General features: G+C 37.3%; 1 protein-coding gene and 1 non-coding gene across 2 annotated transcripts; one reads left to right on the top strand and one right to left on the bottom strand.

Moving 5' to 3' along the window:
- The first annotated feature begins 44,775 nt into the window (after nt 1-44,775).
- LOC141706431 (uncharacterized) lies at nt 44,776-47,769 on the top strand. The gene is made up of 3 exons (XM_074509197.1): nt 44,776-45,208; nt 46,268-46,525; nt 47,291-47,769. The coding sequence occupies exons 1-3, from the start codon at nt 44,776-44,778 to the stop codon at nt 47,767-47,769; spliced, it is 1,170 nt and encodes a 389-aa protein (XP_074365298.1).
- A 5,849-nt stretch (nt 47,770-53,618) lies between these two features.
- LOC141680259 (small nucleolar RNA R71) lies at nt 53,619-53,725 on the bottom strand. Its single transcript, XR_012558298.1, has one exon. It is a non-coding gene; the product is annotated as a small nucleolar RNA R71 (small nucleolar RNA).
- Between the last annotated feature and the right edge of the window lie 18,364 nt (nt 53,726-72,089).

Raw genomic sequence — 72,089 nt, 5'->3', positions numbered from 1 at the left:
TACTTAACTGATTAGTACTTATACTGGACGACAGAACTTAAGGGATATCAGTACTTATGTTATCAGGAGATAAGCATCAGGAGATAGATATCGGAACTTAAGTGCTGAAGGATGATCAGATAAGGACAGTAGCTGATTAAAGTTAAGAAGATCAAGATAAACATAAGAAGAGATATGCATGAAGAAGGAATTCCATAAAGAATGGAATACTTGGAATAGAAGATATCTGATTGATATATTTTAGGAAGCAGAATTATATTTCATATCAATTAGCGATTATCTTATAACTGTGTAGTATATAAACACAGACATAGGGTTTACACTATAAGTGTTATCATTATCGAGAATATTATTTACTATAACCCTAGCAGCTCTCGTGATATTTTGTTCATCACTGAGAGATAACAGTTCCAGATTGTAATAGAGTTTATTGTTTCAATAAAGTTTGTTTTCTGTTACATAAGTTCTTGAAGTTTGATTTGATTGTAATAAACACTATATTCACCCCCTCTACAGTGAAAGTGTGACCTAACAAGTGGTATCAGAGCCTTCTGTTAACACACATACAGTTAAAGATCCAAACACAATCATGTCTGACACAGAAACTCCAACTAAGCCTACCAAAACTGAGGAATCATCAAAGACATCAACTCAGAGTCGATATGAGACTATCAGAGTTCCCATATTGAGACCATCTGAATATCCCATATGGAAGGTAAGGATGACCATGTTTCTGGAAGCAACAGATCCAGAATACCTTGATAGAATCAAGGAAGGGCCTCACAAACCTACCAAGCTCGCTGTTGTAGTTGCAGGTGAAGCAGCAAAGACCGTACCAAAGGAAAAGAGTGATTACACTGCTGAAGATATAGCATCTATTGCTAAGGATGCCAAGATACGACACTTATTGCATAGTGCCATTGATAATGTAATGTCAAACAGGGTAATCAACTGCAAGACTGCTAAGGAGATATGGGATGCACTGGAGACAAGATGTCAAGGAACTGAAACAGTTAAGAAGAACAGGAAGACAATACTCACTCAAGAGTATGAACACTTTGACTCTAGGACTAATGAGTCATTGACTGATGTATATGATAGATTTGTCAAACTCTTGAATGACTTGTCATTAGTAAATAAGGAGTATGATCTTGAAGATACAAACCTTAAATTCCTGTTAGCTCTTCCTGAATGTTGGGATTTGAAGGCAACAACAATAAGAGACAACTACAATCTTGATGAAACAACTCTTGATGAAATCTATGGAATGCTCAAGACTCATGAACTTGAGATGGAACAAAGAAGCAAGAGGAAAGGAGGAAAGTCAAGGACAGTTGCTCTCAAGGCTGAAGAGGAATCCCCCAAACCACCTTCCTCAAAGAAAGACAAGGGTAAAGCTCTTATCATAAAGTCTGATACTGAGTCATCAAGTTCTGAGAGTGATGATGACTCAGATTCTGAAAGCTTGCCTGAAACTGATGCTGATGAGGAGATGATGAAGCTGTGTGCTCTTATGGTGAAAGGAATCACAAAGATTGCATACAGGAAGTTCAGGAAGGGAAAGAAGTTTTCCAGAAAAGGCATAAGTTCTGATAAGAAGAACTTCAGAAGATCTGAAGGAAGAGGAGGAAAGTCTGACAGAGGAGATTACGCTAATGTTAAATGTTATAACTGTGGTGAGAAAGGCCACATATCTCCTGATTGCAAGAAGACCAAGAGTGACAAAGGCAAGGCTCTTGTCACAAAGCAGAAAAGCTGGACAGACACCTCAGACTCTGAAAGTGACGAGAACTATGCATTGATGGCAAATGCTGATAATTCAAGTTCTGAGAGCAGTTCTGAAACTGCTGAAACAAAGGTACCTCAGACTACTTATGCTTTTCATACTGATGATATTAATGAGTTGAGAAGATATCTTAAAACCATGTTTTTTAGTTATAGAGATCAAACTTTAACATGTGAAAGATTAACTTCTGAAAATCTTGCTTTTAGGAAAAGAAATGATTTCTTAGAAAAAGAGTTAGTCATGTTCCCTCAAACTCAGCAGGATAGAGATGATGCTTTTTATGTTAGGGATGAAGTGCTAAAAATGAATGAATCTCTAAAAACTGAGTTAGAAAAGGAGAGAGAGATTATAAGAACTTGGACTAACTCTGGCAAAACAACTCAAAATTTGCTAAGCAGTGGAAACTGGAAAGAGGGCTTAGGCTATGGAGAAAATAAAAATGAAAAAGGAACTGTAGAAATTAAGCCTGTTGATAAGCAAAAGCCGAAGTTAAAACCTGTTAAGTTTGTAACTGAAAAATCTGAAAATGAGAAATCAGAAGTTAAAAAGGAATTAGCTTCTGACAAACTAAAACAGGAAAAGACAGCTGAAGTTAACATAGGCTTAATGACAAAGAAGCAGCTTAAGCATAAGCTGAAAGATGTTAAGAATGCAAACAAGGTAAAATCACCTAGGAAAAACAGGAATGGAAAGGAAGGTGTGAATAAAAGCAATAACTATAAATCTGTTCCTGATGCTCCTAGGAAAGCATGTCATAACTGTGGAAGTTCTGACCATCTGGCTTCTTTTTGCAGGAAGAATAAGAATATTAACTCCTTATCTTCAAAATCAGGAGTTAAGAGTTAGTCTGTTAGATACAAACCACAAAATCCTTGTTTTCAATGTGGTAGTTTATGGCATTCCATTTATACTTGTAAGGAATATCATAGTTTGTACTATGATTATTATCAAATAAAACCTTCTTTAAAGAAGGTTTTTGTTGTTCCTTCTAGTGTAAGTTCTGATTCAAAGTCTGGTAGTATAAGTTCTGATGAGAAAACTGTTAACATAAAATCTGATGCTAAATCCGCTGCAAATGTTAACAAACCTAAAAAGGCCAAAGGATCCAAGCAAGTCTGGGTCCTTAAAACTAATAATTAGTGGTCTTTTTGATTGCAGGGCAACAGGAAAAATATTTTAGTTCTGGACAGTAGATGTTCAGGACATATGACTGGAAATAAGGCCCTGCTATCAGACTTTGTGGAGAAAGCTGGCCCAAGTGTTTCTTATGGAGATGGCAACATTGGAAAAACTTTGGGATATGGCAATATCAATCTTGGGAATGTCATCATTAAAGATGTAGCTCTGGTCTCAGGACTTAAACACAACTTACTGAGTATAAGTCAAATCTGTGACAGAGGTTATCATGTTGATTTCTTTGCAGAACATTGTGAAATAGTTAGTAAATCTAAAGAAAAAATTGTTCTGAAGGGATTCAGGCGTGGTAACATTTATGAAGCTAAGCTTTCAACAAGTTCTGATGGTTCTGCAATCTGTTTAGTGAGTAGAGCCTCAACTGAAGAAAGCTGGAATTGGCACAAGAAACTCTCTCATTTAAACTTCAACAAGATAAATGAACTGATCAAGAAAGATCTTGTGAGAGGACTGCCAAAATCAGTGTTTGTTCCTGATGGTCTTTGTGACTCATGTCAGAAGGCTAAACAAAGAAAATCTTCGTTCAAGAGCAAGACTGAATCATCAATTCTTGAGCCTTATTATCTGCTTCATGTTGATCTATTTGGTCCAGTGAATGTCATGTCTATTGCAAAGAAGAAATATGCGTTGGTCATAGTAGATGAGTTCACCAGATACACATGGGTGTATTTCTTGCACACAAAAAGTGAAACTGCATCTATCCTGATTGATCATGTCAAACATCTGGATAAATTGATCAAAGATTCTGTGAAAATTTTGAGGAGTGATAATGGCACTGAATTCAAGAATCTGATAATGGAAGAGTTCTGCAAAAATCATGGAATAAAACAGGAATTTTCTGCTCCTGGAACTCCACAGCAAAATGGAGTTGTTGAAAAGAAGAATAGAACTCTCATTGAAGCTGCACGAACAATGCTTGAAGAAGCAAAGCTTCCAACCTATTTCTGGGCTGAAGCTGTGCAGACTGCTTGTTTTACTCAAAATGCAACACTCATTAACAAGCATGGAAAAACACCATATAAGATGGTGAAGAACAAGAAGCCAAATCTCAAATACTTTCATGTATTTGGATGTAAGTGTTTTGTTCTCAAGACTCATCCTGAACAGCTATCCAAGTTTGATCTAAAAGCTGATGAGGGAATCTTTGTTGGATATCCACTTTCTACAAAAGCCTTCAGAGTCTATAATTTGAGAACAAAAGTGGTCATGGAATCTATCAATGTCTCTTTTGATGACAAGAAGATCACTGGACTTGAAGATTGCATTGATCATGATCAGCTGAGATTTGAAAATGAAGATTCATATTCTGATACCTCAAGTCCTGACAGTCTAAGTCCTGATACTGTAAATTCTGATGGATTAAACTCTGATGTTATTGAAACTGTGGTGACTACGTCAAAGGAAGATGCACCAATGCAGGGGGAGCATACTCAAGATATTATCACATCTCAAGAAGCATCAGAACATACATCTGGCTCTTCAAATTTTGATTCGTCAAGTTCTGATAAGCCAAGTACTGACAGTACCGAAAATCTAAATACTGAAGGATCCAACTCAGAGAGCATAGTTTCAGGGGGAGCATCAGAAAATGAAACCGAAGACAGCATGAATCATGGGGGAGCATCCAGTTCTAGAGAAAATCTTCCATCTGCAAGGAAGTGGACAAAATCCCATACACCTGATTTGATAATTGGAAATCCTGAGGCAGGTGTTAGAACTAGAACAGGTACTTCGAATGAATGTCTTTACAATTCTTTTCTCTCTCAGTCTGAGCCAAAGAAAGTGGAAGAAGCTCTTCAAGATGCTGATTGGGTGCAAGCAATGCAGGAAGAGTTGAATGAATTTGAAAGAAACAAAGTCTGGACCTTAGTGCCAAGACCTAAGAATAGATCGGTTGTTGGTACAAAGTGGGTATTCAGAAACAAAACTGACAGTGATGGCATAATTGTAAGGAACAAGGCAAGGCTGGTTGCAAAAGGATATTCTCAACAGGAGGGAATTGACTATGATGAAACATTTGCTCCAGTTGCTAGGTTAGAAGCCATAAGGATATTCATGGCTTATGCTGCTCACAAAAAGTTTACTGTCTTTCAAATGGATGTGAAAAGTGCTTTTCTCAATGGAGAATTGGAAGAGGAAGTATATGTTGAACAACCTCCAGGCTTTGTAGATTCCAAACATCCAGATTATGTCTACAGGCTTGATAAAGCACTTTATGGACTTAAGCAAGCTCCTAGAGCATGGTATGAGACTTTAGCTCAGTTTCTTCTAGAAAGTGGATTCAACAGAGGAACTATTGACAAAACACTGTTCTATCTCAACCATGGCAAGGATTTACTTTTGATCCAGATTTATGTTGATGATATTATTTTTGGGTCTCCAAATGACAAACTTTGCAAAAAGTTTGCCAAACTAATGCAGTCAAGATATCAGATGAGTATGATGGGAGAACTTAGTTATTTTCTGGGCCTTCAAGTCAAGCAGAGTGAAGAAGGAACTTTTATTTGTCAATCTAAGTACACCAGAAACTTGCTGAAGAAATTTGGAATGCAAGACTGTTCAAGTGCATCCACTCCCATGGCCACTGCAACAAAACTGGATAAGGATACTGGTAATTCAGTAGATATTACTGATTACAGAGGTATGATTGGCTCACTTCTCTATCTAACTGCTAGTAGACCAGATATCATGTTTGCTACCTGTCTTTGTGCAAGATTTCAAGCAGATCCAAGAGAACCTCACTTAACAGCTGTAAAAAGAATCTTTAAGTATCTTAAAGGAACAGCTGATCTAGGATTATGGTATCCTAGAGAATCAGATTTTAAATTAATAGGTTACTCAGATGCAGATTTTGCAGGTTGCAAAATTGACAGGAAAAGCACAAGTGGTAGCTGCCAATTTCTTGGAGGCAGGTTGGTTTCTTGGTATAGCAAGAAACAAAAGTCAATTTCCACATCAACTGCAGAAGCAGAGTATATTGCTGCAGGAAGCTGCTGTGCACAGATTCTTTGGATGAAGAATCAGTTACTGGATTATGGGTTAACATATTTCAAAATCCCTATTTACTGTGATAATCAAAGTGCTATTGCTATGACAGGTAATCCAGTTCAACACTCTATGACAAAGCACATCAGCATCAGGTACCATTTCATCAGGGAACATGTGGATGAAGGTACAGTGGAATTGCATTTTGTTCCCACAGATCAACAAGTAGCAGATATCTTCACAAAACCACTGTGTGAAGCTACCTTTACAAAATTGGTAAATGAACTTGGAATGATTTCAGGTTCTTTCTCTAAATCTGCTTAAACTTGTTCTATGTTATCAGACTTTATGATCAGTATTTACAGAATTAATCTCTTTGTATATTCTGTGCATTAATTGATAAATGTTTTTAAGTACTGACTGTTGTCTGATACATATCTCTTAACTCTCATAAGTGATATATCTGTTTAAGTAATCATTCTATCCTATGAGGATAATTGTGCTAGATACTGACCTACTAGTCTTCAATAAACAAATGATCCCATGAAAGAAGTAATTATTTCTGTGGAAATCTTATGACACAAGCAAATTCTGATACTTGAGCTTAGTTTAGTTTACTTTATTCATCTTACTACTAAGTCCCAAATTAGAATAATGCTACTCATCTGTTTAAGTTCTGATTCTAGTAAAACTGCTGAATGTACTAAGTGCTGATAAACCTCACTTATCAAAAGAAGAAGAACAAGAATCAAAGAATAATATCAGGTACTCCTTTGAGATCTAGAGTAAAAATGTGAATGGGACGACCCAAGTGCATTGCTGGTATTAAGTAAATATGCATTAGAAAAGCAAAATATTTTCTTGGTGACTTTTCACACTCTATGATTACTGGAGAAATACTCTGATAATAGCATAAATTCTGATAAACAGTCGTGACTCACTTACACTGAGAAGCCACTGTAAAATAGAATTTCAAAAGATGCATAAAATTAGCACAAAAACAGTTGAGGTGGACTCATGCATGAACTCATTTATCAGTAGGTTTCAGGATAATGACAGCTCTTTAGCAAAATTTTAATTATGACTTATTTCTAAGATGTACTGAAGTAGATCAGACTTTACTCTTTATTCGTTATTTAGCTTAATGCACACACACATCACTCCATATGAATGATGAAATTTCTGTGGTGGTCTATGTTATTTTAGATAAACAGTCATTGTGTCATTTTTGCACAAATTCTGAGGACAAGTTCTAGTTACACGTTCTGATGATTAAGTTCTGACGTTCATAACTAAGAACTTGTATGAGTATTTACTAAGATAGATATTCCTTGTTTGAGTTAAGACATTATGTTCTGATGACTGTTAAGTTCTGGTATAGGTCTAAGTTCTGATTTTTCAGTCTAACCCTTTACTTGACTTATCTGTGAGTAAAATTTGGTAACAGTCTCAGATTAATTTCGAAATGTTGAAGTGGAAGATTAATAGTCTATGGTTAAAACATAATGGCACTCGTCCTTGAACAGTTCACTCTTGTTACATGTGCACATTCCTTTTCCAATGACTGTTATTCTTTTTCAAAGTCTAGGGAGACGAGGTAGAATTAATTCTACCTGTCAGCATTAAATATCTTTGCAGTCTCTTGGCATTCTCTTGCCTATATACACAGCCACTTCACATTAGTCTTCTCATCACACTTGTATCACAAATTCAGTCTTGTTTTTCATTTACTATCACAAATGGCTGAATTTGGCTGGTTCTACAATTACGGTGATGAGACTGTGCATGTCTTTTTGAATGGAATTCCAACTCCCTACCCTATCACCAACATCCCTCACAATCTCTGGATTCAATTTCCAGAGGTTATCAAACGTGATCTGGTGGCCGTTCGAAGAGACCTTCACCTTCAGTCGTATCCGTCAGCAAGAGCGAATCATTCGACTCGCTATCTTGTTTGTCGAAGATAGGAAGAGGAAGATGACTTAATCTCGTCTTCTTCCTGTTCTTCTTCATCCTCAGCTTTGTCAGGCTTCTTAGCTAGGACTAAAGCTGTTGACGTTAGGATTAGAAGCTTAGGGAAAATCTTGTATTGATGTAATTTCTATTTCATATATGTATTGACTTGATATATTAATGAAAACTGTTTTTACTTCAAGATTTTGTCTCTGAGTTATTTTATCTTGTGTTGTTAAATCCTGCTTGATATTCTGATGACCATTTAAATTTTGTCTTTATTTAAGTTCTGATTCTTTGTCAGCACTTATTCATCGAAATTATCTCGGTCATTTTTAACATGATTCATTTTCAGAATATTAATAGTTGCAGTGAAAAATAATTCAATCAGTGCTAACGGTTTTAATTTTGAATTAAAACTGTGTCTCTTGATAACTGAAATGGTTTTTCCTTGAAACAAGGCAACTGGGTAAGTAATCATTCCTGTTTTCTCGAGCCCAGTAACTATCCGTTATTACTGCATGTCTGACAGGTGTCCAACGGTAACATTTTTTTTCCAGAGTATAAGAACAACAGAGAGAAGATTTCTTTAATCTTTTATTTTCTTTATACTTTATCTCTCTTCTTACTTTTACTCTCTTTCTCATTCTTTCTCACGTTGGTTTTTCATACAGACATTATCTCAAACACCTAACAGGCATACTTGAATTTCAATATTTTTTCACATGGCACCAAAGGATTTAATCATTGATGGAGCAAAGTTTGTTCCAAACAACTATGCTGCAATTCTTGATCATGCTGAAGCTCCATCTGAATTGCATTTTGTGCAAGATCTTCTTGCACATAGTGAGGTTGGGTACGCCTTAACTCAGCCTGAATTATTTTCAAGTCAACAAGTTCTGCGGTTCTGGAGGACTGGAGTTTTTGATGATGGTGGTAAACGAGGAACTCCCAGTATTATCTTCCAAGTGGGTGATTCATCCTATGTAGTCACTCCTGGTACAGTACGAAGAGCATTACATCTTCCAGAAGATTGTACCTTCTCTATACCAGAGGAATCAGAACTTCGGGGGTTAATGACTGATTTGGGATATGAAAAGAGTCTGACGAAACTTGGACAGTTGAAATGGGCTAATATCAGAAGAGAATGGAGTTTCTTCTTCGATTGCATCACCAAGGCTTTTGGCAACAAGTGTTCAAATTTTGATGCCATCCCAATTCTGAGTCAGCACATCGGGTATGCTATTATCCATCAAACTCATTTTGATTTTGCAACTGGAATAATTGGTTTTATTGGGGATAGGATGACAGAGGATCGAGATGTTGTTTATTTTGCTAGATTCTGTCAACTTATTTATACGTATTGTACTGCTGAACCCCAGTTAGTCAGCACTCAAACCCCACCTTTTAAGGTTGCAAAAAGATACTTTAACGACCTGATAAATGCTGACACAAAGAAATCAATGGTGAGACAATTACAGATTCCTCAGTCTGTGAAACAGATTCTGGTAAATGCTGATCCTGCTACTTACAAATCTGTTTACTCAAATGTTCAACCAACTCACCATAATCAAAATCCATCAACCTCAGTACCTACCTCTCATTCTACTCAACCTACCCTCAGAACTTATCTCAAATCCTATCTCTCCACTTCACAGACTGCTCAACCTTCTTCTTCAGCACCTACTGTGAAGCCTACATCCTCTAAACCAAAGAGAACAAAGACTGTTCCTCAAACATCTCAGAAGAGGAGGAGGATCACCTTGAGAGATGACTCAGATTCTGAGGAACCGATTCCTTCTTCAGAACCTGTGGTAAATGAAGCTGAGAAGGCAACTTCTCAGAAGGATTCTGCAATTGGGGGTTCTAGGCTTCTCAAGAGGCTTAGACGTATGACGGTTCCTGAAACTCCCAAGGAATCCAAATCAACAAGGAAGTACAAGAAACAGAGGGCACAAAGGCCAGTTTCAGATGATGAGGAGGAAGCAGCTAAGGAAGGGGATCAGGAATCTCTGATCTCACAAGACAAGGAATTTGCTCCAGTCACTTCTTCTCCATCAACTCCATCTCAGGAACCTGTATCTGACAAGGCTAATTCACCTTCTATGTCTCTTGTTGATCCAGGCACAAGTGCTGAAATTGATATTCAGAACCTGGTTGTGCCTGAAATACTTTTCTTAGAAGCTCCAACAGCAAATAATCCTTCCACAACACCTGTTACTGATGCTGTTCAAACTCATGAGTTATCACTAACACCTTCTCTGCATCAAGATGCTGATGATCAGATTTTAGGTGAGCATCAGGATATGGTTGTTGATCAGAACTTAGTATCAGATCAGCAATTAGAGGATGTTGAAGCCTCCATTGCTACTCACACAGTTGTCTTATCAGAAGATACTGATTCTCTAAGTTCTGATGCTGCAAATGTTGGAGATACTGGTGAGGCTGCTACAACTGTAGATGCTGATGAAGCAGGTCCTTCAGGATATACTCCTCCACTGACTCTTCCTAAGTCTGAACTGGTAAAGGAGTTTGTTCTCAGAGATGCACCAGTACCTTGGAGTGAAACTCCTGCAGGTCAGGAGTGGACTAAGGAATGGAACTCAGTTTCATGTGTTCCAAATGCTTTACATCTTGCTGAGCACTTGACTAAAGCTGATGAAATGTTATATTCTGATGATTTTAAAACCCAGCTTAGAGTCACTGCATTGAGTACTAAACATCTACAAGGTCTTCATTCCAACACTCATGCAGAGCTACACAAGATTCAGGAGAACTTTATCAAACAGGAACAAGTTTGGAAAATTGATAAGAAAAAGTTCTTCCAACCTACCATTGACAGGGTTGCTTATATTGAGAAAACTCAAGAGAAGCAACAAGCTCAGATTGATCAAATTCTGACAAATCAAGCTTCTCAGCAATCGCAACTTACTGAAATCCAGACCTCAGTGGAACTACTTATCTCTCTTTTATTACCTGCTGATGCCAAAAAGGGGGAGAAGGTAATTAAGTCCAAATGCAAAACCAACAAGTCACTGCAAGGAAAGGATGATGGAAAAGATGACCAAGGAAACTCTGGAATGGGTAGTGGTCATAGTCAAGGTAGAAGGTTTACATCAAGACAAGCTAGTCACAGAACAAGTTCTGATACTGGGAAAAGAATAAGTTCTGCTGCTGGTAAAAGGATAAGTTCTGATGAACTTCTAGATCTTGATGAGGAAATGTCAAGACAGTTATTTCTTCAAGAAAATCCAGGGATGGACTTGGAAAGTTTAAAGGAAGAAGAAGCCAGACTTAAATCAGAGAAAGTCACATCTAAATCTGAAGCTTCTGGTAAAAAGTTACTTCCAAAACCTAAAGACATTGTGATCAAAGAAAGGATACATACTGAAGAAACTTTGGCTAGATCACAACCACAGATAGATCCAAGATCCAAGGGTAAAGAAAAGGTTGGTGAACCTATCAAGCCTTATGTACCTCCTGAGGAAGAAGAAATTACTGATGGAAAAGATGATCTTGCTCTGACTTCAAGAAAAGTTCTTAAAACAACCTCTGACATGGCTCAAGTTGTTCAGAGTCAAGAAATTGTAAGTTCTGATATTCAGAAGAAGCAAGTAACCTCTGACAGTGCTCAAGTTAACTTGATATCAGAAAATAAATCTAAAACACTCCTACCAGGATTCACTAAAGCAAAACAGACTCAATCTTTGAAGACTACTCCAAGTGGTTTTGAAGCAAGAGTAGTTACTGGAAAGGAAGCTAGAGATAAAACTGGATTGGGAAGTGCTGATGAAAGAAGAGTACACAACACTACCGATGATCCAACTTCCTTGAGTGAACCAGGTATTGGAGCAACTCCTGAGAGATTGAATCAATTAGAATCTGTACAGATGGTTTACCATACCTACTTGAAAGAATACATCATGTTGTATTTCATGACAGATGGTAGGGTTTATCATATAAGACAAAATGCCATTCCTTTGAAGTATTTTGAAGAATTGGAGCATGTACTTTTCTTACTTCAAGTGGATGACAGAATAACAGAGACTGCTGCAAACTACTTAAAGGAACAGATTCAGAGACAGAAAAGGCTTTATTCTGTTAAGTCTGACAGCAGATATGTTCCAAAGTACAGAGATCACAATGGGGATATTGTTGATATGAAGCCTAATACTGCACAGATCAGAACATATCTTGGTATTAAGGGGCTTGAATTCAATCTAGAGTCTAACAAAGCTTATGTCATAAGACTAGATCGGGAGTTGAGAAAAGCAAAGATTAATGATCTCAGAGCTGCAATATTTCAAACTGGTGAAGATACTGCAGAGCTTAAAGATGTCAAACGGAGAATGATTGATGAACTCAGATATGCTGAGAAATGTTTGTTGAAGAATTATCTCAGAACAACTCCTGACATCAGAGAGATCAGAAAATGATGAAGCCAAGTCGAAGATCTACAACTGCTTAAATTCTGATATTTATACAGATTGAAGTTGTTATCAGAAGTTGAATTGGTAAAAACTTTAAGGACTGTAAGTTGTAGTTATCTTGTCTATTTCTCATGCATTTGTACTTAATGTTTTTGACATCATCAAATATCTGTTAAACTTGTATATTTTGCTAATTTACAAGTTGGGGGAGATTGTTAGATATATTTGATAATGTCATGGCTAATATGTTTTATGTTTAGATTTCAGATCTTATTTGAACAGGACAAATCAGTACTTAACTGATCAGTACTTATACTGGACGACAGAACTTAAGGGATATCAGTACTTATGTTATCAGGAGATAAGCATCAGGAGATAGATATCGGAACTTAAGTGCTGAAGGATGATCAGATAAGGACAGTAGCTGATTAAAGTTAAGAAGATCAAGATAAACATAAGAAGAGATATGCATGAAGAAGGAATTCCATAAAGAATGGAATACTTGGAATAGAAGATATCTGATTGATATATTTTAGGAAGCAGAATTATATTCCATATCAATTAGCGATTATCTTGTAACTGTGTAGTATATAAACACAGACATAGGGTTTACACTATAAGTGTTATCATTATCGAGAATATTATTTACTATAACCCTAGCAGCTCTCGTGATATTTTGTTCATCACTGAGAGATAACAGTTCCAGATTGTAACAGAGTTTATTGTTTCAATAAAGTTTGTTTTCTGTTACATAAGTTCTTGAAGTTTGATTTGATTGTAATAAACACTGTATTCACCCCCTCTACAGTCAAAGTGTGACCTAACACAAAGTAAGTATGAAATGAGTATGATGGGAGAACTAACTTACTTTCTTGGTTTACAAGTTAAGCAAGTTAGTGATGGAATATTCATTAGTAAAACTAAATATATTTTTGATCTTTTAAAGAAGTTTGATCTAATGGATTGCACATCTGCAAAAACTCCCATGGTCACTGCAACTAAGCTTGAATTAAACACTACTGAAAAGTATGTGGATATTTCAAGTTATAGAGGCATGGTTGGCTCACTTCTGTAATTAATAGCTAGTAGGCCAGATATAATGTTTGCTACATGTTTATGTGCTAGATTTCAGGTTGATCCTAGAGAATCTCACTTAATAGCTATTAAGAGAATTTTTAGATATCTCAAGGGAACACCAAATCTTGGCATTTGGTAGCCTAGAGATTCTGATTTTGATCTAATTGGTTATTCAGATGCAGATTATGCAGGTTGTAGAATTGATAGAAAGAGTACAATAGGAACATGTTAATTTCTAGGAAACAAGTTTGTGTTCTGGTTCAGTAAAAAGCAAAATTCAGTTTCTACTTCTACAGCTAAAGTTGAATATATTGCTGCTGGCAGTTGCTGTGCACAGATTTTATGGATGAGAAATCAATTGCTAGACTATGGTTTGCAAGTTGAGAGGATTCCTATTTTCTGTGATAACACAAGTGCAATTGCCATCACTGAAAATCCAGTACAAGATTCAAGGACAAAGCACATAGATATCAAGTACCATTTCATAAGGGAACATGTAATGAATGGTACTGTGGAACTACATTTTGTTCCTAGTGAGAAGCAGCTTGCAGATATCTTTACCAAGCCACTGGACGAATCCACCTTTTCAAGGTTGGTAAGTGAGTTAGGTATGCTTAATTATTCTTAAATCTATCTGAGTTAATTTGCAAGTTGAAATGCAGCCATAAATTTAATTGATTTTTCAGTCTTGGATGAAATTTTGGCTTAGTCAAAATTTACATCTCGACGGATGACCCTTATCCATCGAGTTTGGTCATCCGTCGAAATACAATTTGCTAATAAAAATCAATTACTTTTCTGGAATATTTTATGTCTCGACAGATAACAGTTTATCCTCATCAGTCGAATTGTCTTAATCTCAGCCGTTAATTTCCTGTACATTATCCATCGAGTATACTTACAGTTTGTAAGCATAACACGATGGATAATGAGTGGAATTTTTACAGTTTATTTTTAAATGGCTATTTTAGGCAATTTCTATTGGTTACTTTAATTTACTTTATTATTTTTATCAGTTATTTTTGAGATAGTATAAAAGCTTATTTCATTGCAATTGCTTTTCTTTTATCATTCTCAATTCAACTGCTCTAATTTCATTCTCTCTCAAAACACTTACTCTCTTTCTCTTCAAGCTCTTATTCTATAACAATGGCACCTGTTGTAAAGATTATGTCTCAAACTGGGTTCATTTATGAGAAGAACAATTTCACTGCATTAGTGAACAAGGGTATTCATTAATCGGATGACTATCGCAACATGATGGACTTTGTGAAGAATTGCAAGCTCAATTATGCCATGCTGGAATCACCCACAATCTTCTGTGAAGTTGTTGAAGAGATGTGGACCACTGCTACCTATAACTCTACAGATAAGACCATCACTCTAACCATTAAAGGTAAAGAATTTTGTATAAATAGTGATGTGATAAAAGCATGTTTTAAAATTCCTAATAACAATGTGACTTTACCACACACTGACACTGATATAGTCAATATGCTCAATTCCATGCACTATGCACTTCCTACTTCTAAACTGAGTGATATTAGGAGAATGGGTCTTAGGAAAGAGTGGAGTTTCTTGTGTGATGTAGTTACAAAGGTTTTCTCAGGAAAGATCGGCAATTTTGATTCAGTGAATATTTCCATGCTTAACATGCTATACATGCTAGTTATAGATAAATTTTATAATTTCAGTGATCTTGTCTTGTTTGAATTAGGTTTTAAATTAGGGGAGTTAAATAAAAGAGGTAAAAATGTGAATTATGCTAGATTTCTTATGTTATTAGCTAACCACCTCTGTAAAGAGATTGTGCTTGAGAACCCAAACAACAAACTAGATTATTGGGTTCAAGAGAGAAGGCACATTGCAGATTTGAACAGGGCCAATCATCACAAGGATGTGCCAATATTCTACTTTCCTGTAATGCAAGCACCTCAGGTAAGTGAGGTACGTTCATCCATCCCTACAACTATTCCAACCTCCACAATTTCTTTGAGTTCAAGAGTAGCTATTGCAACTGTGCCAATGACCAAACATTTGCCTTTGAAAGCTGCCAAACCTACTATTATTTCAAAATCCAAATCAAAGAAACCCCCTCCGGTATCTCCCAAAAGATGCTAGTTGAAAAATCCACTAAAGCCAAAGAGGGGAGTGTGAAGGAAGGTAAGTTAGGTGAGGGAAGGGGTGAACATAAAAGAAACCCCAAAAATAAAGTTGGAGAGTTGAGTGAATCCCAGCCTAGCCACACTGCAGTTTCCCAACAAACTGTAGTGCTTAAAAAGGACAAAAGCTCATTTCTAGCTGCATCCTCCCAAAAGGATGTAGCTATTGAACAAAGCTCTCAACCAAGAGCACAAGCCAAGAGGGTTAGGGACACAAGCTCACCCCAAACTTATGTTAGAAAGAAGAAATCAAAAACCTCTGGGGATGCACAGGGCACACACTGTGTGCAAACCGGTGCTAAAGACACAGTCACTGCACCTTCACAAATTCAGCTTGATGTGGCTCCAATAAATGTGGAGTCAAAGCCAAAATCTCTAGTTATAGAAGCACCTCAAACACTATACTCACCAACAAATTCTCTGGATGTGGATATGATAAACACATCAATTCCTGATTCCCCTTCTTTAACTCTGTTGGGGAAGCCAAAATCTAGTGCAAGTGAGCATCATCTTTTAGATGATTTGTTGGCTCACTTGCCAATTCTTTCAGGAACTGTTGTGTCATCTGTGCCTAAAATATCTTCAATCAGCACAGAGTCAACAATAGTTTCTATTCCTAGCTCATTCATTTCTAGTCTCTCGACGGATATTGCTCATCCGTCGAGTAGTGATTGTATCCCAACGGATAAGTCTAATAGCAGTTATCCGTCGGATAGCAAAACCACTCACTCGATGGATATCACTCATCCGTCGAGTATCTCTGCATAGCTTCAAACTTCAATTCTTTCAAGTGCAGAAGATTTAGTGGTTGTACAATCACTCTTAGGATTGAGATAGAAGAGTGTTTTGAGTGAGAGTCTGGGTTGCTCCCAGGAAAAAGGAGAGGAAATGAGTGAAAATCTGCAATCCATTTCTTCAGGATTGGCAAAAGGGAGTGAGAGGAGTCCCACCTTAGTAGGTGAAGGTGAGGGTGTGAGGGTGGGGAGCCAGGGTGAGACCCTGATGCAACAAAAGAGAGAAAATGAGAGAAATACAGGTACTGGAGCAATAAGGATGGATGTCATTGCTAGTGAGTCAATGAATGCCCAGGATGCAGACAAGGAAGGACTATCTCAACATCCTATAGCTGTTATAGATTCTACTTCTCTTGATGCTGAGGCATTTACTCACCCTGTTCCAGCTTATCAAATTCTAGCTGAACAGGGCAATGCCAATACAGAAAGGATGCTCAATCTGGTGCATACCACCCAGTCTATGCAAAGGGCTAATGATGCCATCACAGCTTTGCCTTCTACAGCTGGTGATGTAGACTATGAGACTGGAGGTTCAGCTGATTTCTTTGGAGATGGGAGTGGGGATCATGAAGATGAAGCAATGTACATAGGGGGAGAAGTAGGCTCAAGCTCAAGGTCAACTATGCCATCATGGGTATTCTCAAAGCACTGTGATGAGCATTACTTCAAGACAACCCTGATCCAGTTAATTAATCAAACTCACACTGCTCTTCAAACCACTACCAATTCTAGCACCAAGAAGCTCCTTCAGGCACATCTAGCCTCCCGGCAACTTCAACAAATCCAGGGCTTCCAGCATGCTAGAGATGTGAACACCATGAAGGGTGATATTGAGGAGATGAAGAAGGCCATTTCTATTTAAAATAGACTCTAAACTTCCAGACACTGCAATGATTGACATTAAGAGGCAATTAAGGAAAAATTTTGATCTTGCAACCAAGATAGAATCCTTGGATACAAGAGTGTCAGCTATGGAAGCATCTTTGACTGCCATTCATCTCCATCAAGCCTAACAGACTGATCTACTTCAAAAACTGGTGGCAGCTCAAACCCCTTCCACAACTCAACTTGATGATAACAAAAAAGGGGAGAAAGGACCAAGTGAAGGGGAGAAGCTTCAGATACAAATCAGTAAAGTAATTATGCCTTCAATTACTATCTCAAAGCCACCAGTCACATATGGTATAAATCTGATTCAAGCAGCAGCAGCCAACTTGAAAGTTGCTAAGAAAGAAGAGTTAAGTTTGGTCAACTGGGAGAAGATTGATGAGGAGATACAGAAGAAGTTTAAACTTGTCAAGGAGCCAGTTAAGTCAGCCATCCATCACTCTCAAGTCAAGCAAATTAGTGTGAATGAGATGAGCATGAACTATCTGGAAAGAGGACAATCTTCCTGCATCAAGTCTCCAAAGGATGAAATGATTCTTAAACCAAGGGCAAACTACTCAAAATCATCCTTGAAGAACCCCTTGGACACTGTGTATGAGACACCCAAGCCTGATGAGAAGAAGCTTCTGTCAAGATCAATTGCCTTCTATAAAGATCCAGCTGATTCAACTTCTAAAAGGAGGATTGCTAAGATTTTCAGGAATGGGAAAGAAATTTGTGTGGTGGCTGGACATCCTCAATTTTCTCAAGCAAAGAGAGAAGAAAAAGCTAGAATGAAGCAAGAAAAGAAGCAGGCTGCTCTAGATCCTAAAAAGGCTAAACAGAAGAGAGAGCAGATTGCTATCTTGGCCAAGCTACATGCTGTAAATTCATCACAACAAATTCCCTCTCAACCATCTGAAGCTACTGAATCAAGGAAGCAAGTTGAAGAACAGAAGAAATCTCCAAGAAAGAAAGCATTGGCTAAAAGAACCAAAAGGAAACTGGATATTGTTGACAAGGAATTGGAAGATCAATTTCCTAAGGAATCCACACCAGCTACAAATCAAGCATCAAAGCCTTTTGTGGTATTTGAAGACATAAGGGTGGTGGATCCCTACAGGAATATTCATGGTGAACCTATTGTGCCCAAGGATGAGCCAATAGAGTGGGAGAACATACCAATTACAGACTTCAATCTACCAATCCTTAGCAAGCCAAAAAGGACAAAGTCAAGAGCAGTCAAGAAAGTAAACCTGTCACCTCTCAAATCCAAATCTATAGTCAAAGCTCAGCCCAAAGTCAATAGGGGAGACTATCTGTACTTGTGTGACATCAAAGAATTTTTTGATCTAAATCTCTATCCGGATGAACTAGATGAAGTAAGAGGTATTGATGCATACAGAAACCTACCTGAAAGGTTAGTGTTCAAGTACAAATGAGGAAAGGAGATTCAGTGGCCACTTCACAGGATTCTTCAAGAAAGCCAAGCTGTACTGATTAAAGTTTACTCATCCTTCAAGAAGAACTTTGGGTTCAATGTCACTGCAAGAAGACTAGTATTGAAAAAGATTGAAGAACTAAGGAGTGTTAGAGCTAAAGATGCACTCCCAAAGACTCTAATCATCCCTTACACAGGGAGAAGAGTGCATCTAAGGCCCTACTAGCTGATGGAGTTCATTGATGATAAAGGTGTTAGAAGATTCTTCAGATTGGAAGACCAATTGAGTATCTCTAGCAATGACACTCTTTGGAAATGCAAGGAAAGCTAAATCTCTCAGAATCTGATGAACTAAAATTCTACTGGCAGCTCCAAAATCAGATTGAAAAAAGTAACAGAAAGCTTGGAAGAAGATTCAGACCTTCAAGGAATTAGATAAATCTGCTCAGGCTAGAGGAGCATCTTGAAAATGAATGTGAGCAAAACTTTGTACAATTTTTGTTATTTGAAGCACTTTTCAGTATTATCTACTTTTCTTTAAAGTTATATTCTTAGGGTGTTTTGTTATCATCAAGTATCTCTTAATTTATGGCTACAATTCCAGTAGAGATAAATTGGGGGAGATTGTTGTGTATATGTTGTGTACTTGATGATTACTTGAACAAAACACCTTAGTAGATTTTACTTAGCGAAATAATGTAGCACTCGACGGATAAGATTTATAGTCCCGACGGATGACTCATTATAGTCCCGACGGATGATGTCTTATTATCCATCGAGTGAGTAGCTTATGTAACAATAAGTCTGTAGCACATTTCTGCATTCACCATTGTGTAGATTCTGTAAGTAGTATTCAAGTCATGTTGACTTTAACTAGATATGCAGAATAGGTTGATTAATTGTACATAGATGATATCTTATAATTCTGCATAAGTGAAATGAAGTCAAGTGCCGGTTTGCTACCCGACGGATAACCTACAATGAAGTCGACGGATGATCAAATAGACAACCCGACGGATGATTAATATCTTGACGGATAATCATGAACCCGATGGATGAAGAATTCAAACATCAGTTGAGAGTGACAACACAGTCACATGCGTCGAGTGGATGCAAATGGAATGTGGTAGCCTATTCAACTGGGTTTTCGAGAACAAAGAAGCATTACCATTTCTGCGCTATTATGAAGATATTCAAAGATGCTGGAATAGAGTAATGAAGTAGCATTGTAATAGATTAGATAGTTTTTATTTTTATTACCTTGTCTTATTACTTTGTAATCTTGGTGATATATAAACCAAGAAGTAGCAAATGGAAAAAAAAATCTGAGAGACAACTAGAGAAACATTTGTAAGCAGAATTCTTAGCATTTCTCTCTATTCTCGGCAGTTCAATATTTGTAAGCAGCTGTGAGATTTCTTGCACACAGGGTTCTCTCGATATATAATATATATCTCTGGTGGAATCATTCAAATCCACCAGAAAGTTTTTAAAGACTCTTGTTTTTAATTACTTGTATTTTGATTCACTTAAGTTTTATTCCGCTTTGTGCTAATCAATACACTTATATTTATATTTGAGTTAGAACATTTTATTTCAAGAAAAATTTTCAAGAATTCAATTTAACCCCCCTTTTGTAATTCTTGTCATATTGTTAAGGGACTAACAACATGACATTATCAAATATATCTAACAATCTCCCCCAACTTGTAAATTAGCATAATATACAAGTTTAACAGATATTTGATGATGTCAAAAACATTAAGTACAAATGCATGAGAATTTAACTAGATAATCTACAACTTACAGTCCTTAAAGCTTTACCAACTTTAACTTCTGATAACAACTTCAGCCTGTATACACATCAGAATTTGAGCAGTTGTAGATCTTGACTTGGCTTCACTTTCTGATCTCTTCGATGTTAGGAGTTGTTCTGAGATAGTTCTTTAACAAACATCTCTCAGCATATCTGAGTTCATCAATCATCCTCCTTTTAGCATCTTTAAGTTCTGCAGTATCTTCACCAGTTTGGAAGATAGCATGTCTGAGATCATTATTTTTTGCTTTTCTCAACTCCTGATCTAGTCTTATGACATAGGCTTTGTCAGACTCTAGATTGAATTCAAGTCCCTTAATACCAAGATATGTTCTGATCTTTGCAGTATTAGGCTTCATATCAACAATATCACCCTTGTGATCTCTGTACTTGGGACAGTATGTGCTGTCAGACTTTACAGAATAAAGCCTTTTCTGTCTCTGAATTTGAGTCTTCAAATAATTTGCAGCACTTTCTGTTATTTTGTCCTTCACTTGAAGTAAGAATAAAACATGTTCTAATTCCTCAAAATACTTCAGTGGTATAGCATTTTCCCTTATATGGTAAGCCCTTCCATCTGTCATAAAATATAACAAGATGTATTCTTTCAAGAAGGTATGGTAGACCATCTGTACAGATTCTAGTTGATTCAATCTTTCAGGAGTTGCTCCAATACCTGGTTCACTTAAGGAAGTTGGATCATTGGTTGTGTTTTGCACTCTTCTTTTATTAGCACTACCCAATCCAGATTTATCTCTTGCTTCCTTTCCAGTAACCACTCTTGCTTCAAAACCACTTGCTGCAGTCTTCAAAGGTTGAGTCTGTTTGGATTTAGTGAATCCTGGTAGGAGTAACTTTGAGGATTTAACATCATCAATGTCAGAGGTTTCCTTTGACTTTTCTTCTGATATCAAGCCAACTTGAGCTATGTCAGAGGTTGCTTGCTTCATTGTTATATCAGAATTAACTATATCTTGACTCTGAACAACTTGAGCCATGTCAGAGGTTGTCTTAGAAATATTCCTTGAAGTCAGAGTAAGATCAACATCTTCATCAGAAATTTCTTCATCCATAGGAGGCATATAAACCTTTACAGGTTCACAAACTTTTTCTTTGCCCTTGGACCTTGGATCTATTTGCAATTGTGATTTGGCTTTGGTTGCCATAGGATTTGTCTTTTCTTTTATCACAATGCCTTTAGCCGTGGGAAGTTTCTTTTTAACAACAGAAGCTTCAGATTTGGAGTTGACCTTTTCTAACTGAAGTCTAGCTTCTTCTTCCATTAGACTCTCAAAATCTATTCCTGGATTTTCTTTCAGAAATAACTGTCTTGAAATTTCTTCAACAAGTTCCAAAAATTCATCATAACTTATCCTTTTACCAGTATCAAAAGTTATTCTTCTCCCAGTATCAGAACTTGTTCTATGCCTTGTAGTTCCAGCTCTACTTGATGAGAGACCTCCACCTTGACCACGACCTTCACCCATTCCAGAGTTTCCCGGGTCATTACCATCATCCTTTTTCTTTAGTGTCTTATCAGGTTTGCATTTGGACTTAATTACTTTCTCCCTCTTTTTGGCATCTGCAGGTAAAAGAAGAGAGACAACCAATTCCACTGAGGATTGGATTTCATTGAGTTGAGATTGCTGAGTCACTTGATTCTTAATAATATCAACAATCTGAGCCTGTTGCTTCTCTTGACTCTTCTCAATGTTGGCAATTCTGTCAAAGGAAGGTTTGAAAAAGTTTTTTTTTTCAAGTTTCATAGTCATTTCTTGCTTGAGTAAAGCTTCTTGAATTTTATGTACCTCAGCATGAGTTGTTGAGTGTTGACCTTGAAGATGTCTAGTACTCAATGCAGTAACTCTCGGTTGTGTCTTGAAATCATCATTAACTAGCATCTCATCAGCTTTTTCCAAGTGCTCAGCAAGAATTCTTTCAGTTGGAACATAGGTAACTGTGTTCCACTCCTTAGTCCACTCCTGTCCTCTAGGAGTTTCACTCCAAGGTACTGGTGCTTCCCCTGTAATAAACTTTTTGACTATCTCAGCTTTTGAAGAAGCTTGTAGAGGTGCATGTACAGAAGACCAGCTGCATCAACATCTAAATTTGTAGCAGCATTACCAGTAACATCAACATGTACAGCATCAGAACTTACAGAGTCAACAGCTTCAGCATCTTCTGATAAAAGAACAGTATCAGAAGCTATGGAGGCTTCAACATCATCCTCTAAGGGCTGATCTCGAACTAAGTTCTGATCAACATCCATATTCTGATCCTCACCTAAAATCTGATCTTTAGTATCTAGATGCAGAGAAGGTGTAGTAGGAAATTCCGGATTAAAATCAGCATCGGGAATTGGTGTTGTTGTTGGAGTGACTTGAGTTGGTGGAGCTTCTAGATACAAAACCTGAGGCACTTTCAAGTTATGAATGTCAATTTCATCACTTGGCTCCTGAGTATCAGCATTTACTTGAGATACTGGAGGTGTAGGAATGTGAGTAGATTCTGGCTCATGTAGTGGTGAGTGATGAGTAGCATGAGGGTTTGAATCAGCACTAGGAGAATTGTGAGCTTCAACAGGGTCTTGTGAGATCAGAGATTCCTGATCTCCTTCCTTAGCTGCTGCCTCTATTCCTTTACCAGAATCTTTAGGCCTTTTTTCCAATGTTTTGAATCTTTTAGCTTTTAAGGTGACTTTAGGAGCTGTATCATCAGAATTATGATTTCTAAGCCTTTTTAGAGGCCTAGAACTCCCAATATCAACATCCTTCTGAGAAGAAACCTTCTCAGCTTCTTGAACAACAGGTTCTGATACAGGAACTTGTTCCTCAGCATCTGATACAACTCGCAGAATGAATCTCCTTCTCTTCTGTTGTGTCTGAGGTAATTTCTTAGTCCTCTTAGGTTTGGAAGATGAAGGCTGCACTATAGGTTCTGAAGGTTGAGGTTGTGAAGTTTGTGGTGGTTGAGTAGAGGTGGTAGGTGCTGATGGATGAGGTTCAGATGGTTGAACATCAGGATATAATGTAGTGTACTTAATAGGATCATAGGTTATTAAGGCTTGTTTGATAGATAAAGGAATTAAGAGGGGTCTTAACACAGCCTTCTTATTATCAGTAGATAATAAGTCAGTAAAAGCTCTTTTAGCTATTCTGAATGATGAAATTAATTCACTATAACCTTGGGGCTTATTATCACAGCGGAAACTATAAATAAGTTGACAGAATCTAGTAAAATAAACAGTAGATCTATCTTCATACATTCTGTCCCCAATAAAACCTAAAACAACACTGGCATAGTCAAAATCAGTTCGATTTATAAGAGCATACCTGATTTGTTGGTTGAATATGGGAATTGCATCAAAATTGGAACATTTGTTTGCAAAAGCTTTAGTTATGTAATCAAAGAAGAAACTTCATTCCCTCCTTATGAAAGATCTCTTCAACTAGCCCAGCTTTGCCAATGTCCTTTCATATCCCAGACTGGCCATCATGTTTTGAAGAACTGGCTCGTCAACAGTAGAATAAACACAGTTCTCAGGTAGCTGCAGTGCTTGGTGAACCGTAGACAATGTCACAACATACTCATCCTCCCCTGATGTAAAAATAATACTTGGGGACCCTTGAGCACTACCATCATCATACACACCGCTTCTCCAGAACTCCAGTACTTAAGTACCAGAAACTGCTTCGGATTCAGTCAGAGCATACCCAATATCAGAACTAGCAAGAAAGTCCTGAATGAAGTGAAGTTCAGAGGGTGCTTCTGACTTGCTAAGAATAGCAGAGAAGTTATTAGGAACAAACGTAGCTCCATTGAAAATTATGTCCTTAGGTGCCATGAGAGGTGTTTGAGAAAATGTCTATATGAAAAATCGTCAGTAGATGAGAGAGAATAAAAGTAAAAAGAGAGATAAAATATGAAAGTAAATAAATATTTTACAATCTTTTCTCTCTCTTTACTTATACACGGTAGAAAAAGTAACCGTTGAGACACCTTTCAGACATGCAGCAGTAAAAGATAATTAATGGGCACGGGTATTCAGTAATCATTACTTATCACATGCAGTTTTTCAAGGAAAAACCGTTCCACTTACCAAGTAATCCCATTAATCAAGGTAGTTCAGTTTTATTTTAAATTTTAAAATTGTTCCCACTTTATTAATTTTTATCACTGCGTGACCAATATTCTGTAAAAATATGACCAATGAGAGAATGACCATTAATAAACCAAGTAAACAAATACTTCCACGTCAGAATCAGAACTTGATTTGTATCAGAGCTAAAAAGGTCATCAGAATATGGTTAGTATCAGGATTTAAAATGTTATCAGAATATCAAACGACTCAGAGACAAAATCTTGCAGAAATATAGAATTTCATTAATATATTGAACAAATAGATTTCATGAAATTTAAATTACAAGCTCAAAAGTACAAGATTGTCCTAGGCTACAATTATTTCTTCTTCCTACTCTCAACAAAAAGAACAGCGAGATGAATGATTCGCTCCTGCTGTCGGAGAGCTTCCCTCCGTTCCTCTTCCAGACGCTCAAGATGGCGATGGTAGTCCATGTAGAAGAACAAGAGGTCTGTGAGGACCTCTTGGGTAACTGAGTCCCAGACATCATCAGGAATGGCAGTGACATGCCATTCCTGCTGCCATTCAGGACACCTCATATTGATAGTGAAAGTGTTATAGTTCAGAACTAAGTTGTAATGAACCATGTTTGTGATGAGAGAAAGAAAAAAAATTGAGTTTGAGAGAAAATGAGAGATGTGTTGGCTGGAATGTGGTGTTGGTTTATATAGCCAATAGAATGTCAAGAGACGCACGGAAAATTGAATGGTTATAGGTAGAAATAATTCTACCTCATCTCCCTAGACTGATGAGAATAAAAACAACCATTGGAAGTTTAAAACAAGATTTAATGCGCACACGAAACAAGTAAAAATTATTGTGCATAGACGTGTACCACTAACGCAAATTATGTTGACTGTTAATATCTCACCCAAACATATTATGATTTTAAATAAGACTATTTCAGATTTTAATCACAAATAAGTCAAGTAAAGAATCAGAGTTTAATATCAGAACTTAGACTTATATCAGAACTTAACAGTCATCAGAACATGATTTCTTAACTCAAAAAGTGAATGCCTATTTCTGTAATTCTTCACACAAATTTTGATTTCGTTTCTTCAGAACAAAATCATCAGATCTTCCATCAGAACTTGTCCTCGGAATTTATGCAACTGACACTTAAACGTGCATCTAAAACAACATTTATCACCACAATAATTTTCATCATTCATATGGAGTGTATGTGTGTACAGTAAGCTAAATATCAGATAAAGATTAAAGTCTGATTCACTTCAGTACATCTTAGAAATAAGGCATAACTAAGAACTTTGCTCAAAATCTGTCATGATTCTGAAGTTTACTTTAGAATGAGTTCATGCATGAGTCCACCTCAACTGTTTTGTGCTCATTTTATGCATCTTTTGAAATTCCATTTTACAGTGGCTTCTCAGTGTAAGTGAGTCACGACTGCTTATCAGAATTTATGCTATTATCAGAGTATTTCTCTAGTAATTATAGAGTGTGAAAAGTCACCAAGAAAAATATTTATTTTGCTTTTCTGATGTATATTACTTAATACCAGCAATGCAATTGGGTCTTCCCTTCCACAGTTTTTACTCTAGATCTCAAAGGAGTACCTGATTTTAATTTCTTTTTCTTTTTCTTTTGATTAGTGAGGTTTATCAGCACTTAGTACATCTATCAGATTTACTAACATCAGAACTTAACAGATAAGAAGCACTATTCCAGTTTTTGACTTAGTAATGAGATATACAAAGTAAACTTCAACTAAGCTCAGTATCCGAATTTGCTTGTGTTGAGAGATTTCCACATAAAAAATTACTTCAAACATTGGATCTTTAGTATATTAAAGACTACTAGGTCAGCATCTAGCATAGTTATCCTCATTGGATTGAATAATCACAGAAATATTCATATCACTATCAGAGTTTAGAAATTCACATCAGACAAGAATCAGTACTTAAGCAATTTTCAATTAAGCACAGAATACACAAAGATAGTAATATCTTTAAATACTGATCATAAAATCTGATGCATCAGAACAAAAACTAAGCAGATTTAGAGAGAAAAATTGAAACCATGCCAAGTTCATTTACCAATCTTGTAAAAGTAGCTTCACACAGTGGTTTTGTGAAGATATCTGCTAGTTGTTGATCTGTGGGAACAAAGTGCAATTCCACTGTACCTTCATCCACATGTTCCCTTATGAAGTGGTACCTAATGCTGATGTGCTTTGTTATTGAGTGTTGAACTGGATTACCTGTCATAGCAATAGCACTTTGATTATCACAGTAAATAGAGATTTTAAAATATGTTAACCCATAATCCGGTAACCGATTCTTCATCCAAAGAATCTGTGCACAACAGCTTCCTGCAGCAATGTACTCTGCTTCTTCAATTGATGTGGAAATTGACTTTTGTTTCTTGCTAAACCAAGAAACCAATCCGCCTCCAAGAAATTGGCAGCTTCCACTTGTGCTTTTCCTGTCAATTTTGCAACCTGCAAAATCTGCATCTGAGTAACCTATTAGTTTAAAGTCTGATTCTCTGGGATACCACAATCCCAGATCAGCTGTTCCCTTAAGATACTGGAAAATTCTTTTCAGAGCTATTAAGTGAGGTTCTCTTGGATCTGCTTGAAATCTTGCACAAAGACAGGTAGCATACATGATATCAGGTCTACTAGAAGTTAGATAGAGTAGTGAGCCAATCATACCTCTGTAATCAGTAATATCTACTGATTTACCAGTATCCTTATCCAATTTTGTTGCAGTGGCCATGGGAGTGGATGCACTTGAACAATCTTGCATTCCAAATTTCTTCAGCAAATTTCTGGTGTACTTGGTTTGACAAATAAAAGTGCCTTCTTCATTCTGCTTGACTTGAAGGCCCAGAAAATAGCTAAGTTCCCCCATCATACTCATTTGATATCTTAACTGCATCAGTTTGGAAAACTTCTTCCAAAGTCTGTCATTTGTAGAACCAAAAATGATATCATCAACATATATCTGTACCAAAAGTAAGTCATTTCCATGGTTGAGGTAAAACAGAGTTTTGTCAATAGTTCCTCTATTAAAGCCACTTTCCAGAAGAAACTGAGCTGAAGTCTCATACCATGCTCTTGGAGCTTGCTTAAAGCCATAAACTGCTTTATCAAGCCTGTAGACATGATTTGGAAATTTGGAATCTACAAAGCCTGGAGGTTGTTCAACATATACTTCCTCTTCCAATTCTCCATTGAGAAAAGCACTTTTCACCACAGTTGTAGCATTTGACATTTGTGTAATCTCCTCTGTCAGACTTCCCTCCTTTGCCTTCAGACTTTCTGAAATTCTTCTTACCAGAACTTGCACCTTTCCTGGAAAACTTCTTTCCCTTCCTGAACTTTCTGTATGCAATCCTTGTGATTCCTTTCACCATAAGAGTACACAGTTTCATCATCTCTTCATCAGCATCCATCTCAGGCAAGCTTTCAGTTTCTGAGTCATCATCACTATCAGAACTTGATGACTCAGTATCAGACTTTGTGATGAGTGCTTTTTCCTTGCCTTTCCTTGAGGTAGCTGCCTTGGGGGAATCTTCTTCAGCCTTAAGAGCAACTGTCCTTGACTTTCCTCCTTTCCTCTTGCTTCTTTATTCCATCTCAAGTTCATGAGTCTTGAGCATCCCATAAATTTCATCAAGAGTTGTTTCTTCAAGATTATAGTTGTCTCTTATAATTGTGGCCTTCAAATCCCAACTTCCAGGAAGAGCTAACTGGAATTTAAGGTTTGAATCTTCAAGATCATACTCCTTATCAACTAGTGACAAATTATTCAAGAGTTTGACAAATCTGTAATATAAATTAGTCAATTACTCATTAGGCTTTGAGTTAAAGTGTTCATACTCTTGAGTGAGTATGGTCTTCCTGTTCTTCTTAATCGAATCAGTTCCCTGGCATCTTGTCTTCAAGGCATCCCATATCTCCTTTGCAGTCTTGCAGTTAATTACCCTATTTGACATTACATTATCAATGGAACTATGCAGCAAGTGTCGTACTTTAGCATCCTTAGCAATTGATGCGATATCTTCAGCAGTGTAATCACTCTTCTCCTTTGGTACAGACTTTGCTGCTTCACCTGCAACTACAACAACGAGTTTTGTTGGCTTGTGAGGTCCTTCATTGATTCTGTCAAGATATTCTGGATCTGTAGCTTCCAGAAACATAGACATCCTCACTTTCCATATGGGATATTCAGATGGTTTCAGTATGGGAACTCTAATAGCCACATATCGACTATGGATTTGAGTCTTTGGGGGTTCTTCAGTTTTGGTGGGCTTGGTTGGAGTTTCTGCTTCAGACATGATTGTTTTTGGATCTTAAACTGTTTGTGTGTTAACAGATAGGCTCTGATACCACTTGTTAGGTCACACACAATGTATAAGGGGTTGAATACAGTGTATAGCACAATCAAATCGAATTCAAAGAACACAAGTAACATAAAACAAACTTTATTAAACTCTTTTACAATGTAGAACTGTCCTCTCTCAGTGTTGAACAAATATCACGAGAGCTGCTAGGGTTTCAATGAATAATATTCTAAATAATGATAACACTTATAGTGTAAACCTTATGTCTGTGTTTATATACTACATAATTACAAGATAATCGCTAATTGACATGGAATATAATTATGCTTCCTAAAATATATCAATCAGTTATCTTTTCTTCCAAGTATTCCATTCTTCACAGAATTCCTTCTTCATGCATATCTCTTCTTGCATTTGTCTTGATCTTCTTTCCTTTCAATCAGTCGCCTTCCTTATCTGAAAGTTTCCTTTAAGTCCAGATATTATCTCCTGATAAATATCTCCTGAATCTTAAGTACTGATAACTTAAGTTCTGACTTCAGTATAAGTGCTGATTTCAGTTATGTACTGATTTGTCTTGTTTAAGTAAGATCTGAAAACTAAACACAAATCATATTAGACATGACATTATCAAATATATCTAACAAAGGAAATCCTGGATATGGAGCCACCAAAAACTATTAAAGATGTTCAAAAGCTCACTGGAAGGGTTGCTGCATTGGGGCGATTCATCTCCAAGTCTGGGGACAAGGGCTTGTCGTTGTTCAAGTCCTTGAAGAAGGTTAATGATTTTGTATGGAATGAGGAAAGCTAAAAGGCATTCGAAAAATTAAAGAAATATATGGCCCAGGCCCCGTTGTTGGCCAAGCCAGCTCTAAATGAAGTTTTATACTTGTACTCGGCTATTTCAGAGAATGCCTTGAGCGCTGTATTGGTTAAGGAGGAACTTAAAATTCAGAAACCCGTTTACTATGTTAGCAAAATTCTGCATGGAGCTGAGTTGAATTATTTACCTATTGAGAAGTTTGCTTTAGGCATGATAATGGCTTCAAGAAAGTTGCGTCCTTACTTTCAGGCTCATCAAGTTGAGGTGCTAACAAATCAGCCCCTGAGAAATATTATTTATAGTCCCAGGGCTAGGGGGAGGCTGATCAAGTGGGCAATAGAGTTGGGAGACTTTGACATCAAGTACAAGCCGCGAACGGCAATAAAAGCCCAGGCATTGGCTGACTTCGTGGTGGAATGTACCATACCCAACCAAGAAGTCAGGGGGGGCAGGAAGATACTATACCTCAAGACACGGAAGTTGATAAAAGGGACAAAGAAAAGGATGAAAAGGAGAAGGAATATTGGGTTCTCTATTTTGATGGAGCATCAAAAACAAATTCAAGTGGAGCAGGGTGAGTTTTACAAAGCCTCGATGGGTTCTTGATTGAATATTATATAAAGTTAGACTTCCCAACCAAAAAATAATGAAGCAGAATATGAGGCTTTGATAGCTGGCCTCGTCCTAGCAGGGACACTAAGAGTCAAGAACTTGAAGGTCTGTGGAGACTCGAAGTTGGTCATATCCCAGGTGAAGGGAGAGTTTGAGGCAAAGGATGATACGATGGCTAAGTATGTCCTCCTAGTAAGAGCTGTGATGACCCAATTTGATGAATGCCATATTGAGCACATCCCAAGAAAGGAAAATGCGAAGGCAGATGTATTGTCAAAGTTTGCTTCATCTGAGATAGAGGAAAGTTCAGGAAGTGTATACTTCCGCTTTTTGAAGACACGGAGCATTGATGTTAAGCTTGCAGCTTCTATATGGCTGGGGACGTCATGGATAGATCCTATTAAAGCCCATATTCAAACTGGTTGGCTGCCAAATGACGTGACTGAAGCACGGAAGTTGGTTGTTCGAGCACTGAGATAATCCTTGATAGATGGGATTTTGTATAAAAGATCTTATGTAGTTCCTTACTTAAGATGTGTCAGGCCCGATGAGGCACGCTTGGCTCTTGAAGAAGTACATGAAGGTATCTGTGGGCAACACTTGGGGGCAGAGCACTGGCTCATAAGATAACCCGTTTAGGCTTTATTGGCCAGAGATGATGGACGATGCCAAAGAGTATGTGAAGAGGTGTGATCATTGTCAGAAGCATGCACCTGTTGTTCGACAACCCCCCGAGATGTTAACCTCCATCCACTCTCCCATCCCCTTTGCCATGTCGGGAATGGATATACATGGACCTTTCCCCATAACCATGACACAAAGGAAGTTCCTGATTGTAGCAATTGATTATTTTACTAAATGGATTGAAGCCAAGCCTTTGGAAAAAATCACAACTAAGTAGGTTGCACAATTCCTGTGGGAAAACATCATGTGACGTTATGGAATTCCCCGTATCCTAGTTACCGATAATGGAACACAGTTCAACAATGAGGAATTCAAGAAGTATTGTGAGGAGAATGAGATTGAGTTACGATTTATCTCCGTAGCTCACCCGCAAGCCAATGGGCAAGCGAAAGTGGCAAACCGAATAATCCAGGATGGACTAAAGAAGAGGATGGAGAAGTTGAGGAATAACTGGGTGGATGAAATACTCCCAATACTATGGGCCTATAGGAGTAAACTTCGGGAAAAAAACCCGTTCTAGTAGAGTCACAACTGGAGCAACTCCCTTCATGTTAGCATATAGGGCAGAGGCAGTTGTTCCTGTGGAGATATCATATTTGTCTCCCAGGATCCAAGCTTTTAATGCTGAGGAAAATGAGGTAGGGCAAAGATTAGGCCTGGATCTAATTGATGAAGTACGAGATGAGACACATGCGAAGATAGTGGAATATGAGAAAAAGGCTTCGTTCTACTATAACCTAAGGGTTAAGGAGAGGTTCTTCAAGCAAGGTGACTTGGTCTTGAGGAAGGTGGAAGCTTCTGGTGTTGGGCAGAAAGGAAAACTTGCCCCAAATTGGGAAGGAGCATACAAGGTCAAAAGTGTTGAAGGAAGAGGAACCTACAAGCTGGAGACTATGGATGGTTTTGAAGTCCCGAGAACTTGGCATGCACAAAACCTGAAAATTTATTATGTGTAAAATGGCTGAGCACGATACTCACTTATCAAGATGACAAGTAGGTTGAAAAGCACCCTGAAGCTTTGCTTGCTTAGGATTACATGTTTTAGTTTTATTTTAAGGTTTATTAAGACTCGTGTAAGGGATGAATCCCAAAAGTTATGAAATTTAGAAAGTTTTCGACATATGTTTAACAAATCCCTATGGCATGGCAAGTAAACTAAGTGCATGAGATGAAAGCATAAAAAATAAAACTGGTTCAAATAAATAATACAAAGTCTGATAAATAAAGTCTCAAAGACAAAGTAAAATAAATAAGCCACGTAGGGCTAGAAATGCTCTAAGGAGCAGAGGTGCCCTCAGCATCCATATCATCGTCTCCGCCACTCTTGCTGGATGTCTCAGTGGTCCCGGAAGAAGAAGAGCTATCATCTGCAGAAGGCCTAGAAGATGACTCGGGAGATGGAAGAAGTGGGATCTGAGGGGTACGATCCAAGACAACTACTCGGGTGCGAAACCTCTGTAGTAAAGCCTCATCGTCAGGGCAGACATAGTCCGCTGGGTTAATGTCAGGACAAGCCTCGTTCACATTCCCAAGGGCCGTGTCCTAGCCAGTCCTAAAAAACCCAGGGAACACCGAGTCGTCCCTTACCCTCATAGACTGGGTAAACTCCTCCGAGTCCAAGTAGTTGTCAATCGCCTTATCCTTCTCAGCCCTAAGCACAACCAGCTCAGCATTGGACTCTCCGAGCTCCTCCTCCTTACGCTTCAACTTTCTCTCCAAAGAAGCGTACTTCCTTTGCTGCTTCCCGAGGGCATTGTCAGCCTTGTCTGAAGCCCTCTTCCATGATTCAGCTTGCCTCACTACACCTTGGAAGTAGGCGTTAGACTGAAACGAAACAATAAACAAAGATATAAGGCAAGTGAATGTTACAAGTAAAAAAGAGAGTAAAATTTTAAGAAAAGGTCATACTGAGGCCAAGGACTGAGCTCCCATGAGCTTTATCCTCTCCAGGTTTGGGGCAACCACAACATCAGTGAAGTCCTTGGGGGTTACAGCGTGGTAAGACGAATCCCATGCATACTTTGTGGATCCAACCACAGTATCCCCTCGGAAAAATTCCCAAAGAGGCTAGAAAGTACCAGTCACAGCAGAGACAGGAGCAGCAGTGGAGATAGGAGCGTTAGGGGCTTCAGTTCCCTCAGTAGGAGCCTTAATCATATGCTCCTTGTGCTTTCTTAGGAAGCTAGGCTCCGTAGCCTTTCCTCGGGTGTCCAGTCCCGCAAGGCGAGCCATCTTCATCCTCGCGGTCTCCTCAACAACAAGCACATTATCCTCATTAATTTCCTTAACAGTTGCAAAAATAAGAGAAAAACAAAAATAAGTGGTGTCAATAATGCATGGAAAAGAGTAAAAATAAAAAGGGAAGAAAAATACCCTGTTGAGAAACTGAGGAGAGCCCCACTTACATAAGGGAAAACTCCTCTAAAAGAGTCCAGCTAGGAGTGGCACCATCATCCCGAGTTAGCTCGTTATAAATGATAGTTTTCTCGGGGGTTAGGTGAATGGATTTGAGGCTACCATCGTTAACCTTCCTGAAGGAAGATCTGAAGAGGGTGCCCCAGTCCCCGTTCTCCCACCTTAACCCGACAAAACTACTCCTCCAATGTTGGTTATTGTCGGGAATGGAAGCACTATTAAAATTATGTTTACACTTGGGCCTTTGTTTAATGTAGACTCAACCACAAAAACTCTGAGAACTGTTATAACACTGGAAGATTTTCCTAAAAACTGCTACTGATAAAGGAAAACCTCCCCTAAGACAAGAAACCATGAAACATAAAATGTTCCTCCAGGCGTATGGAGGAAGCTGACAGGGGTTGATTTTCAAGTCTGCAAGCAAGTGAGGGATGAAATCGTGGAAAGGAAACCCAAGCCCAGCCTTAAGGGCGTCTGTGTAAATGAAAAGAGTGTTGGGCTTTCAGTGGAAAGTACGATCACCACCACTAACAAGAACTAGCCTAAGACGGGGACGAACGTTATGGGCCCAAATTCAAATTGAAAGAAAAAATCCAGCCCAGGTTATGGGCCCATATCATGTATATATATGTGAGCTCAAAATAATAAAAAAAAGAAAATAGCCCAGCAAAGGGATCCAAAAGAGTAGAAGCTCAACCAAGGGCCCACAAGGAGAAGAAAAAAGATTATGGGCCCAAAGGAAGGCCCAGGCTTGAGGCCCAATATATTTAAAGGATGGGAGTAAATTAGGGCCATGGGCCAAAGTCCATTTAGAAGCCCAGAAAAATCATGGCCCCAAGAAATTATTCAAAAATAAAAAATATATGAGCAAAATCCTTGACGTAATTTGATCAGGATTTGTTCTATATTCTTGATCGAATACTCTTGGTCGAAAAAGACCACGACCAGGATCAAAAGGAGGGCTGAATTCGGTCAGAAAAACAAGAGAAATCCTGACCGAAAGGGTCAGGAATCCTAGTCGAATGCTTTTGATCGAAATTGATGTCGACCAGGACTATGTAGGAGCATAATTCGGTCAAAAACACAAAATCCTGACCGAAAGGGTTAGAATCCTGGTCGCCAAAAAAAGGGTGCAAAATCCTGATAAAAAATCGACCAGGAATTTTGCTCGAATGGTCCTCCTCGACAGCGCCTTCGACCTGGGCAATATGGGGCCTAATTCGACCAGGATCCTGGTCGAACAGGATTCCTGGTCGAACTATATATAAGAAAAAGGAGAAAAAAAGGGGGGGGGGAATTCCTGAAAAATTGCAGAAATTAAGGAAATTCCTTAAAAAAAATCTGAAAAATATGAATATTTTTGGAAAATTAGGAATAATTCCTAGAAATTAAGGAAAAATCCCAGAATTAAGGGAAAAATTCCTGAAAAAATCCCAAAATTAAGGGAAAAATTCCTGGAAATTAAGGAAAAATCCCAGAATTAATGGAAAAATTCTTGGAAATTAAGGAAAAATCCCAGAATCAAGGGAAAAATTCCAGGAAATTAAAGAAAATTCCCTGAAACTAAGGGAAATTCCTGGAAATTAAGATAACTCCTAAATAGTAGGAATAAAGGCAAATCGTTGTAAATGTGTAGGTCGCTCCACACTTTACGCAAAAATGATAACCTGTAAGGGAACAAATGAACTTAACTTCTGCAAAACCTTTTCACGGTTTCCTAGTAGTTGGGTGCAAATGATAGGGAATAAAATAAGGCCTGAGTATGTAATTAATATTGGGCCAACAACTAGGCCCATTTGAGAGGGCCCAAAACCCTGAATATTAATTAATTTCATAATTAATTAATAAGGGATAAGTCAATTGATAAGATGAGTCCTAGTGGGGAAATAAATCATTGTAGATTGGCCTCCAAGAAACCTCGCGGGATATGGAATCAACTTCCTAATTCCTAGGACTCCAAAGTCCATTCTAATTCTGAGACTTGCCCACCAAGTCTCCTAACCCAAGTCCAATTCAAGGACTCCCAACATTTATATAAGGGGCCTCACCCCACAGATCAGAACTACGTTTTTTGACTTGATCATTGGCAATCAGCAAGGTACGTAGGCATCTTGTTAAGGCAGATCGAGTCACGAAACACAAGAGCAGTCAAATCGAGCCTCGAAGCTCACGTTTCCTAGTAGTAAGCACAACAGTTATTATACTTTAGTTTTTGATCCATAACAAAATCAAATCAACAACACATGAAATTGATGATATGAATAGAAAGTAGATATCAAAAGGATCATTTTGGTTACTCACATGATCGATTAGGTTAATAGAATCACCTTCAAATCTACAGTTTAATTCTTTGATTGTTCTTCACCAACAAACCCAATTTCTTGATTATTCTGATTTTTAATAATTAATTAACTAAAAATTAATAATAATCGAGATATTTATCTTATGGAAAATAATACAGCTAAATAAAATTTAAGGGCTAATTACACATCTAATAAAAATATTTGGCCCTAATTTTTATAATTTTTGGGTATTGATTATGAATTTTTAAATAACCAATAAATACAAAATATATGTCAAAAATTCCCAAAAATTGTGAATATTACAAAAATGCAAAGAAAAATGATATTTGATACTCTAATGATCATATAAAAATAAAAAAATATGATTTTTGTAGGGTTTTTGACTCCCGAAGTGGTCCGGAAAAAGTCGTGTTTCGCGAAAGAGGTAAATTTGTAAAACGTCTAGATGTTCAGAATAGCGATATGGTATAGGCCGTTATCGGAAAAATAGGGTCAATGATTTTGTTTGAAATATGGGCTTTTGAAACACTGTTTGAGCTGTACGGATTCTGATATAAAACCTATAACTTATAATAAAACACACAATAAATACCCGAAACACATTCCGATCAAAATAGACAACACGTAGCACATACCAGTTAGGATTTTATGACTAAACACACTTAATCACATAATAATACACATAAATTTTCTTTATTAGAATATAATACAATTGTAATTTCTCGGTCGTTACAGTAAGCTTCTGTAGAAAAATTGGGAGGAAAACGAGTTTGGTATTCGATGTTGCTTCAATGCAGGGAAGCGAACTTTTGATTAACTATTTTACTTAATTAATCTAGAGATTCAAGGACACACTATGTTACAATTTCAGTCTATAATCATGCATAAACAAATTATAGCATCATTTCAAAGTTAGCTAAGAAAATCATATTTTTTTTCTCTGATTTAGGCAGCTAGACACTGACTTACTAACGGGCTATAACTTTAAGTAACTTCACATGTATTTAAAACACTAAGTTGATTCCTTTTTTATGAGTTATCTAGACACTATAGGCTATAACATATAAAAAATTCATCTTAAAATAATACCTACACAATCCACGGTGTTGGTTCAAAGTCTGTACTATTTTCTGCAATTTTTCAGGTGAAATCAGTCCTACTATTTCATCTTTATCTCATGTTTAAAATGTTCAATACCATTGAAATTTTTCAGGAATATAGTCAAGATATTAATGTACAACTTTCATTCTCAGGCCATTAACCAATTATAAATTTAGGACCATGAAAAGACAACCCCAATATCATACACGAATTCAGGAAGATGTTGAATTATAGAGTTCTTCTTGATTATTAAGGATTTATTTCATACACATCAAGTCTAAAAATTCCCAAACATAACAGACCTGTAGATTAGAGGATTAGGAATAACTCGCATTCCTATATATATAATTGATTAAGTCCTTAGGTCATGTTTTTTTCATGGGATTATAATTCCAGGATAATAATCCGGGGATAACTAATCCCATCAAAATTAGTCATAGAGATTAAATAATCATATCCCAAGTTTGTTTGGAAGGATTAAGTGTAGGATTGGAATATAATTTTTTTAAATTTTATATTATGTTCGTTTTAAGGGATAGTAGTTGGAATTATAATACAGTCCTTTAAATTTTCTAATTTTATGTTTGTTTCACATGGGATAACAATGAGGGGATATAATCCTTTAAAAAATGACTTTTAGGAGGGGATAAAATAATATCTCCTCCCACCAAGAATTAGTAAGGATTATAGTCCTATCCTCTACTCCAACAAAATAAACATGCGATAGGAAAATTTAAAGGATTATAATCTTTGGATAACTTTTCACTAATTTTTTAGAAAACAAACATGGGATTGAAAAATTTAAAGGATTATAATCATATTCCCTACTTAATACCAATACACAAACATGGTTTGAACTTTGATGGTATAATATATACCTTTGACAACTTGATCTTATATCATGTCACACTTTTGATGAGTGAAAAAGTGTTATGCTTAAAAACTGAAGCAAATGAAGACATCAAAACTTCAGTAAACAATATATCTTATGATCATTTACTTCCTGATCACCAATTTACCATTGTTTTTTTAAATATTGAATACTAATTAGATTGTCGACTTGCAACAAGAACACAATTATAGAATATCAATTGCACCAAGAACTTACACCATGCGTGATCCCTAGTCAATTTATAAAAACTCTCCCTTGCTTATTTAATACTCGAATCCCCAAATTTCTAATCTCAAACAAACATAAATAGCTAAGAAAACACTAATTGTGATTGGAAAGGGGAACGGGGTTCCTGAAGTTGTCTTAAAGATCTGGTTCATATCCTCAAGTAAGATCTTGATTATTGCTGGAATGGCTGGAGAGCGGTAGCCCTCATTGTTTTTGTTCATTGGATGAAGGACCTTTTCCGGGTTATTGATTGCTCCAAAGACAGAATCTTGGCAAGAACTATCGGTAAAAGAAAAAATATAAACTAATAGTTTCAAAAACCTTAAGTATCAGGAGGAGTGTTTAATTAGATAATATAAAAAATACAACAATCCATGTTAAACTAATAATTTTTTATGTTCCTCATTATCCAATCAACTAAACTATCAAGCGACAACTGTTGAGTTTCAAAAACCTCAACATGTTAAAATGAGCGTTTTATTGGATAAAATACAAATACAACAATTCCATGATCATTATCAACCTTAAGTGTGCAAAACTAATATTAAGGCAACCTTCTTTAGAAAACAATAACAAACTCATAAATGTGTAACTACTAATAATCCAACAAGTGCACAAGGACACACGCTAGCTCACCAAAACAACCAAGGCCAAGCAATACCAGTCGCTTAAATCGTGAGATCTTATTGCAGAGGGAACGATTACTAAGAAGAGAGCTATAGGTATAATAACTGTCAAATTATAAATTTAGATAGCCAAATGTATTTAAGTAAACACTTCATCCATTGTAAATAGCATATCCCTGCTAAATAAATATGAAGTTGAAGAAACTTATGCGGGGTATAATATTTTGTGCATTTGTCAACGATTGTTTGGCTTTTAGATATATTTTTTTAAGCCTCTTCAACAAGGTTTGCCATCCTAGCAACTACACAATCTTCAGCTAGAGGAGTAGTTTTAACACTCAAATAACCTAAAAATATTATTTGTTTAGATGAAAATAGGAAAAAAAGTACTTTAGTTATGAGATACATACATATACAAAAATATTTAATATGTGTAGTAATACAATATTTACCATTTAAATTAATGGTGTCGGCCAAACAACGGAGTTAATTTGTTTAGAAACAGGAAAAGATTCACCAGTTAAAGTTTTTTCGTCGACATCATAATTTCCTTGTACAAAAACTCCATTAATGCGGATTGCATCACCGGGCTCCATAGAGAGAATGGTGTTGAGCTGAACTTGATCAGCATTCATTTGTTCCCCGGTTTCAGTAACAACTGCAGTTTGAGGGACTATTTTATTAAATTAATAATATACAAACAAAATATAAAAATAAATAGATAAAAGTGAAGTACATGTGATAAGAACAAGAATGTTTATGTTAGTGAGGTTGTAGTTGGTAAAGCAACAACTATAACGACTCTGCATTTCTGTGTTATTTAAATATGTAATTACTGAATAATTAAATAAATAAACTATGTGTATGGGTTCTGTCCGCTGAATATTATTTTTGTTAATATTTTTTATTAATTATGTGTGATTATTGGTGTTCGAGGATCATTTGTATAATTAGTTTTGACGCTGTGTTATTTTGTTTTTATAGTTAAAGGTGATTTTATTCAAAATTTTATTTTCATAAATATTTGGATTATCTCTAAAATCATTTTTATCGCATTAAAATTTTATTTATTATTTTTAGGAGTTTATAAAATTTAGAAATCAATATTTTATTGTTTATTTATCTTTAAATGATTTTCTGATTTTATTTAATTGTAAAATAAATGTTTAATTCCAGAATTCTTCAGAAATTACGAAACTCATATTTTATTTATTTTGGAATATTCCGAGAATTTTAAAATTATTTTGGATATTTTTGAGATTAGATTCACACGCGCGTTGTTCCGTTTAATTGTAAAATACGGATACGTGGCGTGTTTCAGAAAATATTGTAAAATTTTCAAAATTGTTATTTTATTTACTTTAAATTATTCCGGGGATTTTAAGATTTCTTTGGTAAATTTTGAACTATCGGTATTCATAAATTTCCTAATTATTTGCTAAATGCGGTGTTAGAAATAGTAATAACGTAGCAATTACGATAAAATTTTCCCAAATTTTATTTCTTTTCACTTCCTTATCTCTCCATTCTCTCTCATCCCTCCCACAAAATCTTTCCCATCTCTTTCCCTTCTTCCTCCTCCACCAACATTGTTCTCCGGTACACCACCTTTCCCCCTCTTCTTTCTCCTCTATCTCGACCCCTCTCTCATGTTCTCTCTCTATTTCCCTCTCTTCCCTCTCGTTTCTTTTCTTCTTCCCCTGTGATGTTTGATTTTGTTTATGTGTGGGTGCGTGAGTGGTTCATGTGTGTGTATAATCGTTGTAATATTAATCGTTGCTGTGTTATTCCCTGTTATCGTCGCCCCTCGCCGTTTTTCGGCGAAGATGGTGGCGCGTGGCGGTTAACTCGTCGCGGTGTTGTTGTCTTATCCGGCTGTGGGTCGGTTTCCGGCCTGTTTTAATTATTGTGCGTACGTGTGGGTGTTTATATCATGTGTGTATATGTTCTAGATGGTGTGGATTACGTTGTCTCCTGCTGTGTTGTATTTTTCCGATTCTGATTTTGCTCCGGTCGTCGCTGGGTTTTTTTCCGGCTGGGTGACGGGGCGCGTGTCCTTCACGCAGCTTGTATGTTGTTGCCCTGTGTTGCCTTGGTTCGAATAGTGCTGATTAAAATTTTATTATTTTAATTTTTCTTCGCAGGAAAGATTATTTGATTGATTTAGTGAAATGAATAAATTATGTGCGACAATTATATATTAATCAATGGAATTTACGTAGGATGCCTTATATAACAGGAACCCGTAAATTTTATCGCTGTCGGCGATGAGCTTCGGCGAGCCGACGGTGGACTATGATGATACAATCTGAGTCCTATGAATAAAAATTATAAAATACAAATTAAAACATAAAAATACGAATAATAAATAATAACTGAAGTTAACTGGTGCTTGAGAATTTAGGAATTTTATCGGTGGTTGGGAATTGTGATTGGGTTGTAGTTATAGCTGTTGTGATTTGGTTTGACGTCGAGTTGTTCGACGGGTTAGTCCGATATATAAAGGAAATGCTGCCCGATTTCCGGAAAATTAAATTTCGGGAATGCGAGGCCCTACCAAGTGACTATCGGAACGTTGATCGATTATATATAAGTACTATATACGAAACCTGATTATGTATTGTGATGAAATACTTTGCTAAAACCGATAACCCTAATTTCGTAAATAGACAAATATATCTATTTTCTAAAAATGAACATCGAACTGACTTTCAAGATTGTGAACCCTAATTGATACGTGTATTATTATATTAAGGAATATTACTAGTCGGGTTTTGTTAACATACGGGTAGACTGTTAGCGAGGATAGTCAAGCATGTTCGGACGTCTAATTTAGGGTATTTCCGTTCCTGTAGGTTCCAGTCGAAATCATTGCATCCCGGTCGGTGTAAAGCCTGCCAGTTATAGTTGTTAAAGCGTATTGAGGCAAGTACCCCTGACCATATCTTTATGGTTCAGTAATATATGAATAATTTTTTATTTAAATTTACGTACTGGAAAAGAACGGTTTAAGTTACGTATCCCCTGTGTTTAAATTGTTTTGTTAACTTGTGTTTTAGGTGAAAAGTAACTTCTGAAAGTACCCATCTCTAAATTTTGAATAAAATGAAAATATTTTGGAAAATATGTTGTGATAGAATGGTTTTGAAAAGAGATAGGTAAATGGTTTGGAAAACTGGATAAAAATTGAACAGATAATTGGATGAGTGTCCGCAAGGGCCCGTAACAGCCAGGAAGATAGCGTCAGAGGTGAAGTGGTTGCACACCCTATTATAACCACCAACCCAGCGTGACAGGGACCTAGCTAGTCTCTGAGTTTCGGAACAAATTTCATAGGATGGCCAAGATAGAGTTGTCCTATGGAGATAGCTTGATCAGCTGTCTCACCAGGGATCATCCAATACTTTTAAATCAGAATGAGGTTTTATGGTTCCCGTAACAGAACAAGTGATTTTGGGTCCCCGTAGTGGGATAAATGGTTTTATGGTTCCTGTGACGGAACGGAAGATTTAAAAATGAAAGTAGCATGCTAAAATTGAACTCTGGAATTTATACAGCACAATTAATGAGATGTTTTACATAGCATGCTAGCTAATATATCCAGTTTTCATCAGTTCATCAGTTTTCATCTGTTTACACTTGTTTTACTGGTTACCTAATAACAAGTTGTGATTTATGTTCCTACAATTATTTATCATAAATTGTTTGGATTAATATTCATATAATGGTACTGCTGAGCGATTGATCGCTCACTCTTGTAAATATTTTTGTATATTTTTACATTACAGATGCCTAGGAGATGTTGCTGTCTTGGTAAGGGCCAGTTTCCAGTTCCTCCTGTGTTGAGCTCCTCTGAGTGTGTTGTGTCAGACCAGGTGTGGTCTATGAGTTGCTATAGAGAGTTAGAAATGTCAGGTTATTTTAAATAAGTTGGGTTGTAATTAGTGTGTAACCTAAATTATACTTGAACCTGGAAAAGATCTTGAGAAGGGGTTGTTTATATTGAAATAAAAGTGATTGGATTGAGTTGTATTTGTAATTTCATATTGTTAGTGACGTCAACTCCTGACCCCGGGGGTTGAGGCCGTCAGAAGTTGGTATCAGAGCTACAGGTTTGAGTCCCTGATTTAGGTTAGGAATTGAGTCAGAAAGGTGTAGAGTTGGTGTATAGGGTATGAATCAGCAACTCAAATCTAGAGGAGCAAGTTTAAGAGTCTATTCGAGAGTTCGAAGGTGTAACCCTGGCATATTTTAAGGATTTTGGAACTGCCCTGATCTTTAGTGTGTTTCCCTGGTATAGGTGTTATTGGTAATGGCCGATCGAGATTCCTAGACATTCATTCCGCGAGAACGAGTCCGACCATGTCAATTTAGTTAGTAGGTTGCGATATTATTTGGTGGTTGTTATAAGTATTGGTGTATGCTGCTAGTGTCGTGTTATTATTATTGTTGTTATTTTTATTGTTGCATTTGTTGCTGATTTTGTTAAATCTAGCCACTCACTACAATCGGACCTCAACTAAATGAGGGTTGAAATATTTTATTGCGGCAGCATTCTCTTGGTACATGAAAATGTTGCTACCCGGGGGCAATTCTTTTAAACTAAAACCATTTGTTATGTTTCAGGAGAATGCCGCCCAAGAAGAATATCCCATCCAATTCCTCTAGTAGAGCTTCTGAAGGGGCCCCAATTATGGGTGAGTTGCTAGATTTTTTGTGCCAACAGTCTAATCAAATGGCCCAGCAGCAAGAACAATTTCAGTAGCATCACTTTCTACAACAACAGCAATAACAGCAGCAGGCATACAGCAGCAACATCAACAAATTCAATACCAACAGCTGCAACTTCAGCAACAGCCTCAGCAAAGAGAAGTGAACCAAACTGTAAGTTTTAACTCTTTTCAGTCGGTAAAGCCCCCAGACTTTAAGGACGAGGTGGACCCAGTTGCTGCCAGAATTTGGATAAAGGAAATAGAGAAAGCCTTTACCCTCACTCAAGTAGGTGATAATCTTAGATCAGACTATGCGAGTTAGTTTCTCAAGGGTGAAGTGAATTATTGATGGGAATCCACTCGTGCCTTGGAAGGAGAAGGTCCTGTCTTTTGGGCCAGGTTTACAAAATTGTTTTTGGAAAAGTATTTTCCGGATTGTCTGTAGAACCAGTTGGAGGTTGAGTTTTTGGAATTAAAGCAGGACGAAAGGAGTGTGGCCGAGTATGAGGCCAAGTTTACGGAATTGGTCTGACTGGTGCCCGTGTATGTAAGTACTGAAGCTCAGAAAGCGAAGAGGTTCCAGAAGGGACTGAATTCAGAAATTCGTAGTGGGGTTGTAGCCTTGCAGCTCAAGACATATCCCTCTATAATTCAGGCCGCTCTAGTTATTGAAAGCAATCAGAAGTTGGTTTCCAAGGAAAAGGGTGATAAGAAGCGAAAGTATGAAGGTATTACTGGTGAGACGAATCCTGGAGGATCTAATCAAAGGTTTCAGAAGCGATTTGGCCAAAACAGGAATAAAAGATTTAGAAAACAGAATTTTCCTCAGGCGAGGCCTGCTACCACCTCAGTTGCCTCCATTCCAGCTCAGTCAACAAACTCAGTGATGGATTGTAAGGTATGTGGGAAAAGACATAGTGGCTCATGCAAAAGGGATGTTCAGTATTTCAAATGTCATCAAAAGGGTCATTACGCATCAGAGTGCAATTCAGAGAAACCCGCAGTTACTCGCTACAACTGTGGAAAGTTGGGACACCTTGCTCGGAATTATAAGACAGTTCCTCAAGGTACTGCGTCTCAAGGACCGGCATCCAGCACAGCTAAAGCCAGAACTTTCAAAATGACAAAAAGGTCCAATGCTCAAGACTTAGACATAGTGGCAGGTACGCTCTCTCTCAACTCCGTACCTGTTAAAGTTTTATTTGATTCGGGAGCATCTGAGTCTTTTATATCAAAGGATTGTGTGGTTAAAATGGATTAGAAAATTTGGCTGAACCTTTGACTATAGAAGTAGCCAGTCAGGATAGAGTTTCAGTGAGTTAGTTTTTCCCTAAGTGTCAATTGGAAATCCACGGGCATTCTTTTTCGGCTGACCTAATACCCTTCGAGCTAGGAGAGTTTGACGTGAATTTAGGAATGGATTGGTTGTCCCAATATAAGGAAAATATTGACTATAAGAAAAAGAATATTATGATGGTTACCGAGGATAATGTTAAGGTGAATTATCAAGGACAAAGGCAAGAAAAGAAATTTCTCTCGATATTAAAGGCAAAGAAATTGTTAAGACGGGGATGTGAAGCTTACTTAGAACATGTAGTAGACATTGAGAAAGAAATACCTGATCTAAACAAGATTCCAGTAGTAAGAGAATTTCCTGATGTTTTCCCAGAAGAGTTGCCAGGATTTCCACCAGACCGTGAGATCGAGTTTTCTATTGACTTAGTTCCCGAAGCAGAACCAGTTTTAAAGGCTCCTTATTGCATGGCTCCAGTAGAAATGAAAGAACACGCTAAACAACTTCAAGAATTATTGGATAAAGGTGTGATTCGGCCAAGTGTATCTCCGTGGGGTGCGCCAGTATTATTTGTAAAGAAGAAGGATGGAAGTATGAGATTGTGTTGACCATCAAGAATAAGTATCCCCTACCAAGGATAGACGATCTGTTTGACCAGCTTAAAGGTGCGTGTTATTTCTCGAAGATTGACTTGAGATCGGGCTACCATCAGTTGAAGATTAAGCTTGAAGATATACCAAAGACTACATTCAGAACCAGATATGGACATTATCAGTTATTAGTGATGTCGTTTGGATTGACCAATGCACCAGCCACTTTTATGGATTTAATGAACTGGGTGTATAAAAAGTACTTGGATAAGTTTGTGATTATATATATTGATGATATCCTTATTTATTCGAAGACTAGAGAAGATCATGTTAACCATCCGAGGATTGCCCTGCAGAGGCTAAGAGAGAAGTTATTGTACGCTAAGTTTTCGAAGTGCGAATTTTGGTTGGATGAAGTTCAATTCTTAGGTCATGTAGTGGGAAAAGATGGAATTAAAGTGGATCCCGTAAAGATTGAGGCTGTATCCAAGTGGGAAAACTGAAGACCCCTATGAAAATCAGAAGTTTTCTTGGATTGAAAGGGTATTATCGAAGATTTGTAAAGGATTTTGCCAAGATTGTGACTCCATTGACCAAGTTGACCAGGAAGAATGAGAATTTATCTGGACCGAGAAGTGTGAGGAAAGCTTCCAAGAATTGAAAGAGAGGTTAGTAACAGTTCCAGTGCTAGCATTGCCAGATGAAACGGGAAATTTTATAATTTACAGTGATGCCTCTTTGAAAGGTTTGGGTTGTGTGTTGATGCAACATGATAAAGTCATTACTTATGCCTCTAGAAAGTTAAAGCCTCATGAGAAAAAGTATCTGGTGCTTGATCTGGAGTTAGCAGCGATCGTGTTTGCGTTGAAGCTGTGGAGACATTACTTGTACGGAGAAAAATGGGAGAATTACAAGGATCATAAAAACTTAAATTATATATTCACCCAGAAGGATCTAAACATGCGACAACAGAGATGGCTAGAACTGATTAAGGATTACGATTGTTCAATTAACTCCCATCCAGGCAAAGCCAATGTAGTGGCAGATGCCCTGAGCAGGACGGAAAGATTGAATGCGATCAAAGTTTCTGAGGAACTCGTAAAAGAATTGGAAAAGCTGGAAATTGAAATTCGAATGCAAGTTGAAAATAAAGGACAATTGTATGAGATCACTTTTCAGCTGGAATTGATGGACAAGATTAAGAAGTCTCAAGAAGAAATAATGAATCATGAATTAGATAGTTTAACTGGAGAAAAACTTTGTACACAAAAGGATAACAAGGGTATGTTCAGGATTTCCTCAAGAATATGGATCCCTAATGTGACTATACTGAAGAATGAGATTTTGCGGGAAGCTCATAATTCCAAGTTTTCCATTCACCCGGGGAGCACTAAGATGTATCAAGATCTGAAGAAGAACTTTTGGTGGCCAGAAATGAAGAAGGAAATTGCAAATTGGGTTAACAAATGTCATGTATGTCAAACGGTGAAGGCAGAACATCAAAGACCAAATGGATTGTTGCAACCTTTGGAGATTCCACAATGAAAATGGGAAGAAGTCGCGATGGATTTTGTGGTAGGACTACCAAAGATGAAGGCGAACCATGATGCTATTTGGGTAATTATTGATAGATTGTTGAAGTCTGAACATTTCCTTCCGATCAATAAAAAGTACTCTTTGGAGAAGTTAGTCAAGCTGTACTTGGATGAAATTGTGACCAAGCATGGAGTCCCTGTGTCAATTGTGTCTGATCGAGATCCAAGATTTAATTTAAGATTTTGGACGAAATTCCAGGAATTATTAGAGACTAAGTTGAAAATGAGTACCAGCTACCATCCCCAGACAGATGGCTATAGTGAAAGAACAATTTAGACAATAGAAGATATGCTAAGGGTTTGTGCTTTGGATTTTAAAGGAAATTGGGATAATCATTTGCCGTTGATCGAGTTTTCTTATAATAACAGTTATCATGCAAGTACAGGAATGCTGCCCTACGAAGCTTTGTATGGACGCAAGTGTAGATCACTACTCTATTGGGATGAAGTAGGAGAAAATAAGTTATTAGGCCCTGAGTTGGTTCAACAGACCAAGGACGCAATTGTATTGATTCGAAAAAGGTTAGAAGCGGCTCAAGATAGACAGAAAAAGAACGCAAACCTTTATCGAAAAGACATGGATATAGAAATAGGGTCATTGGTATTACTGACTGTATCGCCCTGGAAAGGACTAGATAGATTTGGTCAGAAAGGCAAGTTGAGTCCTAGGTATATCGGACCCTTTGAAGTATTGAGGAAAGTTGGTAAAGTTGCCTATGAGTTGGCATTGCCACCGCAGTTACAACATTTCCACAATGTATTCCACGTGTCTATACTGAAGCGTTATATCCCCGATTCGAATCAGGTTATTGAGTATGAACCAATTAAGCTTCAGCCAGATTTGTCCTATGTGGAGCGACCGATCCAAATCTTAGATCGAAAAGAGCAAGTCCTTAGAAATAAGTCTATTCCCATAGTTAAAGTACTGTAGAGGAATCCTCGAGTGGAAGAGTCCACTTGGGAGTTAGAGTCAGATATGTTTGACAAATATCCTCATTTGTTTAATTAGATCAGATTCCGAGGACAGAATCTTTTTAAGGGGTAAGGATATAACACCTCGTGCATTTCTGTGTCATTTAAATGTGTAATTACTAAATAATTAAATAAATCAACTATGTGTATGGGTTCTGTCTGCTGGATATTATTTTTGTTAATATTTTTATTAATTATGTGTGATTATTGGTGTTCGAGGATCATTTGTGTAATTAGTTGTGACGCTGTGTTATTTTGTTTTTATAGTTAAAGGTGATTTTATTCAAAATTTATTTCCATAAATATTTGGATTATCTCTAAAATCGTTTTTATCGCTTTAAAATTTTATTTATTATTTTTAGGAGTTTATAAAATTTAGAAATCAATATATTATTGTTTATTTATCTTTAAATGATTTTCTGATTTTATTTAATTGTAAAATAAATATTTAATTCCAGAATTCTTCAGAAATTATGAAACTCATATTTTATTAGTTTGGAATATTCCGAGAATTTTAAAATTATTTTGGAGATTTTTGAGATTAGAGTCACCCGCGCGTTGTTTCGTTTAATCCTAAAATACAGATACGTGGCGTGTTTCAGAAAATGTTGTAAAATTTTCAAAATTGTTATTTTATTTACTTTAAATTATTCTAGGGATTTTAAGATTTCTTTACAAATTTTGTACTATCGGTATTCATAAATTTCCTAATTATTTGCTAAATACGGTGTCAGAAACAGTAATAACGCAACAATTACGATAAAATTTCCCCAAATTTTATTTCTTTTCCCTTCCTTATCTCTCCATTCTCTCTCATCCCTCCCACAAAATCTCTCTCGTTTCTTTCCCTTCTTCCTTCGCCGCCACCATCGTTCTCCAGTACACCACCTCTCCCCCTTTTCTTTCTCCTCTATCTCGACCCTCTCTCATGTTCTCTCTCTATTTGCCTCTCTTCCCTCTCGTTTCTTTTCTTCTTCCCATGTGATGTTCGATTTCATTTATGTGTGGGTGCGTGAGTGGTTCGTGTGTGTGTATAATCGTTGTAATATTAATCATTGTTCTGTTATTCCTTGTTATCGCCGCCCCTCACCGTTTTCCGGAGAGGATGGTGGCGCGTGGCGGTTAACTTATCGCGGTTTTGTTGTCTTACCCAGTTGTGGGTCGGTTTTCGTCCTGTGTTAATTACTGTGTGTGCGTATGTGTGTTTATATCATGTGTGTATATGTTATAGAAGGTGTCAATTACGTTGTCTCCTGCTGTGTTGTGTTTTTCCGATTCTGATTATGCTCCGGTCGCCGCCGGGTTGTTTTCTGGCTGGGTCACGGGGCGCGTCTCCTTTACGCAGCTTGTATTCTGTTTCCCTGTGTTGCCTTGATTCGAACAGTGCTAATTAAAATTTTCTTGTTTTAATTTTTCTTTGCAGGAAAGATTTCTTGATTGATTCCGTGAAATGAATAAATTATGTGCGACAATTATATATTAATCGATGGAATTTACGTAGAATGCCCGATATAACGGGAACCCGTAAATTTTATCGCCATCGGCGATGAGCTTCGGCGAGTCGACCGTGGACTATAATGATACAATCTGAGTCCTAGGAATAAAAATTATAAAATACAAATTAAAACGTAAAAATACGAATAATAAATAGTAACTGGATTTAAATGGTGCTTGAGAATTTAGGAATTTTTGTTATTGTGTTTTGAAATCGGTGGTTGGGAATTCTGATTGGGTTATAGTTATAGCTGTTGTGATTTGGTTTGACGTCGAGTTGTTCAACGGGTTAGTCCGATAAATAAAGGAGATACCGCCCGATTTTCGGAAAATTAAATTTCGGGTATGCGAGGCCGTACCAAGTGACTATCGAAACGTTGATCGTTTATATATAAGTATATATACGAAACCTGATTATGTATTGTGATGAAATACTTTGCTAAAACCGATAACCCTAATTTCGTAAATAGACAAATATATCTATTTTCTAAAAATGAACACCGGACTGACTTTCGAGAACGTGAACCTTAATTGATACGTGTATTATTATATTGAGGAATGTTACGAGTCGGGTTTTGTTAACGTACGGGTAGACTGTTAGAGAGAATAGTCAAGCATATTCAGACTTCTAATTTAGGGTATTTCGGTTCCTGTAGGTTCCAGTCGAAATCCTTAGCATCCAGGTCGGTGCAAAGCCATCCAGTAATAGTTGTTAAAGCGTATTGAGGCAAGTACCCCTGACCATATCTTTATGGTTCAGTAATATATGAATAATTGTTGATTTAAATTTACACACTAGAACAGAACGGTTTAAGTTACGTATCTCCTGTGTTTAAATTATTTTGTTAACTTGTGTTTTGGGGGAAAAGTAACTTCTGAAAGTACCTATCTCTAAATTTTGAATAAAATGAAAATATTTTGGAAAGTGTGATGTGATAGAATGGTTTTGAAAAGAGATAGGTAAGTGGTTTGGAAACTGTATAAAAATTGAACATATAATTGGATGAGTGTGCGCAAGGGCCCGTAACTGCCAGAAAGATAGCGTTAGAGGCGAAGTGGTTGCGCACCTTATTATAACCACCAGCCTAGCGTGACAGGGACCTAGCTAATCTCTGAATTCCGGAACAAATTTCATAGGATGTCCAAGATAGAGTTGTCCTATGGAGATAGCCTGATCAGCTGTCTCACCAGGGATCATCCAATACTTTTATATCTGAATGAGGTATTATGGTTCCCGTAACGGAACAAGTGATTTTGGGTCCCCGTAACGGGATAAATGGTTTTATGGTTCCTGTGATGCAACGGAAGATTTGGAAATGAAAGTAGCATGCTAAAATTGAACTCTGGTATTTATACAACATAATTAATGAGATGTTTTATAGAGCATGCTAGCTAATATATCCAGTTTTCATCTGTTTACACTTGTTTTACTTTTTATCTACTAACAAGTTATGATTTATGTTCATACAATTGTTTATCATAAACATTTTGGATTAATATTCATATAGTGGTACTGCTAAGCGATTGATCGCTCACTCTTGCAAATATTTTTGTATATTTTCACATTGCAGATGCCTAGGAGATGTTGTTGTCTTGGTTAGGGCCAGTTTCCAAACACTCCTGTGTTGAGCTCCTCTGAGTGTGTTATGTCAGACTAGATGTGGTCTGTGAGTTGCTGTAGAGAGTTAGAAATGTCAGGTTATTTTAAATAAGTTGGGTTGTAATAAGTGTGTAACCTAAATTATACTTGAACCTGGAAAAGATCTTGAGAAGGGGTTGTTTATATTTAAATAAAAGTGATTGGATTCTGTTGTATTTGCTATTTGATATTGGTAGTGACGTCAACTCCTGACCCGGGGGTTGAGGCCGTCACAACAACCACTTTGAAGAAAATGGGGAAGATTGGAAGTGCCACAACTTCAAGTCCTAGGCAACGGAGAGGATGATATACGTGTTGGAAGAGGATGATTTACGTGTTGAATATTAAAGTTAACGACACCATTAATCCTGAACCTATTAAAAACCTCTAAAATAATAAGATACCTGAAATTAAATGTAGGTTTCATACCTCACCAAAAATAATGTTCAATTGAAACCCCTGATTCAACACTATTCCAAAAAAATCTTCAAAACCCCCCAATTGGATTTTTTGTACAGAAGCCCCAATTCAGCCCAAACCTAACTGCTAACAACTGTTGAGTGGCATTTATAACACTTTATTATGCTCCGTAAAGTTTTGAATTGGTGTATTTGTACTCAAGTTATTGGTGTTTTAACGTATTTTCTAGTGTTTTTGCATTTTAGGAATTAATCTGAGAATCAGGTGAATAAGCATTGATTTGATGCTAATATGGTGTTAGGATGGTGTCCAAGAAATAAAGCTCGCGAAGACCGGCTCAAATCTGCAAGAAAAAGAAGAAGTCAAAGTTTTGGCAAAATCCCATCGCGCATGCGCTAATCAAGCGCGCGGCCGCGCCCAAACATCAGAGAGCCAGCGCGCCCGCACTGATCAAGCGTGCGCCCGCGCCGTGTCAGGACAACGAAATCATGTTTCTATTTTGCTTTTGAGAGAAAGACTTCTACATTGCATGAGGCTGTTATATAAATAACTTTAGGTCATTTTTCATAAGATATCAAGTCAGAGACATATCAGAGCTGAGGAGAAGACGACAAGGACCTATAGCATAATTCAACAAAGGCGAAGACGATCTAGTTTATTCTTGTGAATCTTTGTTTTGAGTTGTAATCTTGGATGCTAGTGTCTTGTTTTGTTGAACCTATACTCTTGTGTTAACTTTGTTTGATTATTCGTTATAAAGACTACGTTTATTATACCATGCTTTCATCGGAACCCACGTTGATGATGAGTCCGATTATGGGCTAATCATTATCGTGGGGTTCTAGCGGATTTATTTATGGATTTCTTTAGTTGATTTTTTTTGATGCCTTAGTGTGTGGTGATTGTACGATAACCTAGTATTGGTTGTGCGTATTCGTCTTATGAGCGTCGCGAACTTATAAGATAGTGTGTTAATTCTTAATGAAGCGAAAGTGAATTTAAGGATTTAGAACTTGACATGCTAGCATAGGTTCATGTGTTTGTTATGCATGATATATGGGTAATTTTAACCATCTTACTTGCCCTATGTAATCAAGATAGATAACTTGTGCTTAAACTGTTATATTGTCAAATTATATAGACATATAGTGTCTCAATATAAATGGTGTCTATTCAGCTTCTATCTCTTTTGTGGATGTCTTGTAGTATGGTATTCGTGTAACGAAAGTTGGCATTTATCAGTTTCGTGTTATCTGATTAGTGTCATGACCATTACATGCTAAGGTTAAGAACGAAAAGGCTATTGAATGAAGTATTTAATGAAGTTAGAATCCCATGTCTGTCATATAAATTAATTCAATTAATCTTATTCCCTTAGTTATAATTGTTAGTTTAATTCTTAGCTATAAACAACCTCAATTTGTTATCATCTTAGCATTGAATAATAACCATACATTGTTGCTTAAGTGTATAAATTAATTAGTTTGCCAGGTCAGTCTTTGTGGGAACGAATCTGATTTATATCTTATACTACTTACGAATGCGTATACTTGCGTGTATTATTAGCGTGTGTTTAGAGACTAACAAGTTTTTAGCACCGCTGTCGGGGACTGTAGTGTTAATTTTTAGTTTATGTATTTTCCATCAGTGGTCGTTAAAGTTCATTGACTCAGACATTGTTACTAATTTGTTTCCTTGTCTTATTTCAGGTACTCTAGCGAGGGTGTATGCATACGCGTTCGCGTACTCATAAGAGAACACTGGATAAAACTGAGGAAGAAGTTGTGGTGGTTCCAAAGGAAGTTTTTGAAGAATAAAAGAAGGTATAAGAAGAAAAGAAAGTTGAGGAACCAGTAGAGATGGGAGATCAAGCAGAAAATCTTAAGGCTTTGATGGACTATTCTCAGCCTAAGATCAATGACATTCAGTCAAGCATCATCAGGCTAGCCATCAGGGCTAACACTTTTGACATCAAGTCAAGCACGATTCAGATGATACAGAACTCAGTTCAGTTTGGGGGTTCTCCTACTGAAGACCATAACATGCACATCAGGGATTTCATCGAGATCTGCGATACGTTCATGTTCAATGATGTGACTGAAGATGCTATCAAGCTGCGACTCTTCCAATTCTCTCTGAGGGACAAAGCTAAGTGTTGGTTACATTCTCTACCAGCAGGCCTGATCTTGCTCACCACTTGGGAAGATCTTGCTCAAAGGTTTCTCAATAAATTCTTCCCTATGGCAAAGACTGCTGCAATCAGGAATGCTCTTACTCAGTTTGCTCAGCAAACTGGAGAATATATGTGTGAGGCTTGGGATCGATATAAGGAGATGCTAAGGAAGTGCCCACACCATGGCATGCCTGATTGGATGATTATTAACTGTTTCTATGATGGATTGGGTGCTACTTCTAGACCCATGATCGATGCAGCATCAAGAGTAGCCTTGTGGGCTAAGAGCTACGATGAAGTTTATGAATTGATTGAACTGATGGCTGCTAATGAGTACCAGAATCCTTCCCATAGACTGACTCAGGGAAAAGTAGCAGGAATTTTAGAGTTGGATTCAGCAACTGCTATAGCTGCCCAACTTAAGGCTTTGACGATGAAGGTGGACACTTTTGCTAATTATGAGGTTAATCAAATCGCTAGTGTCTGTAAGCTTTATGCTGGTGCTCATGAGACTGATCAGTGCGCAATTTCTAGTGAATTAGCTCAGTTCGTGAGCAACTTTCAGCGTTCGCAGCAGCCTGTGCCAGCCACTTATCATCCCAACAACCGTAATCATCCTAATTTCAGTTGGAGCAATGCTCAGAATGCGGTTTAACAGCCATATCAACAGTTACAGCTAAGCAGTACAACCCCCATGGGTTTCAGCAACCGCAATATGCACCAAGACAGCAACTTCAGCTACAACAAGCTAATGAAAAATCTGAATTAGAAGAGTTGAATCTTATGTGTAAGAGTCAAGTTGTTTCTATCAAGACCTTGGAAAATCAAATTAGGCAAATTGCCAATGCCTTGCTAAATCTTCAGCCTGGTACACTACCTAGTAACACTGAAGTGCCAGGAAGGAGGGAAGCTAAGGAGCAGGTAAAGGAAATCAATTTGAGGTCTGGAAAGGTTGCGAATCCCGAAAAAACTCAAGCGTTGACTGAAGAAGCTGGGGCTGAGAAAGAAGTAGAGCAGCAGGAAGTAGAAGTGGAACCAAGGAAGACTACTGTTGAGCACACTCCTCCTGAGGGTAATACAGGGGAGAACCAGATCTATCCTCCACCGCCTTTTCCTAAGAGGCTGCAGAAGAAAAAGCTAGATAAGTAATTTGAGAAGTTTCTAGAGGTGTTCAAGAAACTTCATATCAATATACCTTTCGCTGAGGCTCTTGAGCAGATGCCTAGTTACACAAAGTTTATAAAAGGTATTCTCTCTCGGAAAGTGAAGCTAGATGATTTGGAGACAGTCGCTCTCACGGAGGAATGCAGTGTTGTGCTGCAACAGAAGTTGCCTCCGAAGCTTAAAGATCCAGGAAGCTTCACTATTCCGTATACTATTGTAAAAGTGTCTTTTGACAGATGCTTATGTGACTTGGGAGCTATAATTAATCTGATGCCTTTGTCAATCTTCAAGCAGTTGGACTTTACTGATCCAAAACCAACTTATATGACATTGCAATTGGCGGACCGTCCTATTACGATCCGTGAGGTATTGTGGAGGATGTCTTGGTCTAGGTTGATAAACTCATCTTCCCGGTTGATTTTGTCATTCTTGATTTCGAGGAGGATAAGAAGATTCCTATAATTTTGGGAAGACCTTTCTTGACGACTGGCCAAACCTTGATAGATGTGCAGAAGGGTGAGCTCACAATGTGAGTGCTGGATCAGGATGTAACTTTTAATGTGTTCAATGCTATAAAATTTCCTACGGAAAATGAGGAGTGCTTAAAGGCGGAGTTGGTCGATTCTGTGGTTACTTCAGAACTTGATCAATTGCTAAGGTCCGATGCCTTAGAAAAAACCTTACTGGGAAATTCAAATAGTGAAGATGACGAAGGTGAAGAATAATTACAATATTTGAATGCTTCTCTCTGGAAGAGGAAGATTGATATGCCTTTTGAATCTCTTGGAATGGAGGAATTGAACAAAGCTCCTAAACGCCTCAAACTATCTATTGAGGAAGCTCCCACTCTTGAGCTTAAGCCTTGACCTGAGCACTTGAGGTATGCGTTTTTAGGTGATGCATTTACTTTGCCTGTTATTATTGCATCCGACCTTTCAGTTAGTGATGAGGAAAAGTTTCTGAGGATTCTGAGAGAGTTCAAATCGACAATTGGTTGGACTATAGTAGATATCAAGGGAATCAGCCCTTCTTATTGCATGCATAAAATTCTGCTAGAGGAAGGTAGAAATCCTACCGTCGAGCAGCAAAGAAGACTTAATCCGATCATGAAGGAAGTAGTGCAGAAGGAAATTCTTAAGTGGCTAGATGTAGGGATCATCTATCCTATTTCTCACTGTTCATGGGTAAGCCCGGTTCAATGTATGCCAAAGAAAGGTGCAATTACTGTGGTAGCAAATGAGAAGAATGAGCTTATTCCTACAAGAATAGTCACGGGGTGGAGAGTGTGCATGGACTACAGGAAACTGAACAAGGCCACTAGGAATGATCACTTCCCTTTGCCCTTTATTGACCAGATGCTTGATAGATTGTCTGGTCATGAGTACTACTGTATTTTGGATGGCTATTCGGGTTACAATCATATTTGTATCGCCCCAGAAGATCAGGAGAAGACTACCTTCACTTGTCCATTTGGTACTTTCGCCTTCAGACGAGTTTCTTTTGGTCTGTGTGGTGCACCAGCCATATTTCAGAGATGTATGATGGCCATATTTTCTGATATGATTGGTCAGAATATGGAGGTGTTCATGGACGACTTCTCTGTATTTGGCGATTCATTTGATGAATGCTTGCAAAATCTTGGACATGTTCTCAAGAGGTGTGTTGAGACCAATCTGGTTCTCAATTGAGAAAAATGTCACTTTATGGTGCGACGGGGCATTATTCTCGGGCACAAGGTTTCTAGTAAGGGTCTTGAGGTGGACAAAACCAAGATGGGGGTCATTGAGAATCTTCCTCCACCTATTTCTGTTAAGGGAATTCGCAGTTTTCTCGGTCATGCGGGTTTTTATAGGCGTTTCATCACTGAATTATGTGATGCCCTCAACCTCGGGGTTAGGAAATGAGGACTGACACACCTCTAATCTAATAATTAAATATGCATAAACCCCGATTATCTACTAATAGGATCAACAGGATAAAGTATGAGACTAGATCATAACTACCAATCATAAAATGTAACTTACAAACCCAAAATATTATTAGATAACCAACATCGATTCCGGCTGGGAACCGACAGATAACCCATTGTATCTTTATACACTTCTTTCTAGGTGCGAGCTCACTCATGATTACCACTACCTGCTCTGGCAACCGGAACCCCTCAACACGGTAGGGACCACCAGGTACGCTCTTACGAGCAGTGCGCCTAAGCCTGGCCATCTTCTCGCTTAACTGCCATGGTTAGATTAAGACAAAACAAATGAGTATGAAACTCAGCAAGTAACTATATAGCAGTTTTATAATATCAAATCACAATATGCTTTAACAAACTAGGGAATTCTACTATATTTAATCTAGGTGGCAGATTTCCATCTTTTTGGGTTAGGGAAAGGTTTCTAAAGAATAGTATGGGGCTTTCAAGGAACAAGGCTCAAAGCAGGACGAAAGACGACATTCATCACAAATCATTGCAGGATCAAAATAGATCTTTTGATAGGGGAAAGCAATAGTATTCAAGATATAGAATCAATCATATGATCAACAATTTCAAGAATCAGGGTTCTCGAGCTTTAAGCTCCATAATAACATAATCAACTCTTTTCAAGGCAATATAAACCATTTTCATTTTCAAAATCAATTTACTGAACAAAAGTTTCAGTTCCCTTTTAAATAATCAATTAGAACCCTTGATTGGATCACTTTATCTTTCCATTTCATTATATACGGGTGATCAGCCCGTATCGACCTCCATTCCGGTCTTTAAGGTACCATTCAGCATAATTTCAGCCTTAAGTTGGACTAGCCCCGCTAGCCTCTTACCATGACTGGACTAGTCCCACTAGCCTCTTACGTCCCAATCCAATCCATCAAGAATTCATTTGGAAAACCTTGAGTTGGAAAAATAATTAGGTTTTCTAAAATTCATTTTATCATTACCAGGCATTTGAAATCATTCGGACTTTTTCAAGTCAAAACTCATTCTTAATTCAGATTTTAAGGAAACAAAGTTCAGGTAGTGATTCAAAGATACGCAAGGAACAATTCATAAGAATTATGTATCAAGGTTAACAAAGCACTAAATTAGAAGGATCAGCATTGATTTAGGGATCAATAGGGTGATCAAGAGAAATAGGATATCATTAAACAGGGTTAACAAAGATAATTAAAAGGTTCAATATAATTCATGGCTTAATAGGTAACTTGAACAGAAAAGACAGATTATCAAAGGGTGAAATCAATAGGCTTATCAATAACAGGTTATCAAGAACAAGGGTACTTCGAATCAATATCAGGGTTTCATAAAACGAGGGTTTCATACTTAAACAGTTCAATACTCTACATGGTATGAACAACATTCTCTTTATAACCATTTACACAAGTAATCAGAGTTACTTGCCTGAATTTGCTTTCCTGAAGGTTGAACTACTACCACCTAGTAAATCCTTTCCTTTCCTAGCCTGAATGCCCTCACGCTCCGAATCTACAATAAAACCAAAATCTTAATCAGATTCTCAACTCTCGTTCCCGGAACGATAACTCTATACGATAACTCGATTATATCTTTGACTCGAGTATACGAATATAGCTTATACATATAAGCACATAGCACATAGCATATAGCATATCCCTTTCTCGTAGCTTTTATACCCTTATATACTTAATAATCAAAGCGTACTCACTTAACCTTGGCTATTTCTCAAATCACACTAATATAACTCGTACGAGTACAAGATTTATTCGTAACCAATTATATCTTTTAAAATCATTCAACTTAGTTCCCTTTTTCCTTTGTTCCTTAATTCGAACCACATACTACAATTAAGCAAACAAATTCATAGATATTCATTTATACACTTTCAATCATCCTTGTGATCATCAAAATCAAGTTTTTGACTCTTAATCCCTATGGCCTATTCGGCCTTATCACACAAAATCAATCAAGTACGTACTTTAAATCATATAACCACATAACTCATTCAAAAACCATTAAAGAATCATTCCCTTTTCTTTTAATCATAAAAATTCGAACCATAATTATATATATATACAATCAAATTTCTCAAAATTACACCATGCATCCTTAATCAAAGCATAATCCAACAATTAAACTAACATCTCATTTTATCAACAATAATTCGAACCAAATCATACATACATGCTTGCATGCAATTCAATTTCAACTCATCATTATATCAAACACTTCATTTTCATCAAGTACACCAACAAAATTCCTTAACACAATCGAATTTCACCTAAATCACAACATGCATCCACTTATTCATCAAATTAACCCCTTTTTAACTAAATTCCCATTCAGCAAAAACTCAAATTTACATCTCAAGGACAAATCAATGAAATGCATATCTTGATCTTCTTTAAAACTAACATGTAATCACTTTTATGCCATATAAACTTAGTATTTACCAAGATTATCTCACAAAAATCAAATTCCTCTTCTTAACTAGCAAAAAGCCGAAGCAAAAATCCACATGCAAACCTTAATTTTTTATTTTCTAAGCAACAATCATTTGTACACATTCATTTACTTCCTAACACAATCAATGGAATCATTTTATCAAGCACACACTCGATTTTCATTAAAGAAATAAAACCCTTTTTCAAATCTTCAAGAAATCATAACATGCAAAGCTAAAATCAAATGATCACACCATGGAAAATCCACCGGCTCTCCTTTGGATCATGGCCGGTGGTGGCCGAACTTGAGAGAGCCCATAACGGGTCTCTTCTCGAGTTTATGACCTCCAAACATGCTTGAATTCACTCTCATGGTTATGCATCAAGAAATGGTTTTTCTTGAACACTACCATAGTGATTAACCAAAAAAACTTTTATAATTACTTACATGCAAATAGGAATCGAAGTGTATACCGAAAATAAGAACTAAAGGTAGCAATATCTTTGTGTTTGAGTATGTTTTGATGGTTGCATGCAAGTGAGAGAGGTGAGAGATGAGAGAGTCGAGAGATAGTGAGAGAGAGTGTTCGAGAGAGAGAGAGGAAAGAAAAGAGAAGAGAGGAAAGAGTGAGTGCACGGGAAAGAAAAAGAAAATGGGGGAGGGAGGGATGATTTTATACTCCACCAAAGTAAGGGCAAAATGGTAATCTATTAATTCCTTTTTGGCTCACACATTCTTTCTCTTTTTACTCAAATTCAACAAAATTCAAATATAAAATATATCTCTCTCGGAAAGTCAAGAATTATCGAAAATGACAATTTTAACACGTAGGTCTCAAAATTAGATTTTTATCCATTACTCATAATAAGAATTTGAGCGAACGGTTGATTTTATATGAATTTTGCAAACTTGCTTTAATAAATACATTTTTCACATAAAATCAATTTAAAAATGCAAAGATCAACTATCAAATTCACTCATCATTTTTAAAAAGTCTTTAGGACCACTACGAAGATAACAAAACAAATCCCATGTTTTTATCTTACTCGAATGATTTTATAAAAATGCGCGAAGGTTAATTAAACCTTTATTTAAATCACGTAATTCCTTTAAAATTCACAATATTTGACACAGAACACATAGTCATGCACTCAGTCAAGAAATCACACATATACAGTCACATAACGACTCAGGTCTGATCATAGAATCTATCCCTCTTTAATCTTTATCCTCTTTTACGCGTACCGGGTCACGTTTAACCTGACGGCCCGATGCTCAGCGTTTCGATTACGCTTGTCAACGTCTTTACCAATCAACACATCACTTAGGACGAAATACTTTATTTACTCATTCATTTCATTCAATCACACATAATTCACATTTTATACTCTTTAACTCCATATTAGGGCGGGTTCCGTTCTACCTGACGGCCCGACACCACAGCTTATCTTTTAAGCTGACTCTTTAAATTGGAACACTTTTTATCCACGCTCCTAAACTCTAGTATACAGATAAGACAAATAATCATCACTTAGTCACATAATTATAATCACATCACATAACACATACTGTTAGGAATATGTGTATTAGTTTGATGATAAGTTAAACAAAACACTTAAGTAGAAATCTAGTGTTTGTAGCCTCAACGGATAAGACCATCTTGGCTATCCGTTGAAGGAGTAGCTTTACTTAGCAATAAGTTTAGTATTGTAGCACATTTCATTCTCTGGATTCAAGTTGTAATTCTTAGATGTTGTAGGAAATTATCAGTCATGTTGACTACTAATGGATATGCAAATAGGAGGGCTAATTGTAAATATTTCATGCCTTGTAATTTTGTATAAGTGAAGAAGTATCAACGGATATTGAAGACCTTCAATGGATAAAAAACAAAGCTTCAACGGATGTCTCTAATGCTTCAACAGATAATATCCATCAACGGATAAGTGCTTCAACGGATAAAGACTTCAACTGATAATACATCAACGGAGAAAGCTTCAACGAATAAAGCCTCAACGGATAAGGCATCAACGGATGAAAGCTTCAAAGGATGCTTGGTTCATTAGCAGTTGATAGTGACAATTCACAAGCTGACAGAGGTACATGGATTGACAGAGATAAACTGGAATGTGGAAACCTCTAGGAGGAATCAAGAAAATGCAGCATTTCTATTCTGATGCAAACAAGGGAGTATTCAAAGATTCACAGATTATCCTAGATTGCATTGGATAGAGAAATGAAGAAGAAACATGTGAAGAATCTTTTTAATTATATTTTACAGTTTTGTCTTCACTTGTAAACTTGGTGATATATAAACCAAGTAGCAGATAGTAATTAGATAAGAATTTTCCAGAGCTGTTTAGAAATATCCAGAGAGAAAATCATCTAGTTTCTCAAAAACACTTAGCCTTAGAAACTGCTCAAAACTTGAAAAAGTTTTGAGATTTACATTCAACCCCCCTTCTGTAAATCTCATTGTTAGTCCACTGGGAATAATAATTGGTATCAGAGCAAGCTCTTAACATACAAAGAGTTTAAAGATCTATTCTGCTAACATCATGAGTAAGAAGGATATTGGTGTAAAGATTCCAATCCTGGAAAGAGATAACTATCATCAGTGGAAGGTGAAGATTCACTTACATCTTCTCTCTCAAGATGAAAGCTACATCAACTGCATTGATAATGGTCCTCACATCCCACACAAGGTGGCAACAGCTGCTACTGCAACAGTTGTTGTTGGACAGTCTATTCCTAAGCCAAAGGCAGAATGGACTGTTGAAGATATTGAAGAGGTCCACAAGGACAAGAAAGCCATGAACATTCTGTTTAATGGCCTGGATCAAGATATGTTTGACAATGTCATCAACAGCCAAATTGCTAAGGAAATTTGGGATACTGTGCAGCTTATCTGTGAAGGTACTGAGCAAGTTAGAGAAAACAAAATCCAGCTTCTCATTCAACAGTATGAATATTTTCACTATGAAGAAGGAGAATCATTGAATGATACCTTCAACAGATTTCAGAAACTGTTGAATGGATTGAAGCTGTATGGGAGAGTGTACCAAGTCAAGGACTCCAATTTAAAATTTCTAAGGTCTCTACCAAAGGAATGGAAGCCTATGATTGTTTCTCTAAGAAATTCTCAAGATTATAAGGACTTCACACTTGAAAGATTATATGGAATTTTGAAGACTTATGAACTTGAGATGGAGCAAGATGAGCTGTTGGAAAAAGGAAAGAGAAAAGGAGGATCAGTTGCACTTGTAGCTGACAGTGAAAAAGTTGAAGCCGGGAATGAGGAAAAGATAATGCCAAGTCTCAAAATTGGCACAAGCAAATCAGAATCAAGCAAGGGTAAAGAGCAAGTTGCTGAGGATGAAGACAATTCCAGTCAGGATGACTCTGATGATATTGATGAACATCTGGCCTTTCTGTCTAGGAGGTTTGCAAAGATGAAGTTCAGGAAAAATACAAAATTCACTAAGCCAAACAAAAACATGGTGGACAAATCAAAGTTCAAATGTTACAACTGTGGCATTAGTGGACACTTTGCAAGTGAGCGTAGGAAGCCAACTTCTGATAAAAAGAAATTTGAGCAAGTTGATTACAAAAAGAAGTATTTTGATTTGCTCAAACAAAAGGAAAGAGCTTTTCTCACTCAAGATGATTGGGCAGCAGATGGGGTCAATGAAGATGATGATGTGGAATATGTCAACCTAGCCCTGATGGCTAATTCTGATGAAAATGAAACTAGTTCATCAAGCAACCAGGTAATTACTACTGATCTCTCTCAGCTTTCTAAACATGAATGCAATGAAGCCATAAATGATATGTCCAATGAATTATATCATTTGTGGGTTTCCCTTAAATCACTAGCTAAAGAAAATACTAGGATCAAAGAGAATAATGTGTTTTTAAGTGATAGGAATGATGTGTTAGAGAATCAGGTAATTGAGCTTGAAAAGATTAAACTTAAATGCTTGATTGTTGAAAGTGAACTAGAAGAAGCTGTTAAGAAAGTAGAAATTCTTTCTAAACAGTTAGAAAGTGAGCAAGAGGTAATCAAGGCCTGGAAAACATCTAGGGATGTTAGTGTTCAAATTGCCAAGGTTCAGGGAATTGAATCATTATGTGAGGATTCCTGGAAGAAAAACAAAAAGGAGTTAGAATTAATTGATGGATTGTCAACGGATGTGGAATCAATGGATGATGAAAGTTATCTGTTGAAGGAAGAAAAGGAGCATCCGTTGAAGGCTCATCAATTAAAACAGGCAAGTAATTTTAAAAATAAAAACCTTAATAAGAAGAATGATTCTACTCTCAAGAACTTTGTCAAAGAAGGAGCTAGCACATCCAAAGATGCCAGTAAGGTGAATATAGGACACATGACTTTGGATCAGCTGAAAAATAGGCTTAAGTTGGTTGAGGATAAGAAGGAAATTAAAAGAAAATCTAAAAGAAATGGGAAGGTAGGGATTAACAAACATAACAATTACACACCTGATAGGTATGCTCCTAGAAAAAGCTGTGTGCATTGTAAAAGTGTTAATCACCTATCTGATAATTGCAAATCTGTTAAAAATGCTCCCATGCCTTCAAATCCCTTCATGCCTAACATGTCTATGTCACCTCTGCATGCTATGCCTGTTATGTCTCATCAGAATCCTCATGCACATTTTGCAAACATGCCATATATTAATAATCCTTATTTTACTGCATTTAGTATGCCTCACATGCCATACAATATGCCTATGTGGAATAACATGTTTGCACAATCTATGCCTTATCAATCAAATGTGCTAAATGATTCTGTGACTAACCCTACACTTCAACCAACCACATCTGAGATCAAGGTTGACCCAAAGTTACCTAAGTCAAAAGATGCAGGAGGAATGAAGTCTAGGAAAAAGACTAACAAGGCTGGACCTAAGGAAACTTGGGTACCAAAATCAACTTGATTGATTTTGTTGTGTACAGGGACAAAGAAGGAATCTATGGTACTTGGACAGTGGCTGTTCAAGACACATGACAGGAGATTTCACCCTGCTCACATAGTTTAAGGAGAGAGCTGGCCCTAGCATAACCTTTGGAGATGACAGCAAAGGATTCACTATAGGATATGGCTTGATTTCAAAAGGAAATGTCATCATTGATGAAGTTGCATTGGTTGATGGTCTTAAACACAACTTATTGAGCATCAGTCAACTATGTGACAGAGGGAATACTGTTTTCTTCAATTCTGAAGCCTGTATTGTCACAAGTAAAAAGGACAATAAAGTGGTTCTAACCGGAGTTAGAAAAGGGAATGTGTACTTAGCTGACTTCAACTCTACAGATGCAGAATCCATTACTTGTCTTTTCAGCAAAGCAAGTGCAGTTGAAAGTTGGTTATGGCACAAGAAGCTGTCCCATTTGAATTTCAAGACAATGAATGATCTAGTCAAAAAGGACTTGGTTAGAGGAATGCCTCTAGTGGAATTCACAAGGGATGGACTGTGTGATGCTTGTCAGAAAGGAAAGCAAAAGAAAGTATCATTCAGTAAGAAGCTTGAATCTGCAATTGATGAACCATTGCAACTACTACACATGGATCTTTTTGGACCAGTCAATGTATTGTCAATTTCAAGGAAAAGATATTGCATAGTGATTGTTGATGATTTATCTAAGTTTTCATGAGTCTATTTTCTTGGATCAAAGGATGAAGCTAGTGAAATCATTATCAATCATATCAAGCAAGTCAACAATCATCCTGATTTCAAAGTAAGGAATATTAGGAGTGATAATGGAACTGAGTTCAAGAATTCAACCATGATGTTGTTCTGTGAAGAAAATGGGATCATGCATGAGTTCTCAGCTCCAAGGACTCCACAACAAAATGGTGTGGTGGAAAGGAAGAACAGATCACTAATTGAGGCTGCAAGGACAATGCTTGAAGAGTCAAAACTCCCAACTTACTTTTGGGCTGAGGCTGTTAACTGTGCATGTTACACTCGGAATATTTCTCTAATCAATCAGGCAAAAGGCATGACTCCCTATCAATTATTCAAGAGAAGAAAACTAACTTTAAACTTTCTGCATGTCTTTGGTTGCAAATGTTACATCTTAAGGAATCAATCTGATCACAAAGGGAAGTTTGATGCAAAGGCTGATGAAGGAATATTTGTTGGTTATTCTGCTGGAAAATCTTATAGGGTCTACAATCTAAGAACCAACATTGTCATGGAATCTGTGCATGTTATGTTTGATGATAAAAAGATTGATGGACTTACATATGAGGGACATCATGAAGGACTCAAATTTGACAACATTGAGATATATTGTGATGATAGTAAGATGAGAATGATGAATAAGGCATCTCAAGAAGAATTCAGAATCTTGCTTTGGATAATGCACAGAATGCTGCATCCATTGAAAGTCATAATTCAGCTTCCGTTGAAAGAAGCAATGCAGCATCCGTTGAAAGACAAAGTGCATCATCCGTTGAAGTTCATAATGAAGCATCCGTTGATCACAGTCTGTCAACGGATAATCAATTCACTTCATCAGTTGATAGAGCTCCCAATTCCTTTCAAAGGATCAGCAACTCAGGGGGAGTTTCAACCAATCACCATTCTATCTCACATCATGACAATACTGAGGCAACCTCATCTAGAGCTAATCTACCACCTCAAAGAAAATGGACCAAGAATCACCCTTTTGAACTGATCATTGGTGATGCTACATCTAAAGTGCAAACTAGAAGGGCTACTCAAGATGAATGTCTGTATAGTAGCTTTCTATCACAGGAGGAACCTAAGAGAGTGGAAGAAGCTCTATTGGATCTAGATTGGATTTTAGCAATGCAAGAGGAGCTAAACCAATTTGAAAGGAACAAAGTATGGAAGCTGGTACCCAAACCAAAGAACAAGAGTTCTATTGACATAAAATGGGTATTCAGAAACAAGATGGATGGAAATGGCATTGTCATAAGGAATAAAGCCAGATTGGTTGCTAAAGGCTATTCTCAACAAGAAGGAATAGATTTTGATGAAACATTTGCTCCAGTTGCCAGACTTGAGGCCGTCAGAATCTTTCTAGCCTATGCAGCTCATGCCAATTTCAAAGTCTATCAAATGGATGTCAAGAGTGCATTTCTAAATGGGGAATTGGAGGAGGAAGTTTATGTAAGCCAACCTCCAGGATTTGAAGATCCAAACTTTCCAGACTATGTGTATTATCTGTTGAAAGCACTCTATGGACTAAAGCAAGCACCTAGAGCCTGGTATGAGACTTTGTCAAAATTCCTTCTAGATAATCATTTCACAAGAGGTACTGTTGACAAAACACTCTTCTTTAGAAATGTTAATGGCTCTAAAATACTTGTTCAAATTTATGTAGATGATATTATATTTGGATCTACAGATGATAAGCTTTGTTAAAAGTTTGCTAAGTTAATGCAAAGTAAATATGAAATGAGCATGATGGGAGAGCTAACTTATTTTCTTGGTTTACAAGTTAAACAAGTTAGTGATGGAATTTTCATTAGTCAAACTAAATATATTTATGATCTTTTAAAGAAGTTTGACTTAATGGACTGTTCATCTGCAAAAACTCCCATGGCCACTGCCACCAAGCTTGAATTAAACAAGGCTAAAAAGTCTGTGGATATTTCAAGTTATAGAGGCATGGTTGGCTCACTTTTATATTTAACTGCTAGTAGACCTGATATAATGTTTTCTACATGTCTCTGTGCTAGATTTCAAGCTGACCCTAAAGAATCTCACTTAGTGGCTATTAAAAGAATCTTCAGATATCTCAAAGGGACTCCAAATCTAGGAATTTTGTACCCTGGAGAGTCTGGTTTTGATCTAATTGGCTACTCAGATGCAGATTATGTAGGCTGTAAAATAGACAGGAAAAGCACAACTGGCACCTGTCAATTTCTAGGGAACAAGCTTGTGTCATGGTTCAGCAAGAAGCAAAATTCTGTTTCTACATCAACAGCTGAAGCTGAGTACATTGCTGCTGGTAGTTGCTGTGCACAGATACTATGGATGAGGAATCAACTATTTGACTATGGTTTGATTATTGACAAAATTCCAATATTCCGTGACAACACAAGTGCCATTGCCATTACTGAAAATCCAGTGCAGCACTCAAGAACCAAGCATATTGATATCAAGTACCACTTCATTAGGGAACATGTGATGAAAGGTACAATGAAACTTCATTTTGTTCCAACTGAAAAGCAGATTGCAGACATATTTACCAAGCCACTTGATGAATCAACATTCACAAGATTAGTAAGTGAGCTAGGTATGCTTAATTATTCATAAATTTATGTCCTCTATATAATCTGCATTGAAGCCTGAAATGAATTTACTGCAAGAACAAAGTTGGCTTCAAGAAAGACCTATCCTATCAACGGATATTCCCTATCCGTTGAAAGCCAAAATTGTTCTATCAACGGATGTTCATTATCCGTTGAAAGACAAATACATTTCTGGTAATTTTATCCCTCAACGGATAAAATAGTGTTGGTCATCAACGGATAACTATTTACCTTATCCGTTCAAGTGTCACATCAGTTACTTTCAGTAAATCACAGCCGTTGATTTCTTTACTTAACCGTTGATACAAATATACACTGTTGAATGTATTTGTTTTAAAGGCAGTTTAGAATTTCTACAGTTTTATTTATTCTTAAACGGCTGTAATTTACTTAAAAGTATCATTTTATTTACGTTTTAATTCAAGAAAGTATAAAAGCCCATTGAACTCTTATTTTTCACTTTACGCTTTCTTGCAATTTTCATTCTCCTTCTCTTCCAAAATTCTCAAGTTTTTCTCTGCAACCTCTACTCACAACAATGGCACCAGTAGTCAAAATTATGTCTCAAACAGGATTTGTTTATGAAAAGAATAATTTCGTAGCCTTGGTTGAAAAGAATGAAGCCCATTCTGATTATCACAAGATGATGGACTTCATCAAACACTGCAAACTGAGCTATGCAATGCTGGAAGCCCCAACCATCTACTGTGAGGTGATTGAGGAGATTTGGACAACTGCAGAGTTCAACTCCACAGATATGACTATTGCCTTCTCTCTCAAAGGTAAGGATTATTGCATTAACTGTGATGATATACAGTCTTGCTTTAAGTTGCCTGAGAATAATGCCATGACACCACACACTGATAAAGATGTATCTGCTATGTTAGATTCCATAGGCTATGCTTTTGATTCTGCTAGTTTAGGTAGTATTAGAAGGAAAGGCCTTAGGAAAGAATGGAGTTTTCTTGGAGATGCCTTTATCAAGGTTTTCTCAGGGAAGATTAGCAATTTTGATGCCATAACTTCATCTCTTGTTAATATGCTCTACATGCTAGTTTCTGATAGGTACTTTAATTTTACAAATTGTGTCATGCTAGAATTAGGTTCCAGATTAGGTAACAAAGCTAATAGACCACATAACATCTACTATGCTAGATTCTTTATGTTATTGGCTAACCATGTTGCTGAAGGATTGGTCATATCAAATGAGAATAATAAACTCAAATGCTGGGCACAAGAGAAAAGGGTCCTTGCAGACCTTTTGAGAATGAACCTCAACAGCCAGGTGCCATTGGTATATTTGCCAATCATGAATGCACCACAGGTAAGTGAGGTAAACACTTTCTATAACTCCTACTATCTCCAACCCCATTGTTTCTTTGTCTTCAAGTGTGGCAATGGGATCTGTGTCTTTGCCCAAACAGGTTCCTACCAAAGCCACCAAAACTAAAGTTTCAAAACTCAAGTCAAAGAAAACTACCTCTGTTGTTTCTCAAAAGACAACAGTTGTAAAAACTACCATAAACCCTGAAGGGAGTGAACAGGGTGTGAATGGTGAGGGGAGGGGTGAACATCAAGAAACCCCCCAGGATAAGGTGGGAGAGGTGAGTGGTACCCAAACCAGCCAAGCCACAGTCTCTCAAAAGACCGTGGTGGTTCAAAAGGAGTCTAACACATCCCTAGTTGCATCCTCCCAAAAGGGTGCAACTATTGAAAATAGTCCCCAACCAGGGACACAGACCAAAAGAGGGAGGGACACTGAAGCCACACATTCACCAATTAAAGCCTTTTCAAGGAAGAAGAAGGCCAAGATCCTAGTTTCCACACAAGGGGCACACACAGCCCAGATACATCCACCTGTATCTGTGCCTTCACAAATTCAACTTGATGTGATTCCAGCAAATGTGGAGTCACAGCCCCATTCTCTCATAATAGAAACACACCAATCATCAAACTCTCCATCACCCTCTCTAGATGTGGATATGATATTCACATCAATTCCTGATTCTCCCTCATTAAAATTCAGGGAGGAGCCCCACTCAAAACCTGATGATCATCATCTTTTAGATGATTTGTTGGATCATCAGCCAATTCTTTCAGATGTAGTTGAAGAATCTGTGTTACCTCACTTAAAATCAATTCACACAGATTCAACAATTATGTCACTTTCTATATCTACATTTTTTCCTTCTTCAACGGATATCTCTCATCCGTTGACAAGTGGTTGTTCTTCAACGGATAAGCTTAACAGCAGTTATCCGTTGATACCATCAGTTTCCACTTCAATGGATACTCCCTATCCGTTGATGGTCTCTACACACATAATAGAAACAATTCCAACTGTAGAGGACATGGCTACTGTACAATCACTTTTAGCTTTGAGGGAAGGGAGTGATCTTTTGAGTGAGAGGATAGGTTGCTCCCAGGCAAAAGGAGAGATTGAGAGTCACCATATGCATGCTATTTCTTCCAGCATGGCAAAAGTGAGTGAGGGGAGTGCCACCTTAGAAGGTGAGGGTGAGGGTGTGAGGGTATGTGTGAGCCAGGGGGAGCCCCTGATGCAAGAAAATAGAGAAAAAGAGAGAAAGGCAGGTACAGAAGCTATAAGGGTGGATCCAGCCATTGCTAGTGAGTCAATGAAAGTGGATGATGCAGAAAAGGAAAGACAATTTCAGCAACATTACAAAGCTGAAATTGATAACATTTCCTTGGATGCTGACACTTTTACTCATCCTGTTTCAGCCTATCAATTATTAGCTGCTCAGGGCAATGTGGAGGCAGAACAGACATTAAACATTGTACACACTTCAGAATCTCTTCTCAGAGACAAAGCTGCTGTTAACAAGCTGCCTTCTCAAGCTGGTGGGCCATCTAAAGAATTTGGAGTAAATTCTAATGATGATGACTCTGATTCTTTGGATGAGAGCATGAACTTAGGGGAGTAGCAGGCCCAAGTTCTGTTCCAGATCTTCCTGAATGGGCATGGGCAAAAGCATCAACACCAGGAGAGTTTGGTGTCACTTTGGTCAGACAAGTCATGACAATTCAGAAGGCCCTGCAGGAGACTACAGATGCTGGTACCAAGGCAATTCTTCAAGCTCATCTAGAATCTCTGCATCTCCTGCAGTTGCAGCACTTCAAACAGAATCTAAGTGTGGATGAGCTCAAGCAGGATATTGCTGATCTAAAATCCTACAATGCTGAGAAGTTGGATTCAGTCATACCTTATGGTACTATGCAAGATTTATTGGGGAGACTGAGGAAAGAACCTGATGCTGACAAGAGACTGGCCAGATTGGAAACCAGAGTTCAGATCATTGAAGACTCTATTGTCACCATTCTTCAGAATCAACAAAATCAAACAAATCTACTCATGCAGCTGGCAAATGCACAAGGCTTGACCCATACCCTTGATGATAACAAAAGGGGGAGAATAAAGGGGAAGGGGAAGGAGAGCCATCAACAACTATTCAAATTTCTCAAGTGCTAGTTCCTGCCATCACCACTTCTCCAATTATTCAAATCAAAGGAAAGCTTGATGGAATTGATCTAATCCAGATAGCAGCAGCTGAATTGCAAGTCAAAGAGCAAAGGAAGAAGATTGATGAAAAGATGCAACAAATATTTGGTTCTACAACTTCTCAATCACAATCTGTGAAGCATAGCACAAAAGTGGAATCAATTATTATGGAGCTCAAGCCAGTAGGGAGGAATAAGGTTGGAGAGACTTCTTCCAAGGATCTGAAACCTATGGTTCTCAAGCCCAACAACAGATCCAATAAGGACTCTACAAAGAATCCTCTGAAAGAAGTGGATTTTCCTCTTCCAAAGGCTGATGAGGACAAGCTTTTGGGTAGAAGTATCTCAAAACTCAAAGAGACCATGGATGTGGCTGTAAGGAGGAACATAGCTATTATCTTCAGAAAGGGAAAAAGCATATGTGTGATGCAAGGACATCCCAAATTCTCAATAGCCAAGAGGGAAGAAACCAGAAGGTTGAAGGAAGAAGCCAAACAGCTAAAGGCTGACAAAAGAGCACAAGCAAAGCTTGAAAAACAGCTAAAGTCAAGTCAGGCTGAAGAACAGAAAGAAATTGAAGACAAAAGTGAAGATGAAGCTATGGGGGACATGGTTGATACTGATATGGAGGAAAGAAGTAAGGGAAGAGAAGAATGGCAAAAAGGGAACAGAAAGAAGGTCAATGCAAAGAGAAAGATGGTAGATGAGACTGAAGAAACCCAATCAATATCCAAACCACTACCCTCTATTCCTGAACCCATTGTGCCTGACCCCTTAATGAACATTCATGGTGAAACAATCATTCCCAAGGAGGAACCAATTGATTGGGACACCATCAAATTGCCCACCTTCCTAACCTCTTCTCCACCATCAAAGAAGCAGAAAAGAAGAATCAAATCAATACCCTCTAAAGCCTCAATCAAATTCACACAGAAGCCTAAGCCTAAGCCTCAAGCCTCTAAGGATGATTATGTTCACATCTGTGACATAAAAGAATTTTCAGAAATTGAACTCTATCTGGATGAGCTGGAGGAAGTAAGGGGAATAGCTGCCTACAGACAGCTACCAGAAAGACTAGTGTTCAAATACAAAGGAGATGGGGAAAGAACCTGGCCTCTTTACAGAATTCTGAATGAAGGCTA

Source organism: Apium graveolens, chromosome 1 (assembly GCF_009905375.1).
Source record: "Apium graveolens cultivar Ventura chromosome 1, ASM990537v1, whole genome shotgun sequence".
NCBI lineage: Eukaryota > Viridiplantae > Streptophyta > Magnoliopsida > Apiales > Apiaceae > Apium > Apium graveolens.
Note: the sequence above shows the minus strand (reverse complement) of the source record. Positions and strands in the feature narration are given on the sequence as shown.

Excerpts from the sequence above, each read along its gene's own strand:
- LOC141706431 (XM_074509197.1), top strand. The coding sequence starts at position 44,776 with ATGGATTGGTTGTCCCAATATAAGGAAAATATTGACTATAAGAAAAAG. Across the intron at positions 45,209-46,267 it reads GCCAAGTGTATCTCCGTGGG|GCAAAGCCAATGTAGTGGCA; the intron begins GTGCGCCAGTAT and ends ACTCCCATCCAG. Across the intron at positions 46,526-47,290 it reads TACACAAAAGGATAACAAGG|GAGAAAATAAGTTATTAGGC; the intron begins GTATGTTCAGGA and ends GGGATGAAGTAG.